The sequence below is a fragment of the Camelus dromedarius genome, chromosome 5 (genome assembly GCF_036321535.1).
Source record: "Camelus dromedarius isolate mCamDro1 chromosome 5, mCamDro1.pat, whole genome shotgun sequence".
In the NCBI taxonomy this organism is placed as follows: Eukaryota; Metazoa; Chordata; class Mammalia; order Artiodactyla; family Camelidae; genus Camelus; species Camelus dromedarius.
The window spans coordinates 14,971,864-15,043,131 of NC_087440.1; the positions used below are offsets into that span (position 1 = coordinate 14,971,864).

General features: G+C 33.4%; 1 protein-coding gene and 1 pseudogene across 1 annotated transcript; both read left to right on the plus strand.

Annotated features, from left to right (window-relative positions):
* The first annotated feature begins 3,728 nt into the window (after positions 1 to 3,728).
* TRPM7 (transient receptor potential cation channel subfamily M member 7) lies at positions 3,729 to 56,087 on the plus strand. The gene is made up of 28 exons (XM_031453070.2): positions 3,729 to 4,982; positions 7,506 to 7,646; positions 7,940 to 8,074; positions 8,655 to 8,935; positions 9,949 to 10,177; positions 11,278 to 11,433; positions 11,512 to 11,655; positions 14,143 to 14,271; positions 15,667 to 15,945; positions 20,999 to 21,173; positions 23,083 to 23,209; positions 24,774 to 24,958; positions 25,600 to 25,732; positions 26,510 to 27,225; positions 29,049 to 29,116; positions 30,296 to 30,355; positions 34,505 to 34,601; positions 36,727 to 36,797; positions 38,829 to 38,863; positions 40,742 to 40,767; positions 42,615 to 42,665; positions 42,745 to 42,810; positions 43,430 to 43,713; positions 43,827 to 43,909; positions 44,073 to 44,278; positions 46,969 to 47,020; positions 47,126 to 47,232; positions 54,590 to 56,087. Exons 1-28 carry the CDS (start codon positions 4,950 to 4,952, stop codon positions 54,718 to 54,720), a joined length of 4,200 nt encoding a protein of 1,399 aa, XP_031308930.2. The 5' UTR covers positions 3,729 to 4,949; the 3' UTR covers positions 54,721 to 56,087.
* A 5,483-nt stretch (positions 56,088 to 61,570) lies between these two features.
* On the plus strand, positions 61,571 to 61,664 carry LOC116153656 (U6 spliceosomal RNA; annotated as a pseudogene).
* The last annotated feature ends 9,604 nt before the right edge of the window (positions 61,665 to 71,268 follow it).

Consider the following 71,268-nt stretch of genomic DNA (forward strand, 5'->3'; position numbering starts at 1 on the left):
ATCAGTTGTGCCTTATTTTTAAGTGCAATAGCAAAATAATTTCCTTGTTATGAAAAAGAATCAAGTGGTGAAAAATACCACAGAAAGCAATCCTCCATCTGGTCATTGCATCATGTATTAGGCATACATTTAGTCTGTATACTTAAAACGATCTTGGAGATCGTATCTTTTGCTAAGTGTTGGAAATAGAGGATAGATTGGATAAAGAAATGGTAATAGAAGCTGTTGTAGAGAAGTTGTATAGTTGTATGGTAAATTTCCCGAGAAAGACTCAGAATAAGATTTAAAAACATGTGAAAAAACCCAATGATTTTGGTACTGATTTTCACCGAAAAGTTTTTTTTTATCATCTGCTACTTAATATTAAAAAATATACAGAAGCAATAATGATTTATTGATATATTACTGTATTTAATAATATTATATAATTAATATTACTATTATATTAATAAGATGACTTTTATAATGATAGTGAAATTCCTGTATTTGTGTCTCAACTAAATTTAATACAGAGTCTGGTGAAGTCTATAAAAGAGTCTCTAAAAACTTACAAGGGACCACTACAAATGCTGACTGATACTTAGGTTATATATTAAACTCAAATGGCACATACTGTATTGCTATTAAGAGATGTGATTTTTCTCTAATGGTGAATGGTTTCTGTTAAAAGTTCTAAAGACAACTAAGTACAGGCTTGTCTGACTGATATAGTAGTTGTATTTTTGGAAAGTTCATGGCAGAAAAACTTTGTGTTTATATGTAAAGTGGAATTACTGGATTTTCATTCATGAGAGTCTATCAGGATAACAGAAAGTTGTGTGAGAGTTAAGGCATTTCCTTTTTGAGTGAGACTGTCTGGCATATTGCATGATTTCTGATACCCTTTGACCCTGTGCATTGTATGTTAGTAATGGCACCCAATTATTGAAATGATCCCTATAATAAACCTTTCCTAAACATTGAGAATCATTGCTCTAAGGTATTTTTTTTCCCCAAAATTTACTTCTCTGATGGATTCTTTCTTGTTTTTTCCCCCACCTTGTAGCACTTCCTCTTCTTCAGAAATAGTGTTTATGGAACGTTCTTAAGGGAATGTTAACTCTAGAGAGGTCTTCTCACCTATTCCCTATATACCTTAAGTCCTAGCCTCTTAATGCTTTGCATCTTTTTAATTTTGTTCTAAAATTGTTCAGGAACAAATATGTATAAATCCTAAGGACTTGCATTTGGAATTGTTTGTATAATTAGAATGTGTGAAACATTTATGAATTTTGTTACTTTTTTAGGTTGGATCCTTGGAACAAGCTATGCTTGATGCTCTCGTAATGGATAGAGTTGCATTTGTAAAACTTCTTATTGAAAATGGAGTAAGCATGCATAAATTCCTTACCATTCCTAGACTTGAAGAACTTTACAACACTGTAAGTATATGTTAAAATTATTTGTTGACTAAGTTTTATCATCTTTGAGAAATGTCATTTTACCTGAACATACACAATCCTGTTGGTAAAACTTTCAATGTTTTGCTAGATTACATGGAAAAATCACAGCCAGTCTTAGTATAGATTGTTTATGTGACTGAAACCCTGTCCCTGTTTCTGGAGACCTCTGTTACCATAGCCACTTAGGAAGGAGATGCAGTGTTAACAACGCTGTCCTTCCCCTCACCTCTTTTTAAAACTGTAGGATCAACTTCTTACTTACAGAATCATGATATTTCTTCTTTCACTTGGTGGTCATTTGTTATACCAAATTTCTTTTGATTCCTTTGCCCACTGAAGAAATTATACATTGTTTTTTTTCTTTTCTCTTTTTGTTTTTTACATTTATGATTTTGACCTTGTGGTGTCCCACTTTAGCTTACGTACTGTTTTTCATTTAAAGAGCTCTTAAAAACTAATTATTTAAAAGTCCTTAAAAAAGCCTCTTTCAGTTCGTTTCAAATTTCATGTCACTAACATTGGAGAGGATAAATACTGCCCTTCTTACTGGTTTCCCATATTACCAATATGGATTTAATAGAACTATACTTTGAGGAGTACTATGACTGAATCCTAGCTTTCTAATCTTGACTTCTCTGCAGAGTTGTGTCTGTTCATTCATCAGTTTCTTCCTATTTGTCTCCTCTTTTTAATTTTTAATATATTCATACTATTCAATCATTTCCAGCCTATACTATTTCAGTAATCTAGTGTTCTTAATCTAGTTTTTCTTCAAATCTTTAACCTAATTATTCTTACAATCACATATTTTATCATATCTTCCCCAAGTTTAAAAACATTTCATGGCTCTCCAAGTGTACAGAAATGCTCAAACTCTTAGCTTAATTTTCAAAGCTCTCCAACTTCTGAAAATCTGAAATTTTGCCCCAGCTATTTATCTTACTTGGCCTTTTTATTCCTACTCCCCACCTCCCCGTCCTGGGTGTTTCAACTATATAGCCTACCTACTATTTCCCCAAAACATAAACCTTTTTTAAAATAAGTGTTTGCTGTTTACTCAGTGCTGGTCTGTGGGTTTTTTTTTTCCAGCTGTTCCCCACTTACTGGATTTTATTTGTTGTTTAGAACTTAGTTCAGTGCCAGTGGGGAGGGTATAGTATGTGCCTAGCACTTATAAGCTCCTGGGTTCAGTCCCCAGTACCTTTATTATAAATAAATAAATAGATACATGCATACATACGTACCTAATTACCTCATCTCCGAAAAATTTTTAAAAATAAAATATTAAAAAAAAATGCCATGACACTGCTACAGTGAAGGCCAATAGCATGTTGGGTAAGTACAATTATATCTTCCACTGTGGCTTGTAAATTTCTTTTGAATAGCGATTGTCTTTATTTTCCCCCATTATTTCCCTTTAGTAGTATCTAGCACAGTTACATTGAACTTTCTTGGTGTTCTACTGTCTCTAATGAACAGATGTGAAAATTAAAGGAATTATTCTTCGTGCTGAAGTGAGGTTTATCCCTGAAATGTAAAGCAAATGTAAAACAGTAAAAGTAAAAATTAATCCCATTAGCAAGGCAAGTAATTTTAATTGTGTAACTCAAAGGTATTAAGATAATAGTTACTCTCAGCATCAATTATTGATAAATATTTTTAAAGTTTAATGGATTATGTATGATATGATAAAGCAGTGGTTCTCAAACTTTTTGGTATCTGGGTCCAATTACATAACAGTTATTGAGGACATCAAAGAGCTGTTCTAAAGAGGTTTTGTTTATGTGTGTTCACATGTACATATTGGAATGTAAAACCAAGAAATTTTAAAAATGCTTATTAATTCGTACTTAAGGAACAATAATATATTCATTTCATATTAACATAAATAACATATCTTTTAAGAGACCAAAAAAAATCAGTGAGGAAAGTAGAATAATTTTATGATTTTATAAATCTCTTTAATGTCTGGCTTCATAGAAGGCAGTTGGAGTCTTATGTTTGCTTTTGGATTTAATATCATGATATCACACATCAAGAAACCTCTGGAGAACTCTACTGAACACTGAGAGAATGAGAATGAAAAAAATGCAGATAACATTTTAACATGATTTGGAAAATATTTTTGATCTCATAGGCCTCCTGAAAAGATCTTGGGGGTCATCAGGGGTCTTCAGATCACACATTGAGAACTGCTAGGTTAAATTACACTTCTTTTTTTTAGTAAGAAGTTATAGTTAATGAATAAACATTAATGGATTAAGATAAAATAGAATTCCAAAAATTGCATTTCTATGTGATTGCATACCATTAGAGAAAATACATTGAAACTTCCTAATATCTAAAACATACGAAATACTTCATATTAACTTGTAAGAGATTTATTTTTAAAATACTAACATATGGAGATGATTGGGCTGAAAGAACTCTGCTCTTAAATCTATAGACTAAATATTATTTTTAAAAAAGAGCAAAGTAAGGTAAAATGTAGTTTATATGTAATATCAGTTATAGCCATCTTTTGATATTCTATAGAATTTGAAAGCCAGTAAGAAAGAAAATACTGCTTTCAAAGAAATAATAAGCTTCCCTACTTAGATTTGAAAATGTATTATGAAATGTATGTGATCAAAATGGAAAAGTGAATTGATTACTACAATAACCTCTCATAAAAAATTCGCAATAACACAATGGTGAGAGGAAAATCTCATTTGATATTTCTTTTAAACAATAGATTTGAATGCCCACTGTGGATTGGATGCCCTTGAGGAAACACAACTGTCATCCAGATTTGGGTGACATGGCTATCAAAGTTAAAGTATTGCCAGTAATTCTCTTGATTTGTGCTGTATAGAATTAATTGCAGTAAATTCAATATAGGAAAGTTCAGGAGAATATATTTTTGGCCCATTGGACTCAGTCTTGATGGGGGAGATATACTCCTGGGTATTTTTTCAAAATACAGGATACCATCAAAATAAGATTACTATAAAAATGAGACTTGTATTTAGTCTACTCTGATATTATACTTAAATGAAATTAAGGTAATAAGGGAAAGATGGCATATACAAATGTTTGTTTGTTATCCAAAATATTTAAAACTATTGCTACAACTTGATTAGTGGCAGAAACAGAGGTACAGAGATTTTAACAAAAGGAAAGAGAATGTATTACCTCCATTATCAATGAAAGAAACATAAACTTAACATATAATTGTGAATCGTGCAGTGTTTGCATGATTTTTAGAAAAAAGCTTTTATGTTTTTACAGTAAAAACATAAGAACATAGGAAATGATATGTCTTGTTAAAGGTAAATACGACAATATGAAATGGTTATTTTTTTTTGTTCCATTTGACGAACAACTTATTTAACTCAAAAACAATGTAATTTATGCAAGAACAAAAGTCCTATAAGCAACAAAGTGAAGTTGCTTCAGTTATTTTAGAAGAAAAATAAGTTTGCTCCAATTTTTTTCTCCTTAAAGAAACAAGGTCCAACTAATCCAATGCTATTTCATCTTGTTCGAGATGTCAAACAGGTAAGAGTTTTTTTTGTTTTCAAAACATTTTTTTAAAAAATTTGTTTATACTTCATCTGTTTCTAAAAAAACACTTCGGTACATCTTAAAAATAACATAGAATGACTTTTTAATCAAAATAAAATAAGGGATAAACTTGTGGCAATATAGGAGTAAAGATATCAGGTGTATGAGAAATCAAGGGAAAGGAAAGTTTATGAAATTGAGACTAAGCTTCTTGAGCTTCTGGTTATCTAAGGTAAGAGTGTGGTGAATTTCATAATGTTCATTGGTCTATAAAGAATAATAAATAGAATGTATCATCTTTCTCTGTGTTCAGAAGAAATTTGTTCCCTGGACAATTCACTGTAAAGGACAGTGAATAAGGCCATTGAGAGAAACGCAGAATGGTGATCTTCGTGGCAGATTTTGCTAATAAAAATACTGAAATGCTCTGTTTCTGTCTCTCTGTGTGTGTATGTTTCTCCCACACCTTCTTTAATATCCACTATGGGCGTGATTTAATATTTAACACTGTCATGTAGTCTGAAGCCGTTCTGTGGTGACTAAATTTGATGCACTGATATTTCTCTTCTTTTCTATTGTGATTCTTTCTGAATTAATATTTTAAACGTTTATATTAAAAACTTTATAACAGTCTGAACTATTGGTGTTCAATAATTTTATTTTCCTTAGTGAAAAGATACTCATATTTAGTTAATTGAATTATTTTTAAAGTTTCTGAACTAAAATGCTTTCTGGAATTTTTCATTCAAAATTATTGCTTGCTGTTAAATGTGAGTGTTCTATTAAAAAATTTAAAAATTAGATTAACATGTCATTTTTTATGTTTTGTAACTTATTTCATACCAAACTAGCATTTTATAGAAAGAACTGAGACTTTATTATACTTAAAATTTTTTCTTTAATTCTGTATTTTCCATGTGCTTTTCTTTTTAGCTTTATTGAAATGTGTTTCACATACCCTGACGTTCACCCATTTAAAGTGTATAGTGGCTTTCCTATATTCAGAGTAGTGCATCCGTCACCACAATTTAATTTTACAGTATTTACAATACCCCCAGAAGTGACTTCATACCCATTAGCATTCTCTTCCCCATTCCTGCTCCTTCTCTACTCCTTTTTCTGGCCCCGCTCTAGGCAACTGTTAATCTGCTTTCTATCTCTGTAGATTTGCTTATTCTGGGCATTTCAAATTTTTGTTTATTTTGTTTAAATAATTAAAACTTTTTTTTTCTTTTCAGAAAGCTAGAGTAATGGGAAAGACCTTCAGTCCAGGGATTTCTTAAACACATTTGAGTTCTGATTTACTTATATGGCTTATCAGAAAGAACTATAGTAGTTAATTCTGGAAACACATAGGAGATTTGTTATACATTGGCTATTTTTATGTTGGTGGCTATAATAATAAGTCCACTTTTTCTATTTCTATAAGTAAATCCTAAAGTAAGGGCAGAAATTGAATATTTTCTGATTCAAATTAGTAAGTAAAGTTTTGTAAGAGTTAGTTTGAGAAATTGCTTACCATGATTTTTTAAGATAATTCACATTATTTTCCTTAATTAAAATATTTCCCATTCAAGTGGATTCAAAACATAATGATATTTGTCAGATTAAAAAAAGACTAAAAATATAATATATGGCATCCTCAATCATAAAACATATTTTAAAGTTGTTTAAGATAAAAACACAAAACTTGCATTTAAGAGATGAAAATGGTTTTTGATTAATTTTAAAATTGGAGATCTGAAGAATATAGATATTTAGAAGTTAGAAACTTCACAGATGAAACCAAAATATAAAAGGTATAAGCATCTCAAAAAATACTAAGTTCATGAAATTATAATTAAGGAAATGAAGAGAATGGTGATGGTAGGAGGGCAGATTGGTTAATATATATAAATCATCTGATGATTAAACCCTTTTAAGATTATTCACTGAAATTAACCAAATATTTCATCCTGAAGCAGGCAGTCATTCCAAACTGACAAATGGTTTCCGTTCCAAAGATTCATTTGTAAATTGATGCCCTGGCAAAATGAAGTCTTGGCTCTGAACAGTGTTATAGGTGGTAGTTGAATTCTAGCCAAGGCTGTAAGAACTTGTGTAACCTATAATATAGCCAGTATAAGTATTGATGGGCCCATCTGGAAACATAATTAACATTTATAGCTTTATTTTTGTGGGAAAATGAAACAACTATGTGCCACAGTGAAATGGAATATTTGGCACTTGGAGGTTCCTTTGACTGTGTGCAGTGGAGAGATCAAATTATCTTCCTACTGTAAGCCGTACTCCTTTCCTGAGCCACACCATTGGGACTTCAAAACTTCAGAATCTCTTTTCTTACAAAAGTAAATAAACAAGTCACTCCTTTCTTTTGTAAGATGGCTGCTGGCAACTCTAGTTTCCTGTAACAAGGAGACATTTGTTATTTTGGAGAATAGGTGCATTTATATGCAAGGTATAGAAATATTGAGAAATACTATTTTTGCCTTTTTTAAATTAATATTTTATTTCCAGGGAAATCTTCCTCCAGGATACAAGATCACTCTAATTGATATAGGACTTGTCATTGAATATCTTATGGGAGGAACCTATAGATGCACCTACACTCGGAAACGTTTTCGATTAATATATAATAGTCTTGGTGGAAATAATCGGGTATGTAATATTCGGGGGGAAGGCTACAGATGTACTTTAAAATGAGCTTATACACTGTAAATGTTAAAAATTGCTTGTATTAGAATAGTGAAAGTAGCAACATGAAAGTGAAAACATGAGATTTTCAACTCAGAGTACTTAGAAATGTTTTGTAATTGAAATCTTAAATCAGGATTTTTTGCGGGGGATGGTGTGTGTCATACACACATTTATACATATGTAAATTGATTTTTAATTTTTATAGCATATCAGAATATTTATATCTGTAAAAACTAATAAGGTTTCATTTTCAGAGGTCTGGCCGAAATACCTCCAGCAGCACTCCTCAGTTGCGAAAGAGTCAGGAATCTTTTGGCAATAGAGCAGATAAAAAGGAAAAAATGAGACATAATCATTTCATTAAAACAGCACAGCCCTACCGACCAAAGGTATATTTGTTTAAATATTATGCTTTCTGGATTTTGTTCCATCTAAATTACTTAGTATTATGAAACAAAAAATTACTTGTTTTAGTAAGAATTATCTTTTTTTTTAGATGTAGTATTATATCATTGATTCTTCTTCTTCTTTTGTACCAAAAGATATTCAGTGTGAATTAATGATTCTATTAAGTTTTTAGTATTTAGCTATGATAATCAAATTTTTTAAATGTTTTCATAAATGCATAACTGCCTCCTTTTATTCCACATTTACTTGATAAACAACATGCAAGACAAAAGTGTTACACAGACTTTGCTTTCATTAAAATTGTGGTTTTATCAGATATTAGTTAAAATATTTAGGTCCTTTCTTTAATCTTGGAAAACTTTGTTACAAAGACTTTTTGAAATACCATTTCTATAAAATGAATTTTGAAGTATAGTAAAAATCAAATGTGTAAAATTAATACTATTTTGATTTGTGTAGCTATATGAAGTTAAAGAATAAAGAATATTTTATTAAAATTCTCACATGAATGTCATATAACCTTATTATAATAAGCCTTATAACATTTATTTTCTCTTGAAGATTGATACAGCTGTGGAAGAAGGAAAGAAAAAAAGAACCAAAGATGAAATTGTAGATATTGATGATCCAGAAACCAAGCGCTTTCCTTATCCACTTAATGAACTGTTAATTTGGGCTTGCCTTATGAAGAGGCAGGTCATGGCCCGTTTTTTATGGCAGCATGGTGAAGAATCAATGGCTAAAGCATTAGTTGCCTGTAAGATCTATCGTTCAATGGCATATGAAGCAAAGCAGAGTGACCTCGTAGATGATACTTCAGAAGAATTGAAACAGTATTCCAAGTAAGTTATATTTTATCACTTGAAACATTTAAAAAATACAGAGTAGATGGGATTTAAGTGGAGGTTATAGTGCCGTGACTAATTGGGGGTGGATGTGTGTGTGTGTGTATTGGTAAAATTAAGAAAAATCCATTTTCCAGATGTTAAGGTTTTTTTTTTTTTATTCAGAAACTACTGCCTCTGCATGTAGAAAGTTTATTATTATTGTTTGCAATTAAGGAGTTAAGTATTTCAGAGGAAAGAAGAAATGCCATAAGTCAGTTTAATAATTAACTGCACATAATAGCAGTTAGACTATGAAAAATTCCATTTGAAGTGGTAGGGAAGGGAAGAAAGTGAGGTTTGAGCAGTGTTCTAAAGAAATAAATTTAGTTCAACTGGAAGGGTATGTCAGATGGTGAAATTACATATATAGAAGCATAAAACAGCTTACAAAAGTTTTACGGTTTACTTAGGGGAGTAATGGAATATTAAGCTAGAAAGGTCATTTATAGGAAGCTTTATAATAGAGAATAGGACCTCCCTCCCCCAAAGTGGGCTGTCTTTGAAAGAATGTAAGAGTTGTTACTGAGATCCTCAAATAGCTTACCAGGACTTTAAGATTAAGATGTTCTTCATGTTAAGTTAGTCCCTATTCACATTATTCTTCCTCTCTACTGGATACCATTTCTATGTTTGAAATATTGTATAGAGACTTTTTGAACAGAGCATCTGAACATGGTTGGTTTTGGCTTCCTGTGGGTTTGTAGATTTATTTCCAGGAACAGGGGAAAGTACCCTGAAGTCACATTTGCAGTCTTGTTTCTGATGTGGCATGTTTTAATATTTCATAATTTCCACGTAGTAGTAAATATCTGAAAGCATAGTGCTACTATGATTCTACTGCCTCACTATTTCCTAAGTGTGTGTGTGAAAATATTAAAAACTGGAACATGTTAGGAAAACTCTAAGAATAATGATTTAAAACTGTAATTTGGTAATCTGAATATGTTTTGCCTCTTATTTTTTGATAGTGATTTTGGTCAACTGGCGGTTGAATTATTAGAACAATCCTTCAGACAGGATGAAACCATGGCTATGAAATTGCTCACCTATGAACTGAAAAACTGGAGTAATTCCACCTGCCTTAAGTTAGCAGTTTCTTCAAGACTTAGACCTTTTGTAGCCCACACCTGTACACAGATGTTGTTATCTGATATGTGGATGGGAAGGCTGAATATGAGGAAAAATTCCTGGTACAAGGTATACCTTGGAAATAATTTTAAGTGTGTGATTAGATAAAAAGAACAGCACAATTAGCCCAGCTGTATAGCAAAATGCCTTGATTTATGAGGGTGGTACGGGTGTTGGTGTTGACATTTTATCCCAAATGGCCTGCGAAGGCCTCTTTTTCCCTCTTATTCTTCGCTCTGAATCCTCTTCAGGTGTGTTGTATAATGACTGTTGCCCCAGTCTGAGCCAGGAGCATGACAGTAACAAATGGGAGACTGGCATTTATAGCCCCTAGTGACCATGAAAAAAGTTGCCGCTTTATGAAAAGATGATTCCCAAATTCTGAAATTCCGGACCTATCTACTAACTTAATAATCTGTTACTTTTAATTTATTTGAAATGTATTGGGTCTGCTCAGTTTTTATGGTTCAGAATTTGGGTAAAATGTTGGCTGGTACTTTGGTTTCATTGTAGTGAGACATTTTACTTTAAACTTTCCTTTTTGTTATCTTATGTCTTAAATAAGGTACAGAAATATAGAAGGCAGAAATCAGGCAAGTAGTTTAACCATTGACCATTGTTAAGTGGATAACAGATACTAATCATCTACTAAAAATAATGGTGAAAGATTAACCAATAGAAACCCTGATTCAGAATTACAATTTTTGTGCTGTAGGATTTTTCAGGTAATACGTGCTACTTTAGAAATAAACCTTTTTGTTTATAGAGGCACAAGCTGAGTAATCATGTTATGACACGGAACACTTGCAAAGAGATTTAGGATAAAATTAAGTACATAGCTTCATTAAGGCTTGAATTTTGTTTAAACAAAATTGTATTTTCTAAATAAATTGTAATCTGATTTTTTAAAAGGTTAAGTCTATAATAATTAACTCTTTTCTATACCCTCATATCATAATACTCAAATGTTTTGTTATTCCTTAAAACAATTCAACCTGGGCCTCTTTATATGTAATATGCAAGTAAAAAGTTAAGTTTTTATTTTTTCCCTATACTACCAGGAGTGAAATGGCTAACAATCATATTTTATGCCTTTTTATTGCTTTTATTATAGTCTTTTGAAGGTCATTAATTTTAAAATGTAAACTTACATGTTTCTAAATTTTTAGGTCATACTAAGCATTTTAGTTCCACCTGCTATATTAATGTTAGAGTATAAAACTAAGGCTGAAATGTCTCATATTCCACAATCTCAAGATGCCCATCAAATGACAATGGAAGATAGTGAAAACAACTTCCAAAACATAACAGAAGAGATTCCCATGGTAAGGAGGAAAAAGAATTTAAAGTAAATATAATTTTTTGGGGGAATAAATGTACAATAAGTGTTGTTTTTATTTTAGGAAGTATTTAAAGAAGTAAGAATATTGGACAGTAATGAAGGAAAAAATGAAATGGATATACAAATAAAATCAAAAAAGCTTCCAATCACACGAAAGTTTTATGCCTTTTATCATGCACCAATTGTAAAATTCTGGTTTAACACGGTATGTTTTTTTAATTGAAGTATAGTTGATGTACAGTAATATTGTATGAGTTACAGATATACAATATAGTGATTCACAATTTTTAAAGGTTACACTCTATTTATAGTTATTATACAATATTGTCTATATTCCCCTGTTGTACAATAAAATAAATCCTTATAGCTTATTTTATGCCTCTGATTTGTACCTCTTAACCTCCTACCTTTATATTGCCCCTCCCCCCGTTCTTCTCCCCACTGGTAACCCCTAGTTTGTTCTCTCTGTGAATCTGCTTCTTTCTTGCTATATTTACTAGTTTGTTGTATTTTTTAGATTCTGCAGATAGGTGGTAACAGTATTTATCTTTCTCTGTATGACTGTTTCACTAAGCATAATGCCTCCAAGTCCATCCATGTTGCTGCAGATGGCAAAATTTTGTTCTTTTATGCTGAGTAGTATCCCATTGTATATGTATAATCCCACGTCTTCTTTATCCATTCATCTGTTGATGGACACTTAGGGTGCTTCCATATCTTGGCAATTGTAAATAATCCTGCTGTGAACATTGGGGTGCATGTGTCTTTTCAAGTTAGTAACACAGTATGTTTTAAAATTGTATGAGCACAATGTTTTTAAAAGATAGGCTTTAGGATGCCTTTGGCCTAGAGTCCATACTAATCTTGATATAACTTAGATCGCTGAAAAGCCTTTTTTTTTTTGTTGTTTAAAAGAGTAATACACTTGGCTTAGTTTCATTAAGATTGTCATCATAGACAGTAATAAATACTAAAAAATCTTAGTTCTAATTGGAACTAGAAATTTACTAAACAAATATGTGGTATTCATATGCCTTTTGTAAGTGAGTAACAAATTCTAGTCATCTACTAAAAATATTGGTAAAGATTAACCAAAAGAAACTCTGATACCCAAGTATAATTTCTTCATGCTTTTGGATTTTGCAGACAATATTTAAAGTTTTGGAAATAAACCATTTTACAGTGTTAATTGATGTTGAAAAGTAATCTAGATCATTTATATAGTTCTATTTTTCAGTGGTATAATAGTTTATTTCTTTAACCATAGTACATGTTTGGTTATCTGTCACATAATTGGTGGTTCCCTTGCTTTATGGAAGAACAGATGTTAGTATCAGATTAAAGAGCATACATGTCCATGTATGGACTCATCTAAGAAACACATGAGATTAGTGCCTACTGTTAACCAGGGACTGAATGAATGAGTTTTACTCCTCTTCCCGGGAAAACTTTTAAGTTGTTTTTGACTTTGTTGTCATGTTTGTCATTTTCCATTTTCATCATTATCAAGTTTTTTTTAAATTGCTAAAATATACAAATGGCTTTGTGCTAAGATGAACATTTTAGAATTTGTTCCTTCAACTGTTGCTTTCTCACCCACACACATGCCCCTTAACCTGAGGCTAATTCATTATGCTTCCTTCTCAATATGAAAATTTACTTGTTCCTTCTTGTTCAAATGTTGAGATTGCAAATTTGAATACCTAATATAATCCCCAAATTCTGTCTTTGCTAATAGGAATAACTTGGCTTCATATGTTTGCCTTCATGTGAATGACTATTTAAAAATGGATGATTGGTGGGGTGGGTGTATAGCTTATTAGTAGAGTGCATGCTTTCAATCCCAGTACCTCCATCAAAAATAAAAATAAAAAGGACAATTGAGGTGGCTATACAAATTTCTTTTTCTCTTTATTTACTTATAGCAGTTTACTTCCCTACCCTATGATAGCTTAAATCAAGGATGTGGCTTATTTTAAGACTGGTAGAGGCAAGGAAACAATGAGAGAACTGTTAGCCACAATTGTTCAAGGGTCAAGGAGCCTTGGTTTTCCTCTGAAATGAAATGACTCTTCAGATGTTCTTGTACATAGTATCTTATCATCTCCTTATAATCTTTCTTGTTAAGAGTCTCAAGGGTGGGATGTTCTCTTACCTAGGGAGAATGCTTTCATATTTGTTTCCATTTCTTGGGATCCAACCTCAGTGACTAGGAGCTGGGAAAATACCTGTTGTCTTTCTTAGGAAGTGCTACTTAGGAATACTACTTGGTTGGGGGAAGAAAGAGCCAGGTAGTATGTGTTTCTTGATGATGGTGGTGAAGATCTCTAGTAAACTTAAAATATTATGGTATTTTAGGTATCATATAAGTTAAGTAGAATTATGTGGACTATACTAAGTACATAAATCTGGTATTATTAAATTCTTCCCGTGGAAAGTACTAAAAAATCAACAGAAGTTTAGAACAACACATTTATACCTTGGGAACCATTTATATTTTAATTGATAAATGCAGTGCCTGCATGGAAGAAGAGTTATTTCTCAAACTGGTTCTAATGATTGAAGCTGGGAGACACTTCACAGGGGCTCATTTAGTCTCGTGTGTGTGTGTGTGTGCTTGGAAATTTTCATAGGAGAAAATTGTATTTTATAATCAATTTTATTCTTATCTTATATTTTCTTTCTTTATTAGTTGGCATACTTAGGATTTCTGATGCTTTATACATTTGTGGTTCTTGTACAAATGGAACGATTGCCTTCAGTTCAAGAATGGATTGTTATCGCTTATATTTTTACGTATGCTATTGAGAAAGTCCGTGAGGTAAGTCTTTAGTTTTTCCTACTAGTAACTTTGTGTATATATGGAGGGTGTTTTGTGTTGTTTTGGTTATGTGTGTGGGTATGTGTATGATAGGTGATACTATTGAAGTGTAGAACATGTTTGTTTTTGCTGTCCAAAAATGATAATCAAAGAACAGAGTTTAGTGGGTTAACTTTGTCACAATTACAGAGATAATGATTTGTCTCAAAAACTAGATCTGTTTTTGTTTTAGTTCCTCAACATTCATATTTATGTTCTTTGCCACTCTTAAAAAGTATTAAATATACATATAGCCAATTGGGTAGGTAAATTATAAGTAGGTTCTTTTTTTGCTCTTGTATTGTACTTCCTCTGACGTGTACTGTATTGTCCACTGAATTGTCATTTAGATTTAGATGCCTGTGTCTATCAAGAGTTTTCAACTTAGATTGTAAATTTTCTGATACCCTGATTTTGTGGAAAAAAACTTTTTTTCTTTAATTTTTATACTTTCTGTTTAAACTAAAAGTTACATAAATGTTGTTTTATTACACACTTATGTAAATATGTCTGAATTATTCCATACCTCTGCTTTACATTTAGAGAATACATGAAATCGCAAAAATAGATAGAAGGCATTGAATTCCCTTCCCACTTAGATATAGGAATTTATCTTACTAAACAGCTTATTATGCATTTTAAATTCCATTGAGTGCCATGGCCTGTTAAATCTGTTGTTTTACTAACATGTTTGAAGAAATTAAGTTGTTAAATGATAAAAGCAAGTTGTAAAGAATTTTGTAAAATATATATTGATAAAACAGTTCTGCAAGGATTCTTTAGATAGTAATAAAAGTGATTGCCTCTAGTGGGAAGGGGAATTAATTGGGTAGGGAAGAAGAGTGGAAGGGAGACTTTTCAATATTTACTTTAATGGGAATGTATTACCATTCCTGAAAAAAAAATTCTTTAAAATTTTTATATTAAGCAGAAGAGCTAAAGTGTAGCTACTTAAACCATTGAGTTGTTTACTTTCTGCAAATAAGGCATCTTTAGAAGATCCTAACTGGATATCCTAATGTTTCAATGAAAAATAAAGCAACTTTTCCAAAGTATCTCAAGTTCCAAGTCTAGAGAACTTTATTATAATCTAAGATTTTCATCTTCTTAGTTGGATGACCTTGGTTAAGCATGTCATTTACTTGTGGATTTTTTTCCGTATATATACAGGGAATGAGGATAAGAAGTATTTGTCTGGTATCGTATTGAATTGTTTTGGTGATTAATTGCCAAGATAATCAAAAATACTTTGAAATATTAAAAGATATATAAAACTACTGTGATATTACAGTTGAATTCTTGTCTGTGTTTTAATAGGAAGAAATTGATTAAACCTTTTCTTCTTTTAACCTTTAGATCTTTATGTCTGAAGCTGGAAAAATAAGCCAGAAGATTAAAGTGTGGTTTAGTGATTATTTCAATATCAGTGATACAATTGCCATAATTTCTTTCTTCATTGGATTTGGACTAAGATTTGGAGCAAAATGGAACTTTGAGAATGCATATGATAATCATGTTTTTGTGGCTGGAAGATTAATTTACTGTCTTAACATAATATTTTGGTATGTTCGTTTGCTAGATTTTCTAGCTGTAAATCAACAGGCAGGACCTTATGTAATGATGATTGGAAAAATGGTAAGTTGAGAGGCTTTTGATAATACTTTTGGGTTTACTGATATTTTTTCTTACAACCATAAAAATATGTTAATATAGTTTTACTTGAGCCAGAGATGATATTTCTTGTTTATTTGCCTCATACTCCAAATAGACTATTCCTAAGGATATTAACTTTTGAAGAAAATATTTGATGGGATAAGGTTAGGAAACCATACTTTGTTTTATCTTGAAATACTTTAATTTTTAAATGCTACTTGCCAGGACTATTTGAGATCAGAGAGAAAAATATGAACTTGTCAACTCCAGTCTGAATTTCTTTTCATCTTTACTGCTGCTACCCAAAAACAATCTATCATCATCTGTCACCTGCAGTAGTCTAGTAAACTGTTTACTCAGCCACTCTGGCCTATCTTCAGTCTTTACTGTAGTTAGAGTAATATTTCAAAATGCAAATTTGAATATGTTACTTCTCTTTCCAAAAAAATCTTTCAGTGGTTTTGCACTACTCCCAGAGATCAGTGTCCTAATAACCCACAAGCCCTGCTCACTTTGGCTGTTGTTTTCCTTTCTTCCTCCCTCTCTCTGCCTGCCTTCCTTCCACCTTTAGATTTTGAGATAATTACAGATTCATGTGCAGTTATAAGAATACAGAGAGATCCTGTGTACTCTTTACCAGTAGTAACATCTTCCTTGCTTTCTTTTAAGTCTCATCTCTTAACATTTTTGATCTCTTATCTGTATGCTAGTCACACAGGCCTTTGTTTTTAACACAGCCCCTAACAGAGACCCATAGTTCATGTTCTTCTTTCTGCCTTAAAAGGGTCACCTTCATCTACACTCATATCCTTAGCTTTCTAGAATAATTAACTTAGTTTTATGCTTCAGATCTTGCCTTCAGCAGGATTTTTTTTTTCAGGGAAGCTTTTTTGATCTTTTCCAACTAGATCAAGTTATTTGCTATGTAATTTAGTGAGGCCCATGTTCTTCCCTTCAGAATGTTTATCTCTGTGTCTAGCTGTATTTTAAACTACATTCTTACTGAATTATTTATACTCTCCTCTAGACTACACTCCTTGGAGTAGGAAGCTTTTCTGGTTTTGGTCACCTTTGTATCTCCAGTAGTTAACCACAGTGCCTGTTGTATAGTAGATTCTCCTTAGTAAATATTTGTTGGATGGATAAAGCCATTTCAAGCAGGAAGAAGACAGCATAAACATACTGAACGTTAATTGTATTTTAATAAGTTGGTTCTTAAGATTTTTTCCTCTTCTTTTTATATCCTTAGCAGCAGATTATAAATTTAAAAAACTGTGATCATTTACCAAGTAGTTTTTAATGTTTATTGTAGTCTCACTACTGTGCAAGACAGTGCAACAGGTGTTAGGATATTGCCCCTGAACTTTGTGAAACTGCATTTCTTTTTTTGACTTTATCAGTCCTGTAGTTATTTTTAATAGTTGCATAATCTAGCTTGAGGAGCCTATCCTACATAAATTATTTTAGGAAATTATATGAGGTATTAGTAAACTGTCAGTGTGGTTAGTTGATTAAATTAATGACTATGGGATATAGGGATTCATGGAAAGACAGAAGTCTGGAGGGTTTTTTTTTCAAAGCTATAGGATGTGAGCTGTTCTTTGAAAACTTGAGATGGATAGGCGTACAAAGGCACAGCCTGACTGGAGCTTCTTTTGTGATAAGGTATAGTTGGTTAGCAAATTGGATAGGCAGGGTGTAGCTTGGAGTATATGGAACATTGAAAACTGGGACTTGAGAGAAGAAAAATATAGGGGAAACCATTGAAGAGTTTGCCCCCCGTATTTTAATTTTTCATTACCATGAAAGGAGTAAGTTGACATTTCTCAGTCTTTCCTTATTTTGATGTGACTTTTCAGTGTATAGATTTTGAAAGCAGCTAGTCAGATTATTCGTTATGATGATTTTTGACCAGTGGGGCAGTCTGAAAAAGTCTCACAAGGGTTTCTAATGCTCACATCCAACCTACCACACTAATATTGCCCCTTTTTAATGTTATTTGCAAGATAATGCTAACAAAACAAATAGTGTCAATGGCTTATGTGTTTGGGTACCTCTTTCCTCTTATCTTTACTGATCCAGGCTATTTTTAAAAGTTATATTCAGAACATCTAATCTTTTCCACATATAATGCCCAATATTTTGCTCTTTCCCATAAGCTTAATCAACTGGCAGGGTTTTTTTTAAATATAGATATCAGGTTTAATGTGCATTGACCTGAAAAATCTAAAATGTATTGGACCTACTGCTGCCATAAATTGCTTTCAGTTTTCATTGATGTAAACGGCAAACTAATATGCTTGTATTGCTTTTGTGAAAGTAACTTTTTTTTCTAAAATTATTCATTGTAGAAAATTTTAGCAAATACATACAAACAACCCTCCAGAGACATCCAGTGTTAATAGTTTGATGTATACCTTTCCATCCTTCAAGACATATATGAATACAAGTGTTTATTTATGTCAAACTTTACACAAATAAATGTATGTAATAGTTTTATTAACATGAGCTTATTATAATGTGCTATTTCTCAATTCTTTTAAAATACCTACCCCTTTTTAAAAAATACAAAAATTCATTCCTTGAGTTTCTGAAACCCTTTTTCTTGAGCTTGGAAAATTGGTCTTCTAGATTAAATTTATCTTATGGCTAACCCCATGAGCTCACAAGATTATCAGCATTGCTTTGCCTTATGAAAACAAAATTTTTACGTTTTTAAAATATAGTTTTATCGTTATATTTCTTTTTCACACTACACATTTCCTTTCTAGGAATGTGTATCCTACTCCGCCCACCACCAGTTAAGAATTACTGGTTTATTATTTGTCACATCAAAGAAGTACTCATTATTCATCCATTTTGCATTCTTTCATGAAGTAGTGGTATTTCCGGGAAAAGTAGGGGACTTAAGCCTTTGGGGGAAGAACAGGTTTTAGCCTAACTTTTAAGTGTGCAAAAAAACCGCTCCATCTCTCATTGCCTACCATATTATTTAATGACTTAGTGTTATTGGGCTAATTTAATGGTGATGTAAATGGAAGGTGCAGGAGGTACAGAAGTGAACAGCTGTAATAAAAGATGGAGATAGAAAAAGTAAGGAAGCCAAGAGAAAGTGGAGCTGTCTGAATTTCCATCTGAATCTCTAATTTACTCCCAACACTCCTGCCAATTCTCCCATCCTGGTTATAGGGAACTTAATTGTATTAAATTCTTAAATACAAAGAATATGGTATTTGAAAAGAGTTTAGAAAGTAGGAATTTCTTCTGATCAGGGAATTGCTAATTAGAGAAAACAGCTTTGAAAAGCCTGAAGATATAAAAGATTAAAATAGAAGAAATCTTCACATTTGACATCTTTAATAGAGACTAATGAAAATTACATGGTAAATGCTGAACTTCTGTCACTCACTCCGTATATGAATACATTCAAGCAAGGAACCCTCATTTTAGCTATAAGGAAATAGAATATTCATGTATTTTAATTAATTAGGTTTAGATCATATATAAGGAAGGTTGTCAAATAAACTTTATATGAAAAGGTATGAAATCCAAAGATCTCTATGAATCGTTAGCCATAGACCTTGAATAATTTTAGGGTACTTTTGTTATGGGTTTGGATTTGAATTTTTGACTTGGGCTTTTTCTTTAATTACAAATAAATATTTGGATTTCAAATTATAGCAAATGGTATGAATAATGTTTTGATAATTATTTGCCTTTTAAAATCTTTTAATCCCCAAATTTTGTTTATTGAAGAACATGCATTCTCTTAGTAGTAATTCTCTTAAGTGGTCAAATAAGGCATTACTTGACTATTTTACAAAAAAAATGAATCTTGGCGGGAGGTATTAGGATTCTTTGATTGCAAGTCACAGGGACTCAACTCCTACTTAATTTAAAATGGAAACTTATTGGCAGATTTAACAATTTTAAAGATAAAGGATCAAGACTAAATGATTATATATAAATATGTATTTTATAATTTCTCCATCCAGTCTAGACTTACTGTTCTTACTTTTCACATTCCTACCTTCCATTTCTACTCTCACTGTATATTTGTTCAAAATGTATATGAAAATGTCATAGTAATTTCTTTTAGGGTGATTTATTATTGCAATTATTGTTGGTTCACTGTAGATTAAATGTAGTCTCTTGATCTGCATGGGATTTCCCCTAAAGATTATTATTTGTGGATGAATATTATTATATGTTACTAGAGTAAGACTGCATTTACTTTTTTAGATGAAAATGCTGAATACCTCTACACATAAATAAGTGGATAGAAATTAAAGTTTTATTATAGCATTTCACTTAATTCTCTGAATTCCTTTTTAGTGGTGTCAAAATTCACATCTGATTTAGCAATAAAAATTGGTTTTTTAACTGATTTATTAAGTGAGAGCTCAGGCTGTTTTTCAATTTTGTTGAAATTAAAGAATTGCAAACTACCTGACTTGAAAAAGTATTTGTTAACGAGATATGGGTATCACTTATTTTCTCAACGGCCATATTGAGAAATTCAGTTTGTTGTTTTATTTACATCCTGGGAGGTTTTCACAGCTCAGGAGACGAGGCACTGTGGTAGGGTTAAGGATGAGTGAGAAGAATGTCTTATGTGAGGTGGGCAAAGGACGATATCAAAGAGAGGTAGAAAAGATAGTCTGCACCTCCAGTATAAGAACAGAGAAGTTTTAGGAAAAAACACTGATGGAAATTGATTCCTTGAATTTCTCCATTATGTCTATACCTCTTTAAAATCTTCATGGATAGGCAGACTCTAGTTTGAACCTGTGATATGGTTAATTGTATAGAAGATGCCTATGACTTGCCTGATGGCACAGATCAGTTTTTACATAGCCTCCTTGATGTTAAGGTTTACATAGTGATGAGATTCCCTGAATGCTAATACTAGGAGTAAAAAGAAACTTAAAGATTTCAAATTATCTATTAGAACATTAGAAACTGTTTTTTAAGATGAAAACTTGTTTTTGTGTTTAAATTCCCATGTATTTTAACAGTGTTCATTTTTTAACAGGTGGCCAATATGTTCTACATTGTAGTGATTATGGCTCTTGTATTACTTAGTTTTGGTGTTCCCAGAAAGGCAATACTTTATCCTCACGAAGCCCCATCGTGGACTCTTGCTAAAGATATAGTTTTTCATCCATACTGGATGATTTTTGGTGAAGTTTACGCATATGAAATTGATGGTAAGGATTTAAGTGTACAGATTTATCTTTTAACTATTTTGTTTTAAAATCAGAATTACTTTATAGTAATATCACATATTTTCACAAGTCAAACTGTTACTGACCTAAGCCCTCCAGCAATGCTTTAGTTGATCCCAGAAGAAACATAAAAATTAATTGAAAAAAAAGTATTTTAGAATATTTTTAGCTCTAAATAATGGAATCTGGCTTAAACTGGCTTACACGGTAAGGGCATATATTAGCTCACATAACAGAAAGGACAGAGATAGAGTGGTCTTTAGGATTGGTTAGTTCATCGCTAAGGACACCTGTTTTTTTTAAACTGCTCTGTAATCACAGTGTCTGATTCATACATGCTTTCTGGTTTTCCCTTAACAGTTATCAGACTCTGCCACTAGCAACTGGAGGAAAGAGAACTGTTTTCCGTGGTTCTCTTCAGAGAGAAAAGCCCCCTTTCCAGACATGCTGTATTGACCTATTTTTTCATCTTGTTAGCTCACATTAGCTTGACCCTCCCCATTTCTGAAACAGGGCAAGGGTAATGGAATTACACTGATTAGTTTGGGCCAGTCACGTTGGATTGTATAAACTCTTGAATTGTAAAATTCAACTGTGAATACATTCTCTGCATGAAGTAATAAATGTTTCTCTATGGTTTTAAAGAGGCTAGATAACTTGACATAGGTGATGCTGCCAGCTTTCAGGGATGTTCTTCTGCTGACCTCCACATCTGAGTTACAGAATCTTTATTTTGTTAGTTCACTCATGTTCTCTCCTGCTTTTTCTCTCTCATCATTCTTTACCCCGTTCCTGTGTTACTCCTTACCCACCTGTTTATAGGTGATTAGGTCAGGGGATGGTTAAATAGTGGTTATCAGTTGTTATCAGATGTTGGTTAAAACAGTGAGGTTTTACCAGCCTGGTAAAATTTTGTGTTTAATAGCTTCCTGTTTGGTTATCATTTCCAAGTTTTTATTGTCTGCTCTTTTTCTGATGTGGCGCTAGTTATAAAGCATTGGATATAGTTTTGTAGTCTTCTGCAATCAGTTTCTCAGGTATTTGCTTCATCAGATTAATCTGAATAGAATGGAAATATTCATAAAAATTTTTAAGAGTGAAAGAACCTTATGTATCATTTTGCCCAGAAAACCACTTTTTTGAAAGGAATGATACAGCCATGATACTTTCAATGGTGTGTGTATATATACATATGTGTGTATATATGTATATATACTTACAAAACACCAGGTGCTAATAAGTGTATTATAAATATCTGTATAAAACCTATCACTAATTCATGATTATTTAATTCTAATCCTTGTCCTACTTGAATTGATTTTACTTTATTCCTAATAACTCTGTGGTAGGTATTAAAGCTCTTCCCTTTCTTGATTCAGCTATGTTCTGTCTTCGGCAACATTCCAGTTGAGGGTAATGAAAAGCAAGGAATTCATTTGAGAGGCATTTTAGCTATTCCTTCAACACTTTTGTGGCATAATCTCAACTCAGTAATCTTTATGTTTGTGAATTGACTATGAATTTACCATAGTCTCTTATGGTTCAGTTATTTTTCTTAACAACAATATGTGACTGAATCTGGGAATTTTATTCTCCTTAATGTTCTTCTGGCTAAACCCTACCTTGAAGGGTGGACATAATACAGAAGTATACTTTCTTATCTGGAATAGAATGGTAGAATAGTACCCACGGCCCTCACAAAATTCTTCTGGGTTGGAATACTTTTAAGTTGGTGTTTGTATGGCTGCGTGCCCAGAAACTTTTGCTAGTATCTGTGAAACAGATTTGTGCATAATCAGAACTTCATTATGTAAGCAAACTTACATAAATATTGACTAGAAGTAGTGACTGGTAAATGACTGTATTTTAATTTTTTTTTTTCTTCCTAAAGTTTGTGCAAATGATTCAGCTATTCATGGTATCTGTGGTCCTGGGACATGGTTGACGCCATTTCTTCAAGCAGTCTACCTCTTTGTACAGTATATCATTATGGTCAATCTTCTTATCGCATTTTTCAAGTAAGAATTTTATTCAGTTGCTTATTGTAATGAGATCATTTACTGTATGGTTCTCATTTTGAAGGAACTACACAAAGTTAAAAATATAAAGAATTTATTGAGGCTCAAACTACTAAAAATTTTTTTTGAAAATTACAAATAAGGCATGCTTTTTCAAAATCACATTAGTTCTCAATTTGAGGCTTTATCTTTCGACATGCAGTTCTTTTATAAATTTAATCTTTATTTGGGATTTCCTAATAGGTGGTCAGGGAATACATACTCAGTATACAAAACAGAAAGGCAAATAGAAAATTCTTCAATAATCCCATTCTTAATATTTTGGTGTACATCTTTTCTTTTTTATGAATATATATTAACTATTTTTTCTTTTAAAAATAATTTTTTATATTTTGTATACTGTTTTTAACTAAGCAAAACATGAATATTATCCCACATTAATAAATGTCCCTCTCTAGTTAATTTTTAATAGCTGCCTGATATTCCATGATACAGACCATAGTTTTTAAGCCAGTATTTTTTTAATTTATTTACTTACTTACTTATTTATTTATGTATTTACTATTATTGAGGTGTAGTTGATTTACAATGTTATTTTAGTTTCTGGTGTATAGCACAGTGATTCAGTTTTACATATATATTCTTTTTTATTATAGGTTATTACAAGTTATTGAATATAGTTCCCTGTGCTGTACAGTAGGATCTTGTTGTTTTATCTATTCTGTACATAGTAGTTGTATCTGCTCATCCCAAACTCCCAAATTATCCCTACCCCCCACCACCTCTCCCATTTGGTAACCGTAAGTTTGTTTTCTATGACTGTGAGTCTCTTTCTCTTTTGTAGATAAGTTCATGTGTATCTTTTTTTTAGATTCTATGTATAAATGATATTATTTATTTGTCTTTCTCTGTCTGACTTACTTCACTTAGTATAATAATCTCTAGGACCATCTATATTGCTGCAGATGACGTTATTTCATTCTTTTTTATGACTGAGTAGTATTCGTAAGTCAGTATTTCATATTGCTCAGTTAGATTGCTTATGATTTTTTGTTCCCAAAAACCACATTGTGGTTAAATTTTTTTAATCAATCCTTACACATTTCCTTAGTGTGTTTTCCTAAAAGTAGACCTATTCAATATATGTATTTTCAGGATTTTTTGCATTTAAGTCAAAATAAGCCCATGTCCCCAAATCTCTGCTAACAGTAGATATTATCTTTTAATGGTTGCTAATTTGATAGTATGTAAAAGGATCTTGTTTTTATTTGTACTTATTTTGTTACTTAGATTGAATATTTTCTTATGTTTTTGTCATTTATATATAATTTTAAAATCTTAAAATTTTCTGCTTATTTTTCTGGGAGTTTGTAATTAAGACCCTCAATAATGTCAAACTTTGCCTTACACTTGTTGCATGTTTTGTTTTGTTTTGTTTTTGTCTTGTTTATGGTGGGGTACTCCTTTGAATCCTTGTTCAGAACAGAATTACAGTAAAATCTTTAGTATTTAAAACTTTAAGATGTGATTAGCTAAGTTTGTTTTATTTTTATTGTTATTCAAGCAATGTGTATTTACAAGTGAAGGCAATTTCCAATATTGTATGGAAGTACCAACGTTATCATTTTATCATGGCTTATCATGAGAAACCAGTTCTGCCTCCACCACTTATCGTTTTCAGCCATATAGTTTCTCTGTTTTGCTGCATATGTAAAAGAAGAAAAAAAGATAAGACTTCAGATGGACCAAGTAAGTAAAACAGATGAAGGCCAGTGTTTTTATCACTTACTGGTATTATACTGAAGGCTAAGTATTAGCTTTATTCAGATTTGTTATTGTTTGTTAATTTGTTAATGTTATTGTGAAGTCTTTTGTTGAATTTGCTGAAACAGAAAAGAATTTTAAGTATAATATAGCATCTATAAAAGTGAATTTAGTATTAAACTGTTTGGGTATGGCATCTCAGTTTGTTTTTGTTGAAAATGCTAATGTAAATCATAACTCTTGCTAGTCTACAAACCATTTTGGCTGCTCTGTAAACAATAACACTTTTAGTACATTCTATGCACCACATGAGACTAATCAAACTGCTCTTAAAATTTTACAGTGGCTTACAGTGGCTTTCTGTTCTACCAAATCAGTTCTTAAATTCCTCTACCTGGGTATGTGAGGGAGAGGTATGAGGGATAGATGGGGGAGGTGTTTCATAGGAGACGGAAATTAGAAAAGGAAGAAGTACCTGAAACTATTCTGTGGCTATCACACTGTGAATGAAGAAAAAAGTGGAAATACTTGTCCAGGACTTCAGACGCACACCAATAAAAAGAGAAAAAAGTGCTGATGATGTACATAGTATCTTCATTGATTTTTTTTTTCTTTTTTCTCCTTAGAACTTTTTTTAACAGAAGAAGATCAAAAGAAACTTCATGATTTTGAAGAACAGTGTGTTGAGATGTATTTTAATGAAAAAGATGATAAATTCCATTCTGGGAGTGAGGAGAGAATTCGTGTCACTTTTGAAAGGTTTGGAAGCTGTTTAATTATAATTAATTTTATGTCCAAATGGGTTGTGTTAGTTATGGGCCTTATACATGGTCATTATTTCATTTATGTTTGTCAAGCAAGTCAGCTTAGTGATGGTTTTACGTTATGTATTGGGAGACAGTTTAGTTTACTTCAAGTATTTCATGTAAGTCAGTAAGCCAATCTCTTGTTATTTTTTACCCTTGCCACAGAGGGCAGAAAAGAGTTAATGTTCTTTACTAGTAGGTAGAGAAGATTAAACCTGTCTTCATTTTAAAACATTTGTTTCTTTCCATCGGCTCTGCTACATTTTAAAAGTGTATGGTGTTTGTGTAGTTATGGTAATGGTGATAGTAGATCCATGTTTATATAGCTGTATACACACACATTTTTTTGTATTAGTCTGATGTGGGAAAATTGGAATAAATAGCTTATGGCACAAAACTGTTTTGAAATCTTGAATTTTTGTTATAATAAAGTTAGCACTGGATCCTTCTTTAACATAAAGGTGTGCTTTGTATAAATGAATAATCATACCTTATTTTATATCTTACCTTTTTTAAAAGTGTGTGTCAAATTCTTTTTACCATTATCATTTATTGAGATTACAAAAATAATTTCTAAAACATTAATTAAAAAAACTTTTTTTTAATGGAGGTACTGGGAATTGAGCAGGACCTCATGCATGCTAAGCACACACTCTACCACTGAGCTATACCTCTCCCCACTAAAACATTAATTTTTAACATTTGTAAAAAGCCTGTTTTTCTCTTACAGAGTGGAGCAGATGTGCATTCAGATTAAAGAAGTTGGAGATCGTGTCAACTATATCAAAAGATCATTACAGTCATTAGATTCTCAGATTGGCCATTTGCAAGATCTTTCAGCACTGACTGTAGATACATTGAAAACGCTCACTGCCCAGAAAGCTTCAGAAGCTAGCAAAGTTCACAATGAAATCACACGAGAATTGAGCATTTCCAAACATTTGGCTCAAAACCTTATTGATGATGGTCCTGTAAGACCTTCTGTATGGAAAAAGCACAGTGTTGTAAATACACTTAGCTCCTCTCTTCCTCAAGGTGGTCTTGAAAGTAATAATCCTTTTCTTTGCAATATTTTTATGAAAGATGAAAAAGATTCCCAGTGTAACATATTTGGTCAGGATTTACCTGTAATACCCCAGAGAAAAGAATTCAGTTATCCAGAGGCTGGTTCCTCTTGTGGTGCCTTATTCCCAAGTGCTGTCTCTCCTCCAGAACTGCGACAGAGACTCCATGGGATCGAAACTTTAAAAATGTTTAGTAAAAATCAAAAGTCAGGCAACTCATCTAATAGCATACCACATCTATCAACTCCACCAACAAAACTTTTTGTTAGTACACCATCCCAGCCAAGTTGCAAAAGCCACTTAGAAACTGTAACCAAAGATCAAGAAACTGTTTGTTCTAAAGCTGCAGAAGGAGATAATATAGAATTTGGAGCATTTGTAGGTAAGTTTGGCAAACTGATATTTGTGTATCAACATTATTTACTTTTTAATGATAATTATCACCTTAGAAATAAAAATAAATGGCTGATTAATAAATCATGTACTTGTGTGACAAGTGGACTACTTTTTCATGGAATATAGTTCTAAAATTTTTTTAAAGGAATCAGAAGTGGGGGGGAAAGGTTGGATTGAGCTGTAATAATTAAGTTGGCACATACATACCTCTGCTGCAGTTGACTGTAGTAACATCTATGGAAAACTTAACTTGGATTTTGTCTTTTGTGTTTGTAGATAGTCTCTTTAATTTGATCAACTTTTGTTGAAAGAACTTGAGTGATTCATAAATGTTACATTTATAAAGGTACAAGGGAGGCTAGAAGTTACTGGGAAAAAGCATTGTCTTATAAGTAGGGTGCCCATATAGTTTTTCATCTAAACCAGTACACTTTTGAGAATGATAGGGTGTACTACTAATATTTATATTAGAATAGCAGGAAAAGCCAAGGCTGTACTTAGAAAATGAGTATTTATGGTCGACTCATTTAGATACCCAGTGAGGAGAGCATTTTGGAAGGGAATGATTCATTCTTTCACCTCAGCTCAAGTAATATAAGGACTGAAATATATTTATTTTGGCAATGATAACATATTAATGACCTTGGTGAAAACTGGAAGTGGTAGAGGGGAAAGCCAGATTATAGTGAAATAAAGTACAGATGGAAGGAGGGAATGTAAAGAGGGTGACTGAGGAGCGACTCTTAAAAGCTTGGCAATGAAGGCAAAAAGAAAGAAATAACTATGACTGAGGGAGTGACTCTTAAAAGCTTGGCAATGAAGGCAAAAAGAAAGAAAAAACTATGATTGTGATTCTTATGTTTAAGGTTTTTGAATTTGTTTTGTTTTTAATGACGACAGAGACTTAAGCATATTTAAATGCTGACAGTATGCCACATGGAAGGAAAAGGTGAAGAGGGAATGCTTCATAGAGCTAGCTAAATCCCAAGTATTTGGGCAACTATAGTGTCCTAACAGTCTTCCTGTCAGATTATTTAAGTATTTAATAAAGAATTCTTAGAAAACAATTTTGTTTGTTTGTGGGCATAACCAGAATATTCCAAGGTATGAAGAAGGTCCTCTGTCTCTTCAAGTTTGAATTTTTCCATGGCTTTCTAACCTTGTCCTTAACACTTTTTTGAGTCTTCCCAGCCTAGAAATTTACCTAATTATGGAACACGTATAGAGATCATTCAGAGAATATGTTAAGTCCATGTAAAATCTCCACATTAGGGCCAACGCTGTAAGTTATCTGGGTACTGAGCATGCTCATCTTTACTGCTAGGCAATGAGAGTTCACTGTGGATTTACAGAGATAACTTTCCCTACATAAAATCTATCCCAATTTATTTTTAAAAAACGCATTTTAGCTTGTTGGTTAGTATATTGCCACTGAGATAGAGGTGTATATATGATATACCTATATTTATATGTAATATGCATATGCTATATGTATAATAAGTATATATAGTGCTTTTATAATTTTACTGATAATAAAAATGAATGCTCCTCCTTTTTTATTTTAAATGTCAAGCAATCCACTTTATTATCACATGTTGGATTATTTTAGGATCCTGTTACTGTAAACTGAACTACTCATCTCCAGCTTTTTGACAGGTATTTTCAGTATTTATCAAAAGAGCTACAGGAAACTTCAGAACGATCAAAACTACTTACAAAACAACATAAATCACTTGTTTGAATAGAATAGACAATGAGTTATTTTGATTTAAAAAATTTTTTGTTGTATTTTTTTTTTTCCTTTTCAAGGACACAGAGATAGCATGGATTTACAGAGGTTTAAAGAAACATCAAACAAGATGAAAGAAATGTTATCTGTAAGTAAATCCTTACCACAGCACAATTCAATTTTATTTTGCTGTTTGGGGGTTTAGTACAAAATAGAATTAAACACTTCTTTTTTTTTTTAGTAAAATCACAGTTTTAACATGATGATCCCAAATATTTGAAGCTATATGCAATTTGAAAAAAAAGAAATAATTGAGGAATATGAAAAAATGTACAAATAGTTTGTATTTTTTTAACTAAAATAAAAAGATCACCTATTTAACATTTCTCTTTTTAAAAGTGCTTTTCCTTGTATGCTTTTCACTGACTAAATACTTCTTGAGTTCAACTCTTTCACAGGCCCAAAAGTTCACTAGGACATAACCCTGGTCCTCAAGGAACCTGTGGTCTAGCAGTAAAAACCTGAATATGCCAGTAACTACAATATAATATACAAAGTGTAAAAGAAGTTCAATAAATGTTGATTAAATGAGTTTTAAGTCTGTAGAACATCTAGCAGAAAGGTGTGTTTCCTGGCTGAAAATTAGTTTTTATTTCTTAACTGTTGCTTTCATAAGTTTCCCATAATTATGTAGAGCCTGAGGGGAACATCGTAGTTACACCAACATAATTAAGAGGGCCTGGGAAAGTGCTAAGTTTCTCGATCCCCTAAGAACTCAAGTTGTGGAAATGATCAAGTGATAAATACAATGGAAATAAAGCTTTCCTAAAATGAAAGCCAAAGAAGTGATAATGACATAAAATGTAGTTAATTACATAATATCTATGAATGATTATTTATCATATATGATCCATAGTTAATTGTGTAATTGCTGTCAGGACATATTGCTTATTGTCCTACATTGAAACAGTAGACTCTAGTGCATTTTGGTGCTATAAATACTAACATTGTATTGTATATTCTGATTAAAGTATTTTACTTAAATAAATAAATAAATAAATAAATAAATAAATAAATAAATAAATAAATAAACCTAATCTCCCCTCCCCATGCCCCAGTCTTGGGTTCAGTCCCCAGTACCTCCATTAAAAATAAAAAATAAAAGAATGAAGTATTTTACCAAAGAGAATAATTTAATGTCTATTAACTAGATTTTGTTAACTTGGGATTTAATTAGTGATTATATGGAAAATGAGATTTAATGATTATATGAGGATCTCTTTCTTTTCATATTTGCCTTTAAATTTGTATTTCTTGCCTCAAATAGGGCCAGGAGAATGATGTAAGAAATACGATTGTGGAGTATTCGGAGATGCCTACTTATCAGGTAAAGTCTCTTTAGTACATGTGGGAGTCAGAAAGTCAACTTAAAATATGCATATTCCTTTAGATGTAGGAAGTAGATGTTCAGTGAACTTATAAGAGTATAATTTGCGTGATATTTTCTAACCATTTTTAAAAGTTGTGGAAGGATAAGTAGCAATTTTAACAGACAAAAGTGTATTTCAGGTAGGAGCAACATGAACAGTAGTGAAGCAAAGCCAGAGGATATATAGAATATGGTAAAGCAAATGTTACTTTGACCAGTGAACAGGTTCATCACCTGAGGAAGTTGTAGGAAATATGGCTGTAAAATAATCCAGGATTGGGGTAATTTAGAAGTATATTTATTTGTCACATGATCACACCTAATTGTAAAGGAGGCGTGGAAATGTAATTTAGCTGTTTGAAAAAAGTAGGGGAGATTGGATTTTGCTAGACCATTTGTATTCTGTGCCACAGGACTAGATGGATAGATGCTTAAATAACAAGTGAAATATTTTTGAAAAATTCCTTTGATCAGAGAAAGAAGCCATTGGAGATTTTTCATTATCCTTGTCAAACCACTAATCCAGCAAAACATACAGCATGAATTGGACTAACCATTGACACGGAAGGTTTTTTAGAAAGTTTTGATCATAATTCAGGAGAGAGGTGACATGATCTTGACAAAGACACATGGAAATGGAAAGAAAGAAGCTTCTAGACACTGATAATAGTGACTTCTGTAGCACCATGTATAGTAATAGTTAAATTGGAAAAAATGTGATTCAGTGTGGGAGGGATTAGATTCTGTTTAAAATAATTAAATGTGATTCGAGATTTGCAGATACTAACTACTATGTATAAAATAAATAGCCAGTTTATACTGTATAGCACAAGGAACTGTATTCAATGTCTTATAACTTACTGTTAAGAAGAATATGAAAATGAATGTATGTATGTTGCTACATGACTGAAGTATTGTGCTGTACATCAGAAATTGACACATTGTAAACTGACTATTTCAATAACAATATATTTTAAAAATAGTAATAATTAAATGTGAGAGAACAGTAAGCCAATAAGGTAGAAATATCAAAATGGTAGTTGAAAAAGCAAGACTACAGCTTGAGAGAAAATTCAAGATCAATGATACATATTGGCATATCTTCAAAAGAGAGAAAGTCAAGTTGAGAAGTAAACCTGAGCTTCAGATGCTTCCCATATCTTAGAAATTAAGAGGAGAAAAAAGGTACAGTAAAGTAGTACTCATAGAGGTAGCAGTTAACATGATGTAGAAACAGTCATCAGAGAATCAGTGCAGGAGAATTTCAAAAAGAGAGAATGTATAGTAGTTGCTGATGCTTCAGAAAAGTCTAGGAGAATAAGACCTTAGACCCCTGAATTAGGTTGCCTGCATGAATGCAATTTCAATATACTGGAGGATGCAAAATAAAAATTGTGGCAATTATAAGGGAATAGAGGAGTCGACCTCACTATAGATTAAACAGTAACAAGATGGTTCAAGAACTTGAATGAGTAGCAGAATTGTTAAAGGCTTTGTTGTTTTCTTAATTGGCTTAGTAAATAAGAAAGATTTATGAATGTTTTAAAATGAGGGAGAGGAACCAGTAGGGAAACCAAGGGTTTTTTAAAAAAGTTGTATTGTTACATCTTTGAGTTTCTTGAAGGGAGGGAGAGCTGACTGGAATTATAATTGAAAAGGCATGAAGACACGGATGGAGTGAAATCAGACACTCAAAGGTGATGATCTTAGGAAGAAAATACAACTTCTTTTGAGGCAGAAGGACTGAAAGAGAGGATTGTCATACAGATATTTAGAGCTTGAAAGAAATAGTGCTAAAACTCTAAGCTATCATTTTATCACTTAAGATCTGTGTGACTTATTGTATATAAATTATACAAATTAAAAAAAATTAGAGAGTTCACTGATACTTTCTTTTAAAGTATAGTTAATTTATGTTTCAGGTGTACAGCAAAGTGGTTTAGATAGATAGACAGATAGATAGATAGATTGATTCTTTTTCAGAATATTTTCCATTATGGGTTATTACAAGATACTGAATATAGTTCCCTGTGTTGTACAGTAGGTCCTTGCACTGATATTTTTAAGGCACTTTTCCAGCAAGACTGATGGGAACTGGGATAGAGAACATGAGATAGATAAGGCCTAATTAAAGTAATCATTGTGTGAAGTTGTTAAGGAGTCAGGAGGAAACAAAGAGTATGATTTCTCAGCTACAGAGTGAAAATAGCATACATTTTTACAAGCTGTATAAATACCTGGATTTTAGCCAGGAAAAATACCTTGAAACCCATCTATCAGTTCCATATTAGAATTTGTCAGAGATGGTTCTATGAAATTGTTGTGTCATTGCATCAAAGGGTATATATAAAGGAAGATACTTTAAATAGAATACTTAAATAAAGCAAACAAGAAATAACTAGAACTGGTTCCAAAAGAAAACCTCTAAGATCTGAAAGGAGTTACTTTGTGACTACAGAAGAAAGGTTATTAGCATTTTCTGTTGTCCAAATAATCACCTGTAATGTGCAAAGTGTGAAGCATCAGAGGTAGAAAAGCTTAAGTTTCTTTAGATATTAGTTATATTTATTTAATGAAAGTAGTAGCTTATTGTGGTAGTAACATTTAAAAAAATTTTTTTAAACATTTTTTTTATTGAGTTATAGTCATTTTACAATGTTGTGTCAAATTCCAGTGTAGAGCACAGTTTTTCAGTTATACATGAACATACATATATTCACTGTCACTTTTTTTTTTTCACTGTAAGCTACCACAAGATCTTGTATTTCCCTGTGCTGTATGGTATAATCTTGTTTATCTATTCTACATATGCCTGTCAGTAGTAACATTTCTGACAGTGGGTAGAAGTTTGGAAATATTTTAGAGTTACATAATAGCATGACCTGTTTATAGCTAAAAAAAAGAAAGATGAAGGTACTGGTTCTTCTCTATTAGTTTCATGAAATTAGTTCATCTGGAAAAATGAATAAGTAAAAGGAAGAAAATGAAGGATAATTAGCTATTAGAGACTAAAATATCTATGTAGGTAATACAGTTGAAACATAAATATTCAGTGAAACATTTTGGTGACTCTGAAATTGCCCTTCTACAAATAAGAATTTAGTAAGGATTGGATTAGAAATTGATCAGAAAGGGAATGCTTTGTCTGTAAATACAAATTGGACAACTGGGCAGAAATTTGGAAACATCTTTTTATGTTCTCATATCACTTCGTAAGCTCAGATGAATTCCAGATTTAAAAATAAAAATTCAAATCATCACTCAAGAAAATAGAAATATTAAGTCAATAAAGCCAGGAGGGTTTTTTAAACAAATATCAAGAGAAGGTTGTAAAGAGACGAGTAACTAAAAATACGAAACATAGACAAATCAAAACAAATCTGAAAAGAAATTGAAATTTGACAAATAATGATCAGATAGATCTTTGTTACACAGATAGCTTATACAGGTCAACAAGGAAGCTATCAAGACCCTCCCCAAAAGAAATTGCCCCTCCACTCCTTTACCCTCCAAATTGTTCTTACCTCTGTGTCACTGTTAGTGTAGAGGAGTAGTTTTTTCTTTTTTTTTAAAGTAATACATGTTCGTAGTTTTATTTTTCATTTTTTAATACATTTTTCCCCATTCCATTGTATGTATGTCCTATGATTTAATTCTCCATCCCTTTACTGATAGGTCTTTGAGGGTTTTTGTTTTTGTTTTTGTTTCTAATGGAAGTACTAGGGATTGAACCCAGAACCTCATGCATGCTAGGCCTGTACTCTACCACTGAGCTACATTCACCCTCCAGTTTTTTCTTTTTTAGATGAATTGGTAAATTTTTTTTATTTTCCCCACAGTTTACTATTTTTCCACCAAATTTCTTATGAACTTGTATTACTATGAAAAAGGATTCATTCAGATGGATTTATGAACAATGAGCAAGTAGGGTATTTAGATACTGTTTTTGAAATTGATGATGAAGGAAATAACTATAATTTGTAATATACCCTTTGACGTCTAGATAGAAAAAAAAGCATATTGAGCTATCTACTGTTTTACTACTTAGAACAGTGATTTGAAATTTAGTTCAATTATTTTAAAATTGTGTATGTGTACAATTTGCAGAATGATATTCCGTCTGAAAACACTTTGAAACACATGAGTTCTCATGCTGGATTTTCTGAGTGTCACAAAACCTCTATTCCTCTCCATTCAGAACAAGGTGAGTGTTTTGACTACATGAATTATGTTAGCAAACATACTAATTTAAGCTTTAAATCTATTTTATGTATGTCACACGCCTGAGCAGTGGATGCTTCGGGAGACAGAAAATAAAGATTCCAGTCCATCGTTGTTGCAATTAACCTTGAATAAAACATAATCCTAACATTTTTTTTCTTTTCTAAATTGTTTAGTCCTGAAAGATGAAATCCAAAGACTTGGTTTTTACAGATCTGCTGATTTTAACTTTTACAAATGAATCTTTTGTGTTTTAATCTGTATAGTCATTTACTCAACTTATTTTTCTAACTTAACTTTCAAAAATAGCTAATACATTTATTTGGTTCAGAATTAAAATACACACACACACGTATACACAAGCATTTTGAAAATCAGTCTTAGTCTCACTCTCACTCCAATCCCATGTGTAGCCACTGTTAATTTTGTTTTTCCTCTAGAGGTTCCATGCTTACACAGCCATACATGACAATACAGTCTTTTCTACCTCTCATCTTTTACACAAAAGGTAGCATACCTACATGTTGCCCTGCACTTTTAATTTTTCATTTAAAAATTAAATGGCCTGGAGATGTTTCCATATGTTGCTTTTTTTGAGTCATAGTTATTATATGCACATACACTGACTATTTAGCTTTTCAGTCATGTACATACAATCTTTATGAAGTTCCTTAAGAAAAGCCTCACCATCATTTCCCCTTTTCTTTCCCAAGTTGGATTTGTTCGAGGAGTACAAGTTGGTTTAACATTCAGAAATACGATTAAGGCATAATAGCAACAGATTAAAGGGGAAAAAAATCATATGATCATCTTAATAGCTGCTGAAAAGGCATTTGATGAAATTCAGCATCATTCATGATTAAACTTATAGCAAAATAAGAAAAGAATGGAGTTTCCTTAAACTGAATAAAGGACATAAATAAAAACTTATCACATATACCATACTGCACAGTGAAATATTGAAAGCTCTAGGTGGAGGACAGGACAAGTATTCTGGCTGTTATCATTTCTATGTAACATTCTAGCCAGAGGAAAAAAGGAAGAAAAATAAATGGTAGAAGGATTAGGAGGAAAGAAATAAAACTCATCATTTTCAGATAACATGGATATTATTTCTAAAGTTAGCATGCCTACAATTTTGCATCCTCTTATTTCCGTTTTAGGCAATAGCTATTGACTTCCCATTAAAGAAGGCAAGAATTGAACTACCCCCCTCCTTTCCAAACACATATCCACACATAAATGTCTGTACCCTTTCCCACCAGTGTAGTTATATCATAATTTTGGTTAAATCAACACTAGATTCTTTCAGTCTGTTCTTTTTGCCCCTTACTCTTGGGATACAACTTTCGTTCTAAGATTTCACTTTACAATTCATTATAAAGTTTTTCCCTTATTTTTTCATTAAGTTAATTTTAAGTTAATGAAAAATTTAACATCCTCACTTTTTTTTGGAAATAAGCTTGATTCTGAAGTTTGTTTAGCATAAACAAACAAAATATGGCAAATGTGGCATCTTAAATTGGGGGAAAAGATGAACTATTCTGTTTTTCTATTACTATAAAATGATTTATGTGTAAGATTATTTATTGCAACATTGTTATAGCAAGAGATTGAAATCAGACCAAATGTTTATCAGTAGGAGTTTGGTTAAATAAATTATTGTATATCCATTGTATGAAGTTTAATATAACTGACAACAAAATAGAATAGAGAAGTACTCTGTGCATTGATATGGAAAGATTTCTAAGCTTAAAGTTAAAAAACTACCAACAAAACCCCCTAAGATATATAATATAAATCATACTAGCACTTATGTTAAAAAAAAAAAAAAGCAGGGGTATGTATACAAACACAAAATATCTTTGGAAGGATATGTAAGAAATTGGAGGAAATATATTGCCTTTTCACAGAAATAAATTGAAAAATTTTGGTATCTTGTCAGGAGACCCATGACCTCATGTAACTCTTAATGTTCAGCAGTGTTAGGGAGAGGATAAATTATCTTAGGAAAGTTATATTAAGCCTGGAAACACTTTGTGTTTGGTTAGTTGGTCATAAAATTTTTCAGTTGTTTAACGTTTTTATTTCTTTAAATTTTCTTTTAGTGAAAAGTAGCAGTAGAAGGCCATCTACAGAAGACACTCATGAAGTAGATTCCAAAGCAGCTTTACTACCGGTTTGTACATTTCAATTAAACAAAGGCATATTTTAAAATACATATTTACTAGAGAATAGCTAAAGATGGTGATATTTTATTTGAGATTATATCTAACTTTCAAAAAAAATTTTGCCTTAGAAAACTGACCTCAGTGCATGGTAGCAGTTACAGAAAATAGTTTCTTCCGGTAGTGATTAGTGAGAAATTTTTAAAGAAAAAATGTATGCAAAAGAAAGAAAGGCAGGAATCTCTGAATTGAAACTAATTATATGAAGTCATTCCCAGCCAGTTGAGATAATACTTGATTTTACAAATAGTCTTTAAAAGCTGGCTCTGGCAACCAAGACACATAGCTTGGAGAAAGCAAATAAATTCCTCCCTTATAGTGGAGTATAGAAATCAGTGCTCATAATTATGATCCTAGATCATCAAGAACTTATTAACTTGGCCCTGTCCCACTGGACTGAATGTCACACACATACTTACACCTTCTCCCTCACTCATACATACCCTGCCAAGCAATGTGACCATGAGGCCCTAGAGGTTCTGTAGAAGACAACAAGTTCATTTATCCAGTTTTCTTTAGCCCCAGGTGGGACAAGCAGAGGTAGTGGAGAAGATCCCAGGAAGCTGCTGGGACAGGTGGGGGAGGAATCCCAGGTTTTGCATGGAACTGGGCACTGTAAGTTCAGTGTGTGAATGGGATTTGGATTCATCTCCATGATAAACAGAGAGAGAAGCCCCTTGGATATTTTAGTCTATATGTTCGTACACCAGTGTTTTATCTCACCCTGTTAAAGCCTTTGATCTGCTGCTGCTATTGCTTGGCATTTTGCCACCATCTTATGCAGGAAGGAAACGAGGATCTTCTAAGTTGATCAGATGCCCATTCTTATTAAAACATTTTTGAAGCTTGAAAAAAAAATACTATGCTATAAGGAGATAGATTGTATTATTAAAAAGATTATTTAAATAGGGAAAAGGGATTAGTGAATACAGTTTCATGGTAACAATTCTTCCTTTCTGGAAGGACGCATCCTGAACCTAAACTGCACAATTTTTCCGCAAATAAAGTTCCATTGAAGATGACCTCACATTGCCAAATTACAAAACTCGTGGGAGCCATCTTATACAAACAGTACTAGATATCTAATAACTCAAAATAATAGAATTATTGGCTGCAGAGATTATAAAATAAGTATGATGAAAGCCATAAGAGAAAGTATTAACATATTTTTTTAAAAAATAAGAAGTACTACTCAGAAATGCTGGAAAATTTGAAAAACAATTAGAAATAAAAAAAAAAAACCTCAATGTGGATTAAAATAGACAGATTAGGCACAGAGAGCTTTACTGAATTGGACCAGAATGTAACATAAAATTATAATTACATGGAAAATGTGTTAAGCATAAAAAGATATGGAAAATACCTCTAAATTGGCCTTGAGAAGAATAGACAGAGTTTGAAGAGATTATAAATGACTTAGAATTTTCCAAATGGATGAAATATATGAAAATTCAAATTTGGGATACATAAGTCCCAAGCTGGGGAGGTAAAAGTAAATTCACTTCTAGAAATATAATTATAAAACTGCAGAATAAAGACCACCGTACACACATAAAAAAGCTTCAGTGAAATATGCCTGTTATTAGTGATTTCTTTGTTCACTGTTTGCATGATTTTGATTTTTCTCTTTATACTTTGATGTGTTTTTCTTTTGGCAACTGGCATAATATTTTTTAGAGTCATAGAAAGAAATGTGTATTTTAAGAAAACAAAATTGTCAACAGAAACAAAGAACTAGCTAGACTATGTTTATGTTGTAGAAAATAACACCCATGAATTCTTTATTCTACCATATGGGATGGCCTCATAGTAGCTTTTATATCCATTTTTTAATTTTATTAGTTCAGTGGTATGAAACAAATCATATTAACTTTTCAGCCCTTCATTCTTAAAACATGCTATAGGATACAAAACAGATAAAGTTATGCTTCATCTACAGACTTTTTCCATTAATTTTTGTTTGTGTTTGTTTCTGACTAAAGGATTGGTTACAAGATAGACCAGCAAACAGAGAAATGTAAGTAAGCCCTTTCTTATCATTAAGTCTGAAAACTATCATAGTTACTGAGTGTTTTCTTTTTTCTGCTCTTAGCATCATCTCTTTAACACTTTAAATGTTGATGATTATTTATTTGGCATCTCCTGTCTTTAAATAGAAAACATTGAGGAATCATTTATTTTGAGTTAATGTATACATTTAAATTTATGGTTTTACATAGTTATACTATAATTATAGTCAGACTATAGTTATAACTCTACTAAAATTTTCCTCGTAATGATACAATTATGATTTTATTATTCAGTTGTTTCCAACTTGCTTTTGAATAAACTTGTTCAAAGACCTGGTTTGACACTTCAATTTCTCTGCCCATTGTTCTCATCAGCAGGTCTCACATCTCCTTTTGGAATGCACTTTAATAATTACAACAGTAATGCACAGTGTACTTTAGAAAGCCTGCATACAGGGAAATCCACTAGAAAGCTGATGTTGTAATCCAGAAAGTGGAAACAAAAAGGCAGTCTGACAAGTTGTCATCCCCAGAAAGTGAACATTTTCAGTGTAGGTTAAACATAAAGTAGAACCAAAGATAATCTCTGTTTTTCCAGCCTTGAAATTAGTATTTTAGGATTCCAAAGGAAATTTTAAAAAATCTTGTTTTGACACCCACTTGATACTGGAAGCATGGCAGGGTTACTCTCTGACATGGACTACTTGAGAAGTGAAGCCAATTTGAGGGAAAATACTATATATTACACAGTGTTTTCCCTAGTTCCTTCTCTGTATCAGAATATATGTGAATATATAGAGAAGAAAAACCAGCTGCTACATGCAGTTGTTCAAATTTGGGGGGTATCCTGCCCTGAATGGCACTTGGAAGACCTGTTTATAATCAGACCTTTACAAAGAATAATGTCTTGTATAACCAGAACTGTAGGATATAAATACAGAATAGGTACTTGAAGCTGATGTTAATCCAGCTAACTAGAGAACATTGACTTATAAGATGCTGACCCACAGAAGTACCCAGAAAGATGGAGTTGGCCAGTACTCTGTGTGCTAAGAAAAAAGGGGTTTAGCAGCAGCAGAAAAGGGGACGAGGCTAGGGTCAAAATACTTTCTATGAGAAAATGTTTACATCATTAAGATGAAAACCAATAGGAAACATCAGGATCAGAGAGAATGTCAGAAAGAGATTATCAAGGTCTTCTACTCCAGAGCTTCTTTCTGGATCTAGTCCTTTTAGTCCTGAGCAAGGCCACGTAACTGTATAATGGGAGAGCTAAGCCTCTAATCCATTTTTCTTGATTCCCATTCCGTTCTCCTTCCACTACACCTGTTTGTCTAACTTGCACTGGAATCTGTGGAATTAATAGAACTGCCACTTGCTACCAATATACGTTGTAATAAATAAATACACTCAACATTGGAAAATATTTTTTTGAACATTAGCATTTAAGTTTTGCAAAATTATGTCTGTTTGCTGTTCTCCCAGTTCTTTGCATCAGTTCTATTCAAGTACTTTTAAAATCTGCAGTGTCATTTCAAGGCATTGTTATAGTACTGGAATGAATCTCCACAAATAGAGGAATCATGGAATATTTTACTCTGTTAGTACTGAACCTTCAGTTTGGCACCAAACTACTAATAATATTTATGTAGGCATAAATTGGAGGTACAAGTTGTTGATAAAGTATATGCATATGGATATAGATATGTCCGTGTATGGATTTGGCATTGGCTTAAGGGAAGTAGCAAATATTCAAACAAAAGTGAATTGCAGTCTCAGAATGCCTTTAATAATGTTATATTTAATAATTATAATAACTTCATAAAATAAAAAATTTTGTGGTAGCCAAAACTAAAATTGTAACATAATTTTTGGTGTTTCTTTAGGCCATCTGAAGAAGGAACATTAAATGGTGAGTCCACAGGGTAGATTTAATGTGAAAGAGTGAGGATTGTATATGATCTATTTTAGCCAATACCACATTGTCCTAGGTAAGAAATTTTAGACTTCGTATTTGAAAAAGCCATGGTAGTAGAACGTTCTTCTCCCGGCTCGTTTCTCTTCATTGTAGGTGTTTCACAAATACAAAACCTCACCATGTGAGTGATGATCTTTTTATAGTCTCCCCACTCCCCTTCATCCTTGCTACCTCAGTCTCCTTCACTTACATTCCGTTTTAGTGGATGGTACTCTTTCAGTCAGCTATGTGAAAACTGAGGGAGGTATTCTTGACCCCTTGACCTCACACTCATAAAGTCCTGTTCTGTTTACCTCTTAAACAGCTCTAGAATCCACCCTCCACTCTACGTTTCACTGCTGCTTTCAGTTCAGACCTTCATCATTTTTAAAACCTTTTATTGATGCATATAATACGCATACAGAAAAGTACAGCTGATCCTCCACTTCAGGGAACTCTGACTAAATGAGCATTCCCATGTAATCAGGACCCAGATCACAAAACATGTATTGCCAGTTTCTTAGCTCCTGTGTGCTCTTCTTCTTATAACCTCTGCCCCTTAAATGATACAGTAGTTTTGCCTGTGTATGTGTATGTGTCTCTAGCTAGCTAGCTATGTTTATTTGTTTTATTTATATATGTAGAATATATAAGTGGAATCATACAGTATGTACTCTTCTTGTGTCGGCTTCTTTCTCCCAACATATGTTTATGAGTGTCACAAATACTGCTGTGGGTAGTGATGGTTTGTACATTCTCACTACTACACAGTATTTTCTTATATGGCTATACTGAATTTATCCATTCTACTATTTGATGGGTATTTCTGTAGCTTCCAGTGTATGGCTATTATGAATAGTGCTGCTCTGAGCATTCTTGTTCATGTTGTTTGGTAAACATATGCTATTATTTCCTGTTGAGTATATACCTAGGAGTGGAATTGCTGGTGGCAGGGTATGGTATGCATATGTTCACATTTAGTAGTTACTACCAAGTGGTTTTACAAAGTGGTTGTGCTAGTTTGGGCTCCCTTCCAGTCTATTTTTCTTTTCTACCACCAAAATGATTCTTTTAGAAGATCTGATCTTGTCATTCCTCTGCTTTACATTTTTGCACTGTCGTTGGATGAAATCCAGTGTCCTTTATTAACATGACATATTTCTTAACAATTAACAAATGCCCTACGTCTGCAGCTTTACCTCCTACTGGTATGCCTATAACTTTTGCTCATTAATTTGCAATCTTAGTTGCGTATCCAAATACTCGTAGAGCATCACTTGTATGATGACACATACCTACAGAATTAGAATATTTTGGTATGAGAAATAGGTAGGTATATGTTGAAAAAGTCCCACAGATGATTCTGATAAATAAACAGATAGGTATATAAAATTAGTATTGAAAACCACTCTTCTATTCATATCAAACAGCTTGCAATTTCTTAAGTGTAGCATGCAATTTAATAGTTCCTCTCCTTTGCAAATGTTGCCCTGACCACACCATTACCTTCCAAAGTACTCTTTTGTCCCTTCTCTTCCTCTGAGACAGCCATCAACCTTTCTCAGTATGTGTGTGTGTTGGGTGACGGGGACATTCATGTACTTTTACCCTTTTGCAGTTACCCATAATGGAATAGGGTAATAAGCACATGATGGACATAATTCATTACTTGTGTTTTCTGTTTTTGTGAAGAGAGCTTACATGAAGGAAATTTAGGATGATTATATGAGAATGCCTGAGCAAAAATTTATGCTGCATTAGTACTTCTTAAAAGGGTGTCATTTGTTTATTTGCTGTTTCAGGTCTTGCTTCTCCATTTAAGCCAGTTATGGATACAAATTACTATTACTCAGGTTAGTAATATTAAAAACAAAATTTAGTAATATTTTGAGCTTTTCGGGATTTCATTATTTCTCTTTTATTTCTATGCAGCTGTGGAAAGAAATAACTTGATGAGATTATCCCAGAGCATTCCATTTACACCTGTGCCTCCAAGAGGTAAGTCCAAAAAGTAAAGAAATGAAAGAGAAAATAAACCCTTAGTTAATACGAAGTTTTTAACTGTAATACAGAACATAGGTGGTGAAAAAAAGAAGGATCGCATTAAGAAGTGTTAATTTCATGTGAATTTTAATTAGCCTGATTACTGCAGAAGTGAGGTATGTTTAATAGAAGAAAGAAGTGTCAGCAGTATTGGTTTTTCTATTTCTGACATATCCAGAGGCAGTGGTATATTCTCATTCAGAAAGGTTTTTGATCCATTATTTAGTAATTACAATTAGATAAATTGACATCACAGGGTTTGTGGAGCAGATCTAATCTCCTGTCTAAAAGTTTAACTTAGTAACGTTTAGAAGTCCAGTTGCTTTCTAAAAGTTTTTCTTGAAAAGTTCATGATTGCAAAAATGCTTATCATTACCCAATACGTGTGAATTTAGAGATATTATTAGATTCTTGGTTTCTGAGTATTTCTTGCCCTTGAACTTCTTTTATAAAACTACATCTTAATCTCATCTTCTATTCCTTGCTTAATCTTAACCGAAGATACCTGCCAATTTCTGTCTTGTCATTTTTAGAGTCTTAATTTGGCCTTAACGTGTGTCCATTCATGTTACAGGTGAGCCTGTCACAGTGTATCGCTTGGAAGAGAGTTCTCCCAACATACTGAATAACAGCATGTCTTCTTGGTCACAGCTAGGTCTCTGTGCCAAAATAGAGTTTTTAAGTAAAGAGGAGATGGGAGGAGGTTTACGAAGAGCTGTCAAAGTACAGTGTACTTGGTCAGAACATGATATCCTCAAATCAGGACATCTTTATATTATCAAATCTTTTCTTCCTGAGGTGATTAACACTTGGTCAAGTATTTATAAAGAAGATACAGTTCTGCATCTCTGTCTCAGAGTAAGTGCTAGTGAACGCACACAGTGAAGCATTATTTGAGCTTCATGTTTTTATTTCTAAAGTATGATTAAGTCTTAATTTCAGTGTTGAACAAGCATTTGTCTGTTCTGTAGGAAATTCAACAACAGAGAGCAGCACAAAAGCTCACATTTGCCTTCAACCAAATGAAACCGAAATCCATACCATATTCTCCAAGGTAAATCTTTTAACATTTCTGGGATCTTTTAGTGTTATGTGGATAGCATTTTCTTTTGACCTGCTTTATTGATGCTGAATGTTTCATTATTTATCCATTTTAAAGATGAATTAGAACTTTATTAACAAAACTACTAGTAATATCTGTAACTATTTTTCATAAGGTTCCTTGAAGTTTTCCTGCTGTATTGCCATTCAGCAGGACAGTGGTTTGCTGTGGAAGAATGTATGACTGGAGAATTTAGAAAATACAACAATAATAATGGTGATGAAATTATTCCAACTAATACACTGGAAGAGATCATGCTAGCCTTTAGCCACTGGACTTATGAATATACAAGAGGGGAGTTACTGGTACTTGATTTACAAGGTAAATTTATTGAAATATTGCTAAAGTGAAATTATGCAGTACTTTCTCACCTATTCATGTGTTACAAACAATGTACAGAAAATCTGCTAGTTTATATATAGGTAAAATCTTAGGTTAATGGAAGCTGTTAAAAAAGCAAGTGAATAACAGACATAGCATAAAGCCATGAGGGCTCTGAAGAGTGGGCTCTGGCTATCTTAACTGCTATTTAGGTAATACAGATACTTTAATAAGCAAAAACATGTGAAATCCCCTGTTCTAGTCATAGATGTGCAGCCTTAGTCTCTTAAAAGTATAAAGACCATTTCTTTAAAACAATAACAAGTATCTGTTGTTCCTGGTGTTTATGTCATCTATTACTGTGAACTAAACTACTTAAACATTTAATGGATTAAAACAACCATTTTATTTGCTTATAGTTCTTTGGTTAAGGAAATTGGACAGGGCATGGTGGGGATGGCTCATCTCTGCTGTCCCATTGGAAGGTTCAAATGGCTGGAGATTAGTTTGGACAGCTTGACTGGAGCCATGTGTCTTGGGTCTCTGTTCACTAACAACTGAATTCCTCAGTTCTCCACCAAGTGATTGCACCTCGTGGCTGGCTAGCTTAGACTTTCTTGTAGCATGGTAGTTTCAGGCAATTAGACTTGTTACATGACAGCTGGCTTCCTCCAGAGAGAAAGCAGAAACTCTTAGATTAGGCCCAGAACCGGCCCAGATCCCTCCTACCATATTTTATGGGTCCAGGGAATTAGTAAGAACAGCCCAGATTCAAAAGGTAGGGAATAGATTCCAGCACTTGTAAGTGGAGCAGCATGCGTGTCTACGAGGGAAAAGCTGATCACAGCCATCTTTGTAGACAGACTGTTTCATACATGTGAAAGAAAACAATTGTGGCTAGGAGAGGGCAGGTTTGCTTAGAGTAGTATCTGTACAGCTCCACAGCAGGGTCTAAGGAGAATAAAATGGAGCAAGTTGCCAGCTCTGCCTGGATGATACTTACGCATTATAGGTTCCTTTTTTTTTTCCCCTAAAGAGAAGCTTTGATTTCAAATGTCAACACAGACCAGATTTCAAAATTACGTAAGAACAATTGTTTGGAATATTTTTTACTTGATGACTTCTTTCATTATTATAGATACTCATAGATGTAAAAGATTTGTTGAAAAGTAAATAGTTGGTATTGATTCAGCTCAAGAAAGAAAGTATATATAGAAATAGCTATCCTTTTTTCAATAGTTTATCATTTTACATAAATGACTAAGTGATATATATATGTAGTGAAAACTCTGATGTATATTATTAGACAGGTCGATCCAATTAAGTAAAAATCTTAGTTAAGTTATATTCTTAGATAAGTATCATTTAATTGTGCACAGGACATGCACAGGAAGTGAGACCAAACAGATTTTGTCTGAACTGTTAAAAGATGGCAATTATTTTTAATAAGCAGGGTGATTATGATGTTATCTACATAATATGTTCATGGAGCCATTTTTTCTTAGAAATATTTTAGACAATTAGTACAAACAAGTTAAGCAATATAGAAATATATAAAAACAAAATGCAAAATGTTCATCTTTACTGCTTCTCTACCTTTATGAAGACAAATATACAATTTTTTTTCCTTATTTTTAATCACTTTGTTCTGTGTTATGGTGATTTTCCTCCAACTGGGATCATGCTGTGTATGAGTATATATGAATGTATGTGTGTTTCATTTTTTTTTCCCTAGCTAACAACATATCATGGACATCTTGTGGGTCATTATTGATAAATCTGAGTCATTCCTGCATGATAGTCTGTAGTAGGCATAGCATGATTAAATCTTTTGCGAGATGGTCACCCTATTTTTAGTTTTAGAGATGAGTGTAATTTTAATAGCGACTGCAGGTTACTTTTCCAGAAGGTTGTAGGAATTTATACTCAACACCGTGTGTGAATGCTCATTTCTTCACCATCTCTCCAGTACTGCATAGTCTTAATCTTTGCCAATCTGAGTAGAAATTAGTATCATGTTTTCATTCTAGTTTTTCCTATTGTGAAATTCTAACCATTTTATTAGATTTCATTCTAATGGGTTAAATATTTATGATTATCCAAATATCAGTAGTTGTTCTTTCTTTCTTTATGTAAATAGATAGATAAGAGAGACTGAAAAGATTTAACCAGACTTTTTAAATAGCTTTCCAGAGGGCTAGAGTTGAAGGAAGATGTTCACAACCTTATTCTTTATGTAATTTAAATCTTTTGCAAGATGTATTCATGTTAGTCTGTGATTTGAAAAAATCCAAAACACTTTTAAGATGGCTATAGATTATGCCTTCATGTGCCTGATTGTTCTTTGCTAACTAAGGTGAAACAAGGGCAGATTGTAAATAAGGAGATATTTGCTTGCAGCCTTGACCTTGTTGCATCAGAAACTGGTGCCATCAGGAGCTTACATGCCTTCCAACCAACTCGGATATTTATCTGCTGTTCATGTCGCAGGAACTGTGTTTCTGGTGCCATGTTGAAGTCATAAGTCAAGTAATGAAATATCAAGGGAGAAAAACTACACTCTTTTGAATAATTTATCATTGTGTGATGGTTGATGATGCTGTAGAATCGCTCATGACTTTATTATGCATATGTCAGTATTTATGCCAATTATGTAATATAAATTGTCCTTTTTATATATACATATAAAGGCGTGGGTGAAAATTTGACTGACCCATCTGTGATAAAGGCAGAAGAAAAGAGGTAATAAGTTTTAATAATTTCGTTAAGACATATTTTTATAATTTCAAATTCTGCATTTCTGTTTGTGTTAACTGATCTTTTTTTTTTTAACTACCAATTCCACAGATCCTGTGATATGGTTTTTGGCCCAGCAAATCTAGGAGAAGATGCAATAAAAAATTTCAGAGCAAAACATCACTGTAATTCTTGCTGTAGAAAACTTAAACTTCCAGGTAAACATTTTCATAATCAGTGTAATGTATTAATTGTTAGCAAAGTTGATTACTACAGAACTTCACAAGGCCAGAGAGGCACAAATAACATATTGTTGATTATAGATGGATCTATGCTTTCTTTCATTACTTATAAAAACACAGAGTTCATTCATTTAATACATATTTATTATGTGTCCGCTGGCAGCTAGATATTGACAGTACAATAGTGAATGAGACAAACAATGAAGTTTAGCCAAATCTTGAATACTGATAAAAGTAACAGAATTACTGGACTATCATAAATGCCAGGCAGAAAAAATAGAACAGGTAAGCAGATCGCTTAACACAAACTTAGACGTCAGGGAATGCTACCTGGGGGACTAACAGATTTGCCTAAAACTGAAGAATGAATAGACTTTCAACTTAGATTGAAAAAGAGTTGGGAAAAGAGTATTCCGTGAAACAGGAACAGGAACTGCAGATACAGTCTCTCATGATAGTAACCATCATTATATTTGAAGAATTACAAATTATTATTGGATTGTAAGTTATATCACGAACCAGTGGTTTTCATCCTTTGGTGTGCATCAGGATCCCCTGTTGGACTTTTTCAAAATTACAAGTACCTGGCACTCACCCTTGAGCTGTATTTTTAAAAGTTCCTCCCATTGTGATGAATAATGGAGTAGCTAAGAGCTTTAACTTGGAGCCAGACTGCCAGGCTCCTGAGAATACCTACATCATAGAGGTTTGTTATTTTTTGTTTGCTTGAGAATTAAATGAGTTAGTATTTGTGAAGTACTTAGAACAGTGCCAGGCAAATAGTAAGCATGTTAATGGTACTGGTTTTAAATTTTTTAAATTGGTCATTGTTGAGTGTACAGAAATACCTTTTTTTTTTTTTTTTTTTTGTAGATTGACCTTGTATCTCGCAACCGTGCTAATAAGCTCACTTAGTTCTAGGAGGTTTTTTGTTTGTTTTTAGCTTATTGCTTATAAATTCCTTGGGATTTTTTGTGTAAGCAATAGAGACAGTTTTATTACTCCCTTTCCAAACTGTATGCCTTTTTATTTCTTCTTCTTGACTTTTTGCACTGGCAAGGAATTCCAGTACAGTGTTGAATAGGAATAGTGAGAATAGACATGTTCTTCCACACCTCATTTCTCGAAGATGCTTATCCTGAATGGACATTGAATTTGTCAGATGTTTTTTCTGCATCTATTTATGTGATCTTTTTTTTTCTTTAATTAGTATTACATTGTATCACATTGATTTTTTTAAAATGTTGAGCCAGTCTTGCATTCCCACACTCCACTTTGTCATGATATATTTTTTTATGTATTTTTGGATTCAATTTTCTAATATTTTGTTGATTTTTTTGTATCTATGTTCATGAAGACTATTGGTCTATGGGTTATTTCCTTATTCTCTGTTTGTCTTGTTTGGTGTTAGGATAATACTGACCTTAAAAATAAGTTGGATGTATTTACACTTCTGTTTTGGGGAATAGATTGTATAGAATTGATATTATCTCCACTTTCATAAAATTGTCTGTCAAAACCATTTCAGCATATAGTTTTCTTTTTCAGGTGCTTTTTAGCCAAGAGTTTAATTTTTTTAAATAGATACAGCAAATGTTGAGGTTATCAGGGGGTTTTTTGGGGGGTTTTTTTGGAGTGACTGTTAGTAATTTGTCTTTCAAGGAATCGGTCTTTTTTTTTTTTTTCCAGTTTTATTGAGAAATAATTGATATATATGTCTGTATAAGTTTCAAGTATACAGCATGATGGTTTGACTTACATATATTGTGAAATAATTACCACACTAGGTTCAGCTAACATCCATCTTCTCATATAGATACAATAAAAAGAAAATCAAGGAAAAAAATATTTTTCCCCATGATAACTCTTAGAATTTACCCTCCTAACAACTTTTCTGTGTATCATACAATGTGTACCTTTTGACGGCCTTTCCCTCCCCCCACCCTCTGCCTGTGGTAACCATAAGTTGTCTCTTATTCTGTGAGTTTGTTTGTTTTAGGTTCCATGTGTAAGTGAAATTGTATAGTATTTGTCTTCATTTTACTTAAATTGTCAAAGTTTTCGACATACCATTAATTATACTGTTTTATTTTTTAAGTGTCTTTGGGGGAGTGGAGTCTGTAGTGAATCCTCTCTTCCATTATGGTAATTTGTACTTTTTGTAAGGTGTATGCACTTTTTTGATACTTTCAAAGAACCAGTTTTTTCCTTCATTGTTTTACTCTATTTTCTGTTGTCAGTTTCATTGATTTAGTCTTCATTATTTCCATGTTTCTGCTTGCTGTGGATTTGGGTATTTTTTTTTTTTCTCTAGTTTGTTAGGGTAAAAGTTTAAATTACTGATTTGAGACATTTTTTCTAACAAAATATTTAGTGCTAGAAATTTCTCTCCAAGCATTTTGTTAGCTGCATCCCATAAAGTGTGGTATGTTTTATTTTTGTTTTTAAAAATATTTCTTACTTCCCTTGACATTTCCTGTTTGACCTATGGATTATTTATTTCAAGTTTCTTTTTAAATTCTCAAATATTTGCAAGTTTTCCTGATATCTTTCTGTTACTGGCTTCTTGTTTAATCCCATTATGATAAGAGAACATACTTTGTATGATATCAATTTAAAAAAGCTTTTTTAACCTTAAAAAGGTAATAGTCTCTAGTGAATGTGGCACATACACTTGAAGAGAATATTCTCTTGTTGGATGGAGTGTTCTGTAAATATTAGTGAAGGAAAGTTTTTTGATAGTGTTGTTCAGGTTTTTTATATCCTTGCTGATTTCTGTCTACTTATTCTATTTATTACTTAGACAGGAAGTCTCTAAAAATAATTGTGGATTCATCAGCTTTCAGTTCTGTTAGTTTTTCCTTCATGGATTTTTGAAGCTTTGTTCCTAGGTACATATACATTTACAGTTGTTAAGACTTCTTCGTGATTCAATTTTTGTTGTTATATAATGCCATGGTAGTTTTCCTTATTGTGAAGTCTCCCTTGTCTGATATTACCTTAGCTTTTGATTGGTGGTTTCATCAGATATGTTATCCCATTTTTACCTGTATATATATTAATTATATTTAAAGTAGTTTTCGTGTAGACAGCATATTTCCATCTTTTAATTGCTATTTTAGACCCTTTACATTTAACATAATTATTGGTATGGTTAGATTTAGATCTACTGTTTTATTGTTTTCTGATTGCTGTCTCTAGTTTGGTTTTTTTGTTTGTCCCCCACCCCCATTTTAGTATTGTTTTATCTTTATGCTTAGTTTTTAGTGGTTGCTTTGCTTTTCTTATCTAAGAATGTGTGTATTTTGCCTTCATTCCTGAAGGATATTTTCACTGGATTGAGAATTTTAAGTTGACACATCTTTCAGCACTGAAAAAAAATGTTCTGCTGTCTTCTGGCCTCTGTTATTTCTGATGAAAATTCTATAGTCATTTGAATTGTTCTTCCTTTATACATATACATGGTGTGTCATTATAATCTTACCTCCTTTCAAGATTTGTTCTTTATTTTTGGTTTTCAGCAGTTGGATTCTACTATGTCCAGTTGTAGCTTTCTCTTTCAGGTTTAGTAAGCTTCTTTAATTTGCAAATTTATGGTTTTTTTCAAATTAGGGGAGTTTTTAGCTATTCGTCAAATAATTGTTCTGTGTCAGTTTTATTTTCATCTTTTTCTGGGTTCTCATAATAAGAATCTTGGAACTTTTGATACTGTCACCCAGGAACAGGAACTTGTGGCTCTGATTAAAAGTTAATTTTTCAGGGGGTGGAGGGTATAGCTCAGTGGTAGAACACTTGCTTAACATGCAGGAGGTCATAGGTTCGATCGCCAATACCTCCGTATAATAATAATAATAATAATAATAATAATAATAATAATAATAATACCACCACCTAATTACCTCCCAGCCCCCAAAAAAGCCAAAAACAAAATAAAAAGTTAATTTTTCTCTGTTGTTCAGATTGGGTAGTTTATAGTGATCTGTCACGTTCAGTGACTCTTCATTCTTAATTTCTTCATTCTGCTATGAAGCCCATGCACTGAAATTTTTATTTCAGGCATATTTTTCAGTACTGTAGTTTCCTCTTGGATCTTTCTATACTGATTATTTCTCTGCTGAAAATTTGTTTTTCCATTCATTTCAAGTCTGTCCTACATCATGGAGTACGGTTAATAGTAGCTGGCTTAAAGTCTTTGATTATTCTACCATCTGGGTAATCTTGAGTTTGGCATATCTTGGTTGTCTTTTTCGATAATCTTTGATATGTTCCTGGTTTTTGTATCTCTAGTAATTTTAGAATGTACCCTGGGTATTTTGTATATTATGTATGAGATTTTGGATCTTATTAAAAATCCTCTAGAGAACTTTGATTTTTGAATTTTTGCATTTTGAATCCTCTTGAGATTTTTGGTGTTAGTAGGCAATCAACTCAGTTAAATTCAGTTCACAAGTCGCAGTCTGTCTTCTGTGGCTGTGATTCCAATGTCAGTTTAGTGTTTAAAGCCTTTGCATTATTAATCAGGTCTCTCTCACATGTGTGTCAAACAGGGGCAAGTCTGGGACCTGAGCGAAGTTCTGAACCATAGTTGAGTTCTCAAAGCCTATGCTTTGCTGTCCTTCCATAAATGTATCATTCAAGGATGAGCCTGGGAGTTCATACACAAAATTCGGGTGTTCCTCTCTCCATTTTCCTTCTTTCCATGATTTCTTCTGTACTTTGTGACTCCCAAGGGCCACGTCTTTTCTTTTCATTTCTTTTTTTTTTTTTTTTTTTTTGGGGTACTCTGACTAGAAAACCAGGATTTTGACCCCTGTGTTGTTACATACTTTCTGCAGCTAGGTCCATTTCTGGTGCTGAGTAGCAAAGAAAAGAGAGAAAATTATGCTTTTTTGAATCATAGAGGTACCTGTTTTCCTTCCTTCTGATCAGGGAGAAGGATTTTCTCTTGGAGTTGTAGGTGCCTGCCCAGCTGCTACCACTACAGGAATGCCTTTTCATGACTGAGGCTTATCTTTTGATAAAGGGCAGAGGAGCAAAAAGAAAAATTAAGAAGATAGCATTCCCCTCAACATTCTCCATCCCACAGGGTCCCCCTTCCTTATCCTCTGACCAGAAGGTCTCAGAGCTTTTTCTGTCCATGCTCACATTTTTATGACTGAGCTGTCTTCAAGTCTAGGCCTGGAAGTAAGAGAGGTTTTTTCAACCAGGAAACTCATTCTTCGAGTTCTGATTTCCTTCCCGTGTGTGTCTGCTATTGCTTTCAGAAGTCGGAGATTGTTGCTTTATCACGTGAAGGGTTTTTACTTGTAATCGGTGTGAGAGAGAGGATAGAATATGCTTACTCTTTTTTATCCAGAACTAGAACACACAATGGTGAATCTAACAGGCAGCCCAGATACAATTTTTATTTTGTTTTGAATACAATTTTTAATAGCATATCTGTTTTTTAAATTATTATTGTGAAGCAGGATTTCACAACTTGGAAGGGACCTTAAAAGCAATCTAGTCCAAATTCATCATTTTACAAAATATAAAATAAGAATTCATATGATTTGCCCATGGTTACACTAGTAGTTAACAGCATTATCAGGACTTAATAAATTGTAAATTTATTCATTATAAAAACTGTGTTTTTGTCCATTGTTCTTTGTGTAAATTACAGCTACAAATTTATTTGTATTCACTGAGAACTTACTGGCCTAGTCTTGAGTTTAAAATTTATCAGGTTATTCGTGCAGTAGCAAATATGTATTTGGATCATTGAATATAGGCTATTACCAAAATTAAAATCAATAGTTCATATTCTGAGTGCTCTATTTTCTTGGAGGTAAAAGTATTAAGTGTGTATCTGTGACAGTGGTTAGTTTAAATTATAAATTTGTTACTACTACATTGAGTTTTCTAATTCTACAACTACTGTCATATATGTCTGTAGCTCCCTAAGTGAGTTCATCCTGTCACATGGCTATAAATGCAGTCTACATACTGATAGTACCAATTCTAACTAAAGACTAACTTCTTTCCTGAGCTCCTGTTTCTGTATTCAATTTCCTGTATTGCTACTTAGGTATCCTAAAGCATCTTTTAAGTGACATGTTCACTCCAGAGCTCTTGACTTTCATTTTCCACCCCTACCCACAAAACTCTGCTTCCCTGTCTCATTAATGGTTACCCAGTTGCTCAGGCTCAAAACTTAAAAGGGTAGCCAGTTCCTTTGTTCTCTCACTTGCATAGCTAGTCTATCAAAATCTGATTGTTCAAATTCTGAAATCTGCCTAGAATTTATCAATTTCTCTTCATCTTCACTGCCATCATTTTGATTCCTGGATTCTTACCATTGCCACCCAACAAGACTTCGTGTGACAATCAGAATGGTTATTTTAAACAAATTTGGTTATGCTCCTCCCTTTAGAATGCCTGATATCTTCCAGTGGATTTTCATTATAATCTGTACTCTTTACCTTAGCTTGCATCCCATGAATCAGAGGTCAGCAAACTTTACCATAAAAGGCAAAAGGAAGTATATATTTTAGGCTTTGTGGGCCATATGGCCTGTGCCACAGCTACCCGGTCTCCCATTGTAGTCCAGAAACAGCCATAGACAGTCTGTAAACAAAGTTCTATAGCTGCACTCCAATAAAACTATTTTAACAAAAGCAGGCAGCAGGCCAGATTTGGCCCGCAGCCTGTAGTTTGACAGCCCTCGACCATTTACTACTGCTTAACCTCATTTCCCCCTAGTCTTTCCCTCGTTTACTACATGCAAGCCAAACTATCTTCTTGCCATTCTTGGAACACACCAAGTCCATTTCCTTTTTACAGTCTGTAGTTAACTTTCTCTCTGACTAGAGTACTCCTAGGACTTTGATAGGTCATTTCTCAGTATTTAGGTCTTTACTCATATGTTACCTCCTGTGGCTTTTCTGCCCAGCCCTATCTAAAGAATCACTTTATACCATCTCCCTTCTGACCCTCATCACACAGTTTTCCTCAAAGCACTTGTTACTAATTATAATTGTGTCATTTTTATATATATATATTTTTTCACCCACAAGAATATAAGCTATATGAGAACAGGAGCCTTATCTGCCTTGTTCATTGCTACGTTTCTACACTTACGTAAGTTAGTGACTCATGATCAGAGCATAATAATTATTTGTTGAATGGTTTCATTTTGTGTGTATAAATTTTGTGACTTTTTAATTTATAACAACATGGTAGAAAATAGATCTGGCATGTTTAGAAGAAAATTGATTTAGAAAATATTCTTAATTTTCTATTTCTAAGAAATACTGACTCTTTTTTTCTTTTTTGTTGGGGGTGGTGAATATAGATCTGAAGAGGAATGACTATACACCTGATAAAATTATATTTCCTCAGGATGAGCCTTCAGATTTGACTCTTCAGCCTGGAAATTCCACCAAAGAATCAGAATCAACTAATTCTATTCGTCTGATGTTATAATATTACTGAATCACTGGTTTTGCTTGCACCTCACAAAAATGTTACTGTGTCACTTTTCCTTTAGGAGAAAATTATTTGGTAATACAGAAAAGTGTGTGCTAATTGAATATGCTGGATCTGGCACAGTTAAAAGGTCAATACTCTTTTGACCTGATTAAAGTCAGTCAGGAACTCCCTATAGCATACAGCTGGCAGCTGTTAAATTTTACAAGTAAAGAAAAAAATAGTATTTATATCTTTTAAAGGGCTCTTTTTAACAGAGGATTTCATTTGACTTTGTTCTGTTGAGGGTAATACTCTCTCATTGTGTGGTGCAATACCATTAACCAAAGTTAGGTGTCCGTCAGATTTTATTGGCAGCTGGTTTACTGCCATTCAGCCAGCAAAATGAAGAAATCACCCAGTCTTTTGGTTAAATGGCAGTCAGACGTCTTCCTCAGTGTGTTTTAGTATGTTTATTGATGATGTCACTAGTTCCCAGCTAGATGCTTGTTGGCCATGGGAAAGGAGATGGCTTGTAATAATTCTAGATATACAGGGATATAGGGAGCCCAAGCTGAAAACCATTTTCTAAGAGGGACTTTATGAATCAGGGTTAGGCGCCTATTTAAAAGATAGAGCCAGTTTTTGTTAAATAGAGCCCCAGTTGTGCAGAATTATTAGTATTTTTTTTAAACATTATTTTATCAAGTCATTGTTAAGTAGAAGAAAGCCATGATAGACTGGTATAACCTAAATATATCAAAGGAGAAACTTAACTCACTGTTCAAGAGAAGTTACCTTGTGAGGAAAGTTAAAGTGCTTTTTTTCCTATCTATATCTGTAGTGACAACTTGGAAGTTACATACTTCTCCAAAGATTTTATTGACCAGTATATCAAATTAGAATGTAAACATGAATTCTTGCATATATTTAAAATTGTGTAAGGACATTTGAACATGAATATTGTCTGTGGTACTTAAGAAATTGAATTGGATTATCATTATGTGATGTCGGGAGATTGCAATGCAACTTTATGCCAATAAAATGTAATTTAACTGCCCCAGATATTGTTGAATATTCAACAACAAGAAAAGCTTTTTATGTGACTGAAGTTTTATGCTTTGATTTTTTTCCTTTTTTTTTTCCTTTTTGTTTTTTCTTAGGTACTAATTTTAATTTTTATTTGAGAGGGAGCAGTGGAAATCTTATTTGTATTCAGTAGTGTATCTCATAGATACAGACAAGACAAAAAGAGATAAGCTGTTCAAATAGTGTTTAATATTGATGGGGGGAGAAAAAAGTATATTAAAGATATTATACTATATACATTTTGTATATCATTAAATCTTTAAAAGAAATTAAATAAATTTATTCTTGTTTACACATGTTTTAGTGAGTTTAATCATTCTGAAAATTATCTGATATTTCCATTGTTAATTTTTTTCAGAATTTTTTTTAATGAACCATTTGTACACCTATGCATTTTGATCACGTATTCTATGCAATGTTTAAAATGATCTTGGTTTCCTACTGTGTCTTTGTTTTTTGACTGTTTCTTGTTATATCAGAAAACGGGAATATGGGTTATCTATTGATATTTAATTTTTTTGTTGATTATTTTCACAAGGTAATAATAGTAGTTGAACATTTATTTAGTACTAAATAATGTGCCGTGTATTACTCTAAGTACTTTACCTATATTAACCCATTTAATCTTTATAACAGTCTTATGAAATAGGTATTGTTGTTGTTGTTGTTGTTATGAAATGGCTGTTATTTTTATCCTACTAATGCTGATTAGAAGACCAAGGCATTAGGTAGTTACTTTTCTCAGATTCTTACACTAAGTAGGTAACAGCGCTGGGATTTAAACCCAGGCAGACAGGCTTTTATCTCTAAAGCCTCATGCTATATTGCCTTGCTTCGCTTCCCTTCCCTTCCCTTCCCTTCCCTTCCCTTCCCTTCCCTTCCCGTCCCTTTTCTTTTCTTTTCTTTTTTCTTTTCTTTTTTCTTTTCTTTTTTCTTTTCTTTTCTTTGTAAAAGTAGATTTATTTAGAGAGGTGTACACTCCATAGACAGAGTGGAGGCCATCTCAGAAGGCCAGAGAAAGGCCAAGAGGTTGTGGGGGGAGGGCTGTTAGAGTAAAAGTAGATGCACACTCCATAGACAGAGTACGGGCCACTAGAAGGCAAGAGAGAGCCAGAGAGGCCACAAGGCATGGTGTTGCTATGTTGCCTTTCAAGCATAATGACCACTAATGGTTTCTGTACCAGTTTCTGGTCCCTTTCCTGAAACAAATCTACTCCATTAACTTTTTCAGTCAATTCTAGAAAGTAACAGTTTACCTGAAAACCACATTTCTCATTCCAAGGAAGTATTGTCTTCCTATAGATTACTCAAGTTCATCATTATTACTCCATGGTCTGAAAGTGTCATTTGCTTAATTTTTTTAACATTACTTCTCAGTCTCATCCTACTAAGAACAGAACTCCACCTCTATCAGATTACTTCATAAAACATCTGCAGATGTTCTGTAATAGTATGCCTTCCTTAGTCTAGAAGTATATGTGAGCCACTGTTATTTTTAAAGTAATGCATGTTGATTGTATTGGAACATACGGAAATGATTTTAAATGTAAAGAAAAATATAAAATTACATTCCTTTTCCATCTTTAAGTTGAACTATGTTGCTTTCATAGTTATTATCTGTCTTTATGCCTCTAGGCTGTACATCTCACAGGAATGGACCCTTAGAATTTTTCATTGCTGCAGCACCCACCACCTTGTATACCACATGCTTTGTAATAGGGCATTCCATAAAAATAATTATGAGTTTTTAAATATTTTTCCACAATATCAAACGTTCTCTTGAGGAAGATGAATCAAAATGATTCTGTCATGTGTGTTTGAATAGACAATCAAGGTAAGGGTACCCAATAAATAGCTGTGTATCACTTACAAGAGAGATCAAATAATTGTTTGCAAGAAGGGGTTCATCTGTGGACGGTGGTTTTCATGATCCTCCTTGTTTACCGTATCTGTTCTGATTGTTATTTAGTTACGTTTTACACAAGGCATCTGTATTTGAACAACCCAGATCCTTGGATCTGTCACAGTTAGCACTTAAATACTCAGTAATTATGTGTTAGAGTAAAACTGATCAACCACTGTGTGTCTCTCTGAAAACTAGATTGCCTATATTACCAACTAAGAACTGTCTTATTTTTGTATTTCCCTTAGTGCCTTGCTGGAGTTTGTAGCATAGAATATAGGTGCTCAGTAAGTACGTGTTGAAGAAGTACCACAGAACATTTCCAGTATTAGATGATCTGTGAGCTTTTCTTAGGAAAAATCCCAAGGTAAGGTTTTGATCCTCTTTGAAATATGTTTTCCTTCTTGTAGACCCTTTGAAAATTCCTCAAAGCAGAGTTTATTCCTGGGATCCTTGATTGATTCCACCTTAGGGGGCATGGTGGGGACGAGAGGGGTGGGGAGAGGGTTTGGTTATTCTTAAGAAAAACTATATATTCTGGCTCACAGTAAGCAGCACCTTTCAATAGGATACTTTCTTTCATGCACTATCCCACTCCATGGATTTAGCTCTCTTGTTTTTTCCTTGGAATTTCTATGCAGTCCTGCATTATGGAACTTGACTTTTTAATTATAAATGTTTTAGTATATGTTTCTATAATACAAGAACTGTAATATCTTCATACCTAAAAAATTAAGTTACTTAATATCATCAAATAATGTAGTCATTCTCAAAAAATTTTTTTTCATAATTTGCTTGAGTCAGGACCAGATAAGATTCATACATTACAGTTGCTGATTTGTTTTTAAAGTCTCTTAATGAAAAGGTTTCTCCTCCCACCTTTTCCCCCCAGTTTATCTTTTTGAAGATCCAGCATATTTGTTCTAAGAAGTTTCCCACATAAAGGGTTTTGCTGATTATTTCCCTTGGGTGTTGTTTTCTGTTTCCTGTATATGCCATAAACAGGTTATTAGGTGTAGAGGTTTGGTCAAATTCAAAGTTGATTTTTTGACGGGAATGCTTCATTGGTGGTGACGTATACTTCCACTGGGAAACATAGGTCTGGTTGTCTTTTTGATGGTCATTGCCTAGATATGTTAATTAGGTCAGTGGACACAGACCCTGAGGGTCCCCAGGACACTTTCAGGGGACTGCAGGGTCAAAACTTCTCATAATTCTAAGTTATTATTTGCCTTTTTCACTGTGTTGAAAGTTTTATTGATGGAGCAAAATTATTGATGGGCAAAGCTGCTGGTACTTTAGCATGAATCAAGGCAGTAGCACCAAACAATCTAGTGTTCATTATAGTCATCACCTTCATACTACAGTTAAAAAAAGTCTGTTTCATTTAAAATGTCTTTGATAAGTAATACATTAATTTTTAATTATGACCCTTGAAACATGTCTTTAATATTCTGCAGAACAAAATGAGAAATATGCTTAAAGCACTTTTGCTACTTAATGAAGTGTGATAATTGTTTCAAGGAAAGGCACTTATGCAGTTGTGTGAGTTGCAAACTGAACTAGTCACTTTCGTCATAGAAAATGTCTACGTGAAAGAATGACTGGCAAACAAACCAGTGTTATTCAGACTTGAGTATTTGGCAGAAGACTGACAGTACTTGTTACTGCTAAAATTTGAGCTTTCAAGAGAATATTAGAATTTTGGAAAACTTGCCTCTTAACACAGTAGCGTGACAACTGCCCAATATTTTCTAATAAAATCAGTATTGATTTAACAACACTTACTTTTGACAGTGTATAATGGAATGTGTCAGCATTTGGATGATTAGCAGAACAACCAATATTCTCCAAATGCTGTATGCATAGATTACAAAATGGTGCATGAGTGAAAGATCTAGCAGAGTACAAGAAGTTTATAGAGTTTCAGATTCTACAGTGCAGCTGCCCTTTAGGAGACCACCCCTTGTCCAGTTTTGGTATGATTTCAAATGAGAATACCTGCAGCTTTCTAAAAAGGCTATTAAAATACTCCTTCCAGTACAAAGCTGCAGTAATCAAGACAGTGTGTTATGGCATATAGATCAATGAAATAGAATTAAAAGTCAAGAAATTTATGGTTGATTTTCACCAAGGGTGCCAAAACAGCTCAGTGGGGGAAGAATAGTCTTTTCATTAAATTGTATTGGAACAAGTTAAGATACCCACATGCAAAAGAATGAAGTTGAACCCCTATCTCACATCACATACAAAAGTCATCTCAAAATGGATTGAAAACCTAATGTCAAAGCCTAAATCATGAAACTCTTAGAAGAAAATGTAGGAGTAAATCTTTGTGACCTTGGATTAGGTAATAGTTTCTTAGATACGGCACCAACAGCAAAAGCAATGAGAGAAAAATAGATAAACTGAGCTTCATCAAAATTTAAAAATTTTGTGCTTCAAAGTTCACCATCAGTGTACAGTGAAGAACAACTCTCAAGAGTGGGAGAAATATTTTGCAAGTAATATATCTGATAAAGGACTTGTATAAGGAACTTATAACTCAATGATAAAACGCTCATACGACAAAGCAGTTTTACTCCTGGGTGTATGCTTATACTCAAGACAAATGAAAATATCTACACAAAACCTTGAGTGCAAATGTTCCTAGCAGCAGTATTGATAATAGCCAAAAAGTGGAAACAACACAGATGTCCAGTGGATGAATGGATTAACAAAATATGGAATATCTGAAAATAGAGTATTATCTGGCTATAAAAAGGAAGTACTAATACATTCTACAACATCCCATGTGCCTTTCAATTTTGTAGCTACTGTGTTATACACCACAATGGGGAGTGAAGCTGGATAGACTCAGATTCTTAGTCTTGCTTTGCCACTTATTCCATGACTGACCAACCTGTTGAGCAAGTCTCTCTGACAGTATTTGTCTCATATTGTTGTGAAAATGCACTGAATTAAGTCCTCAGTAAATAAAAGTACTCAAATAATAGACCTCTTTGTGCTGCCTTTTTCTCTTGGAAGTTCCAATGAAGAGAGTAGAATATGATGGAGAATAAAAAACATTCTGACAGTGATTTTTTTCTCTTTATAAAGGAATTTATTATCTTGTAGCTTCTTCTATTAGTATAGTTAAAATATGAGCACATGCTTAATAGATACATATATGTGTATAACGTGCATCAAAGCGTGTAAGTCTTTTCCAAATTCATCTCTTAACATGTGAAGTCACTTTCAGGTTATCCTTTAAGACTTTAAGAGGGATTAGAGGGGAAAAAGTGTAAACAGTTGCCACAAGCACAAATGTAAGCCTAAAACATCAGGAGAAGTCAGGTAAAGTAACCATACAAATGCTCAATCATGTACAAATGCAGGTGTAAGAAAGTCAAAGTAATGGAAAATATGTGAGAAGAGTTGGAAGCACAGAATAAGTCTAAGTGATCAATAGATTGTAAGTTATATGAAGGTAACGACTTGTATTTTATTCACTATTAAACACCCAGCACAATGACTGGCATACAGTAGATTCACAATAAATATCCTCTAGATTAATGAATGAGGTACAATAACTAGTAGGGATTCCAGATTCAAAGGCCTAGAAGAGAGAAAATAAATGAAAGGACCTACATAGTGCCACATTTTGGTCACTCTGCAAATAAGGAGCAAAAAAGGAACTATATAAAGGATAAAAGAATCAGACTGATATAAGAATTTTAACCTGTCCTACAGTATCTAGGAAACAACAGAACAATACTGTTAAGAAAAAGCGATGAGTTTGAACCCAGATATTTAATGGCATTTTCTCAGAAAGTTTACAATTTTCTTGGAAAATGTTAAGGATAAACTCAAGCAAAAAGAAAAATAAGATCTAGTTCTTGCTTCAACAGTACATATCTAAAATTGATACAGAGATTAGCATGACCCCTGTGCAAGGGTGACACAAATTTGTGAAGCGTTCTGTATTTTCCCTTTCAGGCCCCAGCTACATCCCCAACCATGACAGAAACTGCCATTTCTCCTAGGAGAATTCCAGCTGCCTCAGAGTTCCTGCTCCAGCCCCTTCAGCCCTGGATTCACCTCCTGCCAGGGCAGCAACCACCACTGAACTGAGTAGAAGCTGTAGCTTGCAACTGCTCTGACTCTAGCCCCTCTTAACACCTACCTCCCACCAAGGAGGCAGCTGCCAGTGCACCCTGGGAGAAGATGTGTTCTCTGTTCACTTCTTAGCCAGCTCTCCCACCAAAGCACTGGGCACAGACTAATTGCATATGGATACTTTCATATAGGGACATGCCTTCAAGATTGGGATAGGTAACTTTCACCTAATTTTATAGAGGCAAACAGAAAATCAAACAAAATGAGAAGACAGAGGAATATGTTCCAAACAGAAGAGCATGATAAAACCTTAAAACAAAACAAAACACCTAATGAAATGAATATAAGTAATTTACCTGATAAAGCATTTAAAGAGATGGTCATAAAGATGCTCACTGAACTCAGGAGAAGAGTAGAGGAACTCAACAAAGACTTAGGACATATAAGAAACAGTCAGTGCTGAAGAATACAGTAGCTGAAATGAAAAGTATACACTAGAAGGAATTAACAGCAGATTAGATGATACAGAAAAACACAAACAACCTGGAAGTTAGAACAGTGGGAATCACCCAATCAGAACAATCAGAACAGCAACAAGGAAAAGAAAAAGTTTTAATGGTAGTAAAGGACTTCTGAGACAACATCAAGTGTACTAACATTCATATTATAGGGATCCCAGAAGGAGAAATGAGAAAAGGGTAGAAAATGTATCTGATGAGTTTATGGCTGAAAACTTCCCTAACCTGAAGAGAGAAACAGATACCCAGGTCTAGTAAGCACAGAGAGTCCCAAACAAGATGAACCCAAAGAGACTTATGCCAAGACATATCATAATTAAAATGGCAAAAATGTGAATTTTAAAGGCAGAAAGAGAAAAACAAAGCCACATTCAAAGGATCCTCCATAAAGCTATAAGCTGATTTTTTAGCAGAAACTTTGCATGATATATTTAAAATGGTAAAAGGAAAAAACCTGCAGTGTAAGATGTTCTACCCAGCAAAGTTACCATTCTGAATTGAAGGAGAGAGAGTATCCCAGACAATCAAAAACAAAGATTCTGTCACCACTGAAGTGGCCTTACAAGAAATGTTAAAGGATCTTCTTTAAGCAAAAAAGAAAAGGCTATAACAAGAAATAAAATACATGGAAGGAAGAATCTCAGGGGTAAATGCAAATATATAGTAAAAGCAGTGGATCAACCATTGAAATGAGCTAGTATGAAGATCAAAAGACAAAAATTATAAAATCCACACTAACTACAATAAGCAAAGATATAAAATGTAACATCAAAAAAAAGTGGAGAGGGGTAGTGAAAAATGTAGATCTTTTAAAATGTGTTTGAAACAACAAATCAAAAACCTAAAATAGATATGCAGAAAATAGAGAGGAACCCAAACATAACATTAAAGAAAATCATCAAACCACAAAGAAGAAATGAAAAGAACAAAACTAAAAAAAAACTAAAAAATAAGTAACAAAATGACAGTATGTACATACCTGTCAACAATCACTTTAATTGTAAACTAAACACTCCAATTGAAAGACATAAAGTGACTAATTGGATTAAAAAATTTTAAGGACCCATCTGTATGCTTCCTACAAGAAACTCACTCGAGAGCTGAAAACAGAGACTGAAAGTGAAGGGACGGAAAAAGATGTTCATGCAAATGGAAATGAGAAGAAGGCTAAGATAGCAACACTCATATCAGACTAAATAGACTTTAAAACTAAGTCCATAATAAAAATCAAAGAAGGGCATTATATAATAATAAAGGAATCAATCCAAGAAGAAGCCATAATATTCATAAATGTGCACCTATATGCACTTAATATAGGAGCAGCTAAATATATAAAGCAAATATTACCAGACATAAGGAGAAAAAATTGACAATAATTAAAAAAAATAATAGGGTACTTTACCACCTCACTTACATCAATGAATAGATAATCCAGATGAAAATCCAATAAGGAAGTGGAGGAGGCTATACTTCAGTGGTAGAGTGTGTGTTTAGCAAGCACAAGTCCTGGTTTTAATTCCCAGTATCCCTATTTTTAAAAAATAAATAAATAAACCTAATTACCTCCTCCCAACAAAAAAGTAAATAATTTTTTTTTATTTTTAAAAAAATCAGTAATAGAAGATTGGCCTTGAAGGACATGTTAAAATAGATGAATAGGTATGTATAAGATAGTCTACCCCAAAACAGCAGAATACACATTCTTTTCAAGTACACAGGGAACTTTCTCCAGGGTAGATCACATGTTAGGCTGTAAAACAATTCTCAATGAATTTAAGAAGATTGAAACTGTATCAAGTTTCTTTTCTGGCCACAATGATATAAAAATAAAAATCAGTTTCAGGAAGGAAAATGGAAAAAACACTAACATATGTTGACTGAACAACTTGCTGCTGAAAAACAAAACAAAACAATAGGTCAAAGAAGAAATCAAAGAGGAAAACAAAATATCTTGAGGCAAATTAAAATAATAACACAAATTTCCAAAATTTATGAGAAGCAGCAAAACAATCCTAAGAGGGAAGTTTATAGTAATTACAGGCCCACATCAAGAAACAAGAAAAATCTCAAATGTGCAACCTAATTTTCCATTGAAAGGGATTAAAAAATGGACAAAGCCCAGAGTCAGCAGAATGAAGGAAATAATAAAGATCAGAGTGGAAATAATTAAAATAGAAAAAGAAGAAAGTAAAGAGTAATGAAACTAAGCTGGATTTTTGAAAAGATAAAATTGATAAACCTTAAGCCAGACTCATTAAAAAAAAATGAGAGAGGGCCCAAATAAAATTAGAAATGAAAGAGAAGTTATAGCCAACATCACAGATGTACAAATAACCATGAGAGAATACTACAAACAGTTATACACCAACAAATTGGACAGCCTGGAAGAAATAGATAAATTTGTGGAAACATACATCTTATAAGGCTAAATTATGAAGATATAGAAAACTTAAACAGACCAATTACTAGTATTAAAATTGAATTAGTAATCAAAAAACTTCCAACAAACAAAAGTCCAAGATTGGACAGCTTCACAAAAAATTTACCAAATATTTAAACTATTCAAAAATTCTAAAGGAGAGAACACTTCCAAATTCATTCTGTGAGGCTAACATTACCCTGAGATCACGACCAGAGACACTCCAAAAAAAGAAAATTATGGGGGGAGGGTATAGCTCAGTGGTAGAGTGCATGCTTAGCATGCACAGGGTCCTGGATTCAATCCCAAGTACCTCCATAAAAAAAATAAATAAGTAAATAAACCTATGTACCTCCCCCGACAAACAACAACAAACAAAGAATTGCTAAAAAAAAAAAAAAAAAGACTTAAAAAAATACAGGCCAATATTCCTAATAAATATAGATGCAAAAATCCTCAACTAAATAATAGCAAACAGAATTCAGCAATACATAAAAAAGACCATATATTGATCTTGATGGAGGAGTGAGAAACAGAAGAGGTTGGGGTGGAGGAGTGGAGAAGCAGCAGGCAAAATACAGTCACCATCAGTGCTGCCTCCCTGCCACATGTATTGGAGTGAAAAACTGTGATTGCTGTCAGTGCAGTTGCCATCTCTGCCTACTGCTGCTTTGGTCCTGGGGAAGAATTTCTCTGCCAACATGACAACATGCAGGGAGGGGAGTAAGAATTCCTTTATGTGACAGTGATTAAAGTAGGGAAGTACAGAGAAATGGTTATCTCAAAGAATAAAGAAAGGAGGGCAAAGAATAAAGGGTTTCCCCACTAAAATGACAGACAGACAGACAGACACACACACACACACACACACACACACACACACACACACACACACACACATACACACACACGATCATACATCATGATCAATGGGATTTATTTCAGGGGTGCAAGGATGGCTCAATATCCACAAATCAATCAACATGATATACCACATTAATAAAACCAAGGATAAAACTTGCATGATCATCTCAATAGATGCAGAAAAAAATTGACAAAATTCAACATCCATTCATGATAAAAACTTTAAAAGTTGGCATAAAAGGAGCATATCTCAACATAATAAAAGCAATTTATGACAAACCTACAGCTAACATCATACTCAGTGGTGAAAAGCTATAAGCTTTTCCTCTAACATCAGGAAAAAGATAAGGATGCCCACACTTGCCATTTTTATTCAACACAGTATTGGAAGTTCTGGCCACAGCAATTGGACAAGAAAAAGAAATAAAAGGCATTCAAATTGGAAGGGAAGAAATAAAACTCTCACTATTTGCAGATGACATGATATTATATGTGGAAGACACTAATGACTCCATCAAAAAAAACCCTGTTAGAACTAATAAATGAATTAAGTAAAGTTGCAGGATACAAGAAATCTGTTGCATTTCTCTACACTAATAATGAATTATCAGAAAAGAAGAAAAATAATCCCATCTACAATGACATTGAAAAGAATAAAATACCTAGGAATAAATTTAACCAAGGATGTGAAGGGCCAGTACTCTGAAAACCATAAGACATTGAATAAGGAAATGGAAGATGATACAAATAAATGATCCCATGTTCAGGGATTGGAACGAATTAATATTGTTAAAATGTCCATTCTACCCAAAGCAATCTGCAGATTCAGTGCAATTCCTATTGAAAGACCAATGGTATTTTTCACAGAACTAGGAAAAATAATTCTAAAATTTGTATGGAACCACAAAAGACCCTGAATAACCTAAACAATCTTGAGAAAGTAGAACAGAAGTGGAAGTATCATGTGCCCTGGCTTCAGACTATACTGCAAATCTACAGTCATTAAGACAGTGTGGTACTGGCACAAAAACAGACACCTATATCAATGAAACAGGATAGAAAGCTCAGAAATAAACTCATGCACTTATGGCCAATTAATCTATGACAAAGGAGGTAGGAATATACAACAGGAAAAGACAGTCTCTTCCGTAAGTGGTGCTGGGAACACTGGACAGCTACACGTAAAGAATGAAATTAGAACATTTTCTCACATCATAGGCAAAAATAATCTCAAAATGCATAAAGACCTAAATGTAGGACTTGAAACCATAAAACTAGAAGAGAACATATCCAGTACACTCTTTGACATTGGTCTTAGCAATATATTTTTGAAGGGGGACCAAAAAAAATAAACAAATGGGACCAAGTCAAATTTAAAAGCTTTTGCACAGTGTAGAATATCGTCAACAAAAGGGCAGCCTACTGAATGGGAGAAAATATTTGTAAACAATACAGCTGATAGGGGTTAATATTCAAAATACATAAAGAACTCTTAATATCACAAAAACAAGCAACCCAACTTAAAAGTGGGTAGAGGATCTGAATAGAAGACATAGATGACCAGCAGGCACATGGAAAGATATCATCAGGGAAATACAAATCAAAACCCCAATATGATCTAGCAATTTCACTCCTGGGTATTTTATGAACAAAACTCACATGAACCCCAGTGTTCATAGCAGCACTGTTTACAATAGCCAAGACATGGAAACAACTTAAATGCTCATCATCAAATGAATGGATAAGGAGGATGTAATATATGTATATATATAATGGAATATTTCTCATCCATAAAAAAGAACAAAATAATGCCATTTGAAGCAACATGGCTGGATCTACAGATTATCATATTAAGCGAAAAGATCAGAGAAAGACAAACAGTATGTTTTCACTTATATGTGGAATCTTAAAAAAAAGATATGAATTTTATTTACAAACCATAAATAGATGCATGGGCATAGACAACAAACTATGGTTACCAAAAGGAAAGAGGAGGAAGGATAAATTGGAAGTTTGGGATTGGCAGATACACATTACTGTATATAGAATGGATAAACAACAAGGACCTACTGTGTAGGATGGGGAACTGTATTCGGTTTCTTGTAGTGAGCTAGAACAGAAAAGAATCTGAAAAAAAAAAATGTGTATATGGCTGAATCACTTTTCTGTACACCTGAAACTAACATTGTAAATCAACTACACTTCAATAAAAAATAAATATTAAAAAAAAAATAGAACTACCATACCATCCAGCAGTTTCACTTCTGGATATTTTTATGAACAAAGCACTAATTCAAAAAGATAAATGTACCCCAGTATTCATAGCAGCATTATTTACAATAACCAAGATATGGAAGCAAACTAAGTGTCCATTAATGGATGAATGGATAAGGAAAAGGTGGTGTATGTGTATAATGGAATATTACTCAACCATAAAAAGTGAGATTTTGCCATTTGCGACAACATGAATGGATGTGGAGGGTATTATACTTAGTGAAATAAGTCAGACAGAAAGACAAACACAGCATATTTTCACTTATATGTGGAATCTAAAAAATTTAAACAAAACAGAAACAGACTCACAGATACAGAGAACAAACTAGTGGTTACAAGAGGGGAGAGGGATGGGGAAGAGGCAACATAGGTGAAGGGAACTAAGAGATGCAAACTACTAGGTATAAAATAGATGCAAGGATGTAATGTACAAAACAAGGAATATACCTAGTATTTTATAATAACTTTATATGGAGTTTATAAAAATACTGAATCACTGTGTTATATACCTGAAACTAATAAATACAAGTCCACTATGCTTTAATTAAAAAATGAAAGATAAGATTTTAATAGGAAGACATGAAATAAAAGATACAGAGCTGAGCAAAGATTGGTGAAGTACGCAAATTTAAATACTTGCTGGGAAAACTTAATGCATGGTTTAATCTTTTTAAGTAAACTAGAATAAATTTTTTAAATATGCAAAGAGTATTCAGGGAAGGTGGTAGTAAAGCATATTAAAGGTCTCATCTATTTGGGCAAAGTTACAGATTTTAATTCTTGACATTGATTGAAAAGCAATTTTAAGTATGGGTCAGCCTTGCTATCCTGACTTTCACTATGTCATCTCAGGAACTAAATAAACTAAATTTTCACATGAACTCATTACAAGCCATCCAGAGCTTAGAAGCCGAATCAGCTGGGATAGTACAGTATCCCTTGCTATTCAGACTTTGGATCCAAATCGATTAAGATAACAGGTGCTGCTTGTGTATTTGTTGAAGTATGTAAAAGAGACATAGAAGAATATAAAAACAATGTACAACTTCTGGACAATGAGAAGAAAGGAAAAATCTGAGGGGAGGTTTAAAAAAAAAAAAAAAGGAATCAGTCCATTCACTCTTCAGTCCCTTGCTCATGTTTTGATGTGCCAGTAGCTCTCAGTCTGGGAAGGGAGACCACCCAGACCAGTAAGGACTCAGCGGGGCTATGCACACACTTACAAGGTCCAGCTGTGTCCACACGCTGTGTCCTGGGCCTGGGTGTGGCCATCCCTGTCCTCTTCTGGGCTGCGTGGTGAGAACAGATGCTGTGCACAGGTGTCTAAACCGTCCCTCGTGTGAGTGAGTATGGACATTCACTTCGAATGTACAGAGGTACTTGCCCTTGGGACGGGGAGGCCACAGACATTTACAGGACAGATCTGTGGTTTTTTGGCCCCTCCCCATGACAAAGTGTGGCCTCTGTGGGCATTACTGGCCTCTGTCAGAACACGTGCAGTCTGTCCCGGTATGTCAGGATTCTACTCACATGTCTGCAGCCCTGTTTCCCACCCCTCTGAAAATCCACAAAGACGTTCCTACAAATGCTGACACCCTCACCCGACCCCCACACTTGCACGTTCATTCTTGGGCTAAAGAGTCATCATTACTTAGGTTTCCATTGCAGCTTGTGAACTTAAAGCCATCTGAGAAAAGAGACCAAAAAAAAAAAAAAAAAAAATCCGTCAAAGACAGAAGCAGAAAATAACTGGGAGAGGCTGATTCCTTTCTTCTTTTCTTCCTTTGTTCATTCGCAAGTTAGCCTCAAAGCCGTAGCTGAGGCCAATCTAGTTAGGCCTCAGTCTGCTGCAGGCAGCAGTGACTTGACATGCGGTGTCAGAGAAGCGGGGTAAGGACGGTATCTGTGTGTAGTGATACAGGGTTGGGGGCAGGGGGCAGCAACAGGAGATAACTTATGTGCAGGGGGGCTGATCAAAGCAGGAAACGTGTTGAGGATAATGGGAGGCTGTGACACTGTAATAGCATGAGTACCCCCAGCTCCCACGTCTTGGTTTCTAAATACTGTTCTCCTCTAACAGGAAGCAGGGCTCTTTGAGAAATGGCTGACCTCAGGAGTGGGACAGGGACAACACAAGGTAAGTCTGGAAGATCTTGCTATGGCAAAAAGTGAGGAAGTGCTCAAAGAACAATGGAGACCTGTTGAATGGGTACAGAAAACATCTTGAAGGCTCCCCTGCTGGCTAATCTTGAGACGATTTGTACATCAATCAATCAATCAATAATCAATCATAATAATAATAGTTTGTATGTCACTAAATAAAACAAATTCATGAGTCTACATTTGGACATGAATTGGGTACACCCTATAGGCAAACTCTTCAGCACCTTGCTTTTTTGACTTACCAGTAATGTATCTTGGAGATAAATCTGTATTACAAGTATAGCTACTACATTTTTATTTTTTGAACTTTTTAGTTCGAGGTAATTTCAAACGTATAGAAGAGTTGTGAGACGAATCCAAAGAACTCCAGAAGACCTTCACCCAGATTCACCAGTTGCAGAGATTTGGCTGTTTTTGCTTCGTATTTGCCGTATCGCTCCCCCATTCCTCCTTTCCTTCAGTGTGTATTTCCTAAGAACAAGGACAACCTCTTTCATAAATAAAACACAATTTTATAAAATTCAGAAGAATCCACATCAATACAAAACTATTCATGTATAATCCATATTCAGATTTTATTGGTTGTCCCAATAATAATATAGTAATTTTAATAGTAATTTTTATACTAATTTTTTTCCCCTTCTGATCCAGGATCCCACCTAGGATTGAGAATTTGATTGTCTTGTTTCTCAAGTTTCTTTTTCATCTCCAAAATTCTCAGCCTTCTTTATCTTTCCTGGCATTGATGTTTTTGAGGAGTTTTTTCCTTTTGTTACCTCATTCATTTTACTTGATGTAGCATTGAGAAAAGTCAGGTTTGATTGGCCCTAACAATTCTGTCTTTGTCTTTTCTATACAGATTCTGAGTTAGCTCAGAGGAAGAACAGGTTGTTACCAGCTTTGGAGCTCCAGAGGAGGCTCCCCTTTCTAGCAAGGCCACTTCCTCTATGTTGCTTTCACTGCCTTATGATTGCAGATATTCTTTGACCCCTTTTCATCTAAACAGAGCATTGAGTGGGAGGTTCTTCTGGGGGAGGGGATGGTTCCATCTCTACTGAAGTGCTTTCTTAAGAACAGTTCTCTATGAAGACAGTGAGAGCTCAGGAGATCATGTGTACTCTGCTACTTCTCAGTGTATAAATTATTCTGTGATGAATCCTTTATTTTTACTTGCCCTGTGTAGCACGTGTGTGTGTGTGTGTGTGTGTGTACCTCTTTGGCCCTGTGATTGAACACAA

Excerpts from the sequence above, each read along its gene's own strand:
- TRPM7 (XM_031453070.2), top strand. The coding sequence starts at position 4,950 with ATGCTATTTCATCTTGTTCGAGATGTCAAACAG. Across the intron at positions 25,733-26,509 it reads ATTCGTGTCACTTTTGAAAG|AGTGGAGCAGATGTGCATTC; the intron begins GTTTGGAAGCTG and ends TTTCTCTTACAG. Across the intron at positions 29,117-30,295 it reads AGATGAAAGAAATGTTATCT|GGCCAGGAGAATGATGTAAG; the intron begins GTAAGTAAATCC and ends TGCCTCAAATAG.